We start from the raw sequence: 70,177 nt of genomic DNA, 5'->3' as shown, positions 1-70,177 counted from the left end.
CCAAAAGTTTCCCTGAAAATGTTTGAAGTCCTTTTTCTTGAGATCACACCCAGCAGCTCTCAGTAAAATGAACTACAGAGATAGTGCAGCAGGTGGAGCTCGATGCCATCTGGTTCCCTATCAACTGCTCCTGCGGACCTGGAGGCAGCCCCTTCCAGAGCTATCGCAGGTGGCACACACAAAGGTCTGGCATTCCTCCTTACTGGCTTTGGCTGCTCTTTGCATGTCCTCTTCAGCTTCAAGAAGAAGATTGAAAGTTCCAAGTATTTTTGGATGAATAAATTCTTTTCAATAACTTGTTTCAATCACAAGCCACCACCTCCAGACACTAGATTTCATCCTAACAATTCCCAGACACTTCCACTTTCTATTTTAAATTCTGCAGAATAGAATTTCCTCAGCTGACATTTCCTTCCTTTTAATAAACACGCTTCCCATTTCATACACTTATCTTTGCAGATGTCATTCTGTAAATTTTGAAAACTTCCAATTTTGTTTTCCAAATCCTGTTGTGGAAAAATGAGTTGGTGATCTGCATGTCATCTACAGATGGGAGAGCTGAGGTACACCAAGCTTGCCTTCAGTTTGTGTTCATATATTTATTTATTTTACTTAGGCTTGTGAAAGAACTTCTTTCCTTGACAATTCATGAAGCTTTTTTCCACTCTGGTCAACCCATTTGGTTGGTATGCTATTGTGAAAAATAGATTTGACACACCTATTGCGCTCTTCTTTCTAATATCGCTTGAATAGGAGCATTATGATTACATTTGCAAAAGGTGACTGTGTTTTGATGAAAATAAATCAGCACAGCTTCATCACAAGCCACCCATTTAGTCATCCAGATGCAAGCCCAACCTGGTGAAATGTATTTTTAATTTTACAAAAACATTTAGAAAGCTCTCGTGAAGCACTCCATACAGAGATGATTACTGCTATTCTGCAGGTACCATTCTAAATGTTGATTTTTAAAGCATGCATTCTAGCCAAGTACTCAGGGTATGCATTTTTTTTTCTGCTTCTGCTGCTGCTCAATACTGACCCTTTTTGCCCTTTCACTAGAATGTGGGAACATGGAACAGACATCAGGGCCAAAAGAGAATTTTAAATTAAACACAAGAGACTCCTAGGCAAAGGACTTCAGTAAGAATATTCTGCAGAAAATTAAGTCTGCTCTAGGAGTAATGTTATTTTAGTGCTCCAGCTTAAGCTATGCCACAACTAAATCCGCAGATGCAAATATATCTCAGCCTCAAACACAAGACACCTGATTTGTTAAGGTTGTGCTGTACCATATCAATAATTCAAAGCACTCTGCAGCTGAGAATCTCTGCTGCCAAGGGGAGCACTTGTTAAGTGCTATTACAGCAGCTTCCATTCCTTGGTCTCTGGTCAGAAATGATCCCACTATCGAAGGAGGAGGGTACTCATCCCTCTGTTTCACCATAGTATTAATGAGGGAGGGAGCTCCAGTTCCGTCCACTCTCCTTCTATGCTCCAACGAACATATTACTGTCAATAAAGACATTTCAGCTGCCTCCTTCCTTTTTCCTGTTAAGTGAGAGAAAGGTTGTTTACCAGTAAAGGTGTAAGAATGAAATTTAGAATAAGTAGACTCAATTTCATCTCTATCAAACTTCCTCTGACATCCTAAATAAAACATTTAACACTTTCCATCAGCCACTAAGAGCTTTCCCCTCCCCTATCTCCCCATGTTTTTTTTTGTTTTTTTTTTTTTTTTTAAATGAATTTTGGTACAAGCACCTCAGCTCACTAGGCCTCTGTTCCCCATATCCAAAAATGGGGAAAACAACATTTCTTATTCATTAACTTTTATGAACTATTCAACTATTATAGCGGTGGAAAGCATACGTACAGAAAGACCATTGCTTTCATACCAAAACAGAACCACAGGATCTTTTGGGTTGAAACGGACCCCTAAGGTCCACCTAGTTCTAACCCCCTGCCTTATAGCTTATTATTGTTTATTCCATCACTTTGCCTCAGCTTATCCTCAGGGAGTTTCTCTGGGAAATCCTCTTTGCATTTTATTTTCTCCAAAGAATATTTACTTAATTCTGATAAGGGATAAATTATGTAAAAATAATTGGATCAAATTAATCTCGACTGTAATGCCATTGTTGCCATTGTATTTACCCCCCAGTTGCTTTTAGCCCCTTAGGCAACTACATTATTTGACCTGCCATCTTTACAGTCTATGTAAAACCATTTCATTATAGGATGATCTGAAAACTCCATGATCTAAAGGTTTTGAATTGTGTCCTTACAAGTAAACATAAAAGAAAACTGCTCCTATACAACATGTCTCTTTATGCCTCATATTTCTGCCATTTACCTGGTCTCTGGGCAACATGTCAATAATTTAGGCTTATGCAGCTCTCCCAAAGCCTTTTATTTATATTTTTGGTGGCATACTGTTAATCAAAATAATAGTTAGCCTTCACTACTGTTTTCTAGATATTTACTTCTACTCAATTTAGAATTACAAATGTTGTCCCCAGATCTGCTTACAGAAAACCAAATATCCTAAAAAGCTTTTGGATTGCCAGAAAGTCTGTTGTATTAGAAATTAATGTAAACAGTATTTAACTGAGAAAATAAAACCCTCACGTACCACAATAATGCTCATTTCCTTCTTGCATTTAGTAGTTTAAAATAACTTACAAAGTGCTGAAGAGATCCACTTAGTAACAAAGGAAACTCAAAAAAACAGAAACCCTTATTAACATCTCTAAAAAATTAGCTTCTTAGTTCTGCTAGTCTAACACATGATTTCTTATTGGAATGCTATGCTAAAAACATGAAAGTTCATGAACCGAGGCAGGAGTACATAATAAAATTAACAGATCAATACCTTCTACAGCACAGAGTCACTATTCAATCCAAAAGCAACAAACAAAATAAAGAACATGCCATTCTGTTTTATTTCATAGTGAAAACAAAGTTAATTTGAGAATGAGTTGGGGGAACACACAGCTGGTAAGCAGAGTTACCAGCCCCAGGAAATTCAGGGAAATGTAATTGAGAACGAATTATCTCTTTAATTACTTTTGACCAAATCAATAAGAGCCACAGAATAGAAAGCACAATGACTGCCACCTGGTAGAGGACAAAACAAAAACTGAAAGTTACTACAAAGCTCGGTCATGTTAAGACCAAAGAACTTTTCTCTTACAGGAAGAAAGAAAGAGGGTTAAGGATATTGGTTCAATAAATAAGCAGTGCATACAAAAGTTAATAATTGATCCTGGCCAACACACGCTGTTCTCAGCTGTGAAGACTGTTAACACTTTACTTGAATTTTAAACTGTCCAGTCACCACTTCAGGATTAGCAAAACAAAAAGCACCACCTGTTTCTTTCTGAACTTCTGCAGTTTCTCCCACACTTTCTTTTTATCTACTAAACAGCAACGTAGGAATTATTTGCTGTTGCAGTTTAAGGCATAGCGCTTATTCTTGTACTTGTATTAATAAACAGACCAAGATCCTACATCTCCTTTGGCTTTGTACCACAGACGAGTAGCAACAGTCACACCTGGAGGTCACAGACGTGTAGCCAAACACAGCTGGCTTTCAGCACAATGGACTATCTGCAAGCAAGGCAGAGATGGAGGGACCACAAGGGCTACTCTGGCATCCAAGAGCAGTGAAGACTCCAGAACCTGTTTACCTGTAGTACCTGCAGGGTCCCCATTACTACAGCAATTTACCACCTAAAGTATTAATGGTCGCAATACATGTCAGTCTGTATATATGAAGGATGAAGGTACAACCAGGTAAGTGACTTGTCCCTGGTCACACAGAATACACACACAAAGGGCATGGAATTGAAAGCAGGTCTCTGAAGCTCAAAAGCTCACCTCTTGACTTGAGCTAGAAGTCTAACTCCACAGTCTGACTCAATCTTTCAGCACATCTGACTATCACTGAAGAAAACTAAAGGAGGCAGATTTCTGAATATCTCCTTTTTTCTCAACCAGGTTTTAATTTAATATGCCACAACTGTTGATCATGTGGATGCTGAACATCAAATTAAACTGAATACCAGGTGTACTGTTAGCACCTCGCTCTCTTCCCTTTTCTCTGTGTCCTCCACCACTCCCCATGGACCTTAAGGTCTTCAGTTTCAAGCAGTTCCTTTAAAAGTCTTGGCATTCATATGTGAGCAGGACAGTGTAGTTACTCCATGAGTTTACAGAGTAAAAGAAATTGCGTTTTGATATGACCTTTCCTCTCCCCCTCCCCCTCCCCCCCCCACACACACAAGCCTTCTAGTCAGGAGTTACTTTAACTGGCAACAGCAAAAGACTGCAAAATGCTAAACTGGCACCAGAGACTGAGATAAAGTAAAGCAATGTGCAACAATCTTCACGCTGCCCTGTGCTGACTGAAAGGCTTAAAAGAATGTTTCACAGAAGTGCAGTTAGAATGAATAAAAACAGAAGCTCTACAAACAAACAAAAAGGTAAAGGCAGCTTTGGATGATGGAGATACCTCACCTGTTTTTAAATAGCGAGCTGTCCTTTTGAGCTGTAGCATTTCCCTAGCAGTAACTGAATTCTTCTTCCCCTCCTGCCCAGCTTACACCTTAAAACTATATACAGAGTAAGTCCTTCACTCAGGGGGTAATACATCATTCCACTTTGCCAATGCCAATTTAATGTGTAATCCTTACACATTGGACAGAAGAGGCAGGGCAGTGATGAAGGAACAATCCAGCAAATAAAGTGCATGAAGATTTGAGCCTTTTCTTCTCAAAGGCCACAGTCGTGTTAGCAAGAATTTCAGAATAATTCTTAATTCAATATTACAGCACTTTTTTCCCCCGTGGCAATATATGTCATGTTTTTGAATAGGTCTGATTCAAGGCAGACATACCAAAACAGTTGATTTGCTTTTTCAGTGAAACAGACCTGACTTCTACTAAAAGAACCATCACTGGCCCAGAAAAATCTTCAGCACAATGAGCTACTTCCTATATCATTGCCAGACCTACCATGGAAAAAATTCAAGTGACAATGTCTTACAGACATACACTGAGATACATTATACAGCCCGAGGTAAAAGAAACTCACTTCAGAGTCTTTCAAGTTGCTGTAGCCCATTTAGAGAACAAAGATTTGGGGCCAAAAGCAGTACCATTACTGCATCTATTCCTCCTGAAATACATTCTCTGAGAAACAGTGGGAACAAACATGCAACACTCCTACTGGTTTAGTCAATAAATAGCAAATCTCATTCTGTACAGACTTAATTGAGCATTTTTCATAATATCTACATTCATTTCAAACTCCAACAACAGAGGAAAACACATTATAGTACAATATGACAAACTTTATAGCACAATTTGCTCAAACAACAGCTGGCCCAGTACATCAGAAGGAAAGAAGGAAAGAGTTGGCTGTGATTTCTGAAGCATGTTGTTTCAAACAAGCTAGATATTAGAACTTCCTTGATCTTAAGAAAGAAGGTTTTTTTTTGTAGTAGGTATGAGGACACAAAAACTATTGAGAGAATGAGCAACTAATTATCCTGAAGCTGGCCTGTAGAAGGAATTGGGGATGCATAAGCAAGCCCAGCTTTGCCTCATACAGAGTTCAGAATTATCAGTTTTATGTGGTTGATTTTACTGATGTCTTAGGAAAACCTGATAGCTTACGTTCATAAGGTTTATTAGAATTCAGTTCCTGTAAATGAGTAAAAACGTTAAGGAGGAAATTTTTCCAAGCCCTTTCTTGTACTTTGAGTCAAATTACTAGCTGCTAGGCTCCTGATTATGGCAGCCAGCTGTGTGTCCACTTAGCACTTATTTCTGGAATGGCCCAATCTGGAGGTATATATATGTATATTTAAAAAATAGTATACATTCTCTATGTTACTTAAATTTTCCAATACTAATTGCACTACTACAGAGGTACACTCAAACAAGATAAGAGAATTGTCTAGGATCAGTGCATACGGGGCAAACAGGGCAGCCGTTTGGGGCACACCGGCCTCCTGCAACAGCCACAGGGGGGTTCCTGGACTTCCAACTTAGCACTCTGTCATGCCACCCGAGTTGATTCCTCTTTTGAACAGTTCCTATGTAGATAAAGTCTGAAAGCTTTCTAATGTGAATGATGACTTCGAATCCTCAGAAGGGAGTAAGGTGTAATCTCTGGGCAGCCTGATGCCAACATGGCTCATGCCCCGCCTATTAGACTGAGGTGATTTGTAGAAACTGTTCTTAAAAGAGGATGGGCAGGACCAGTGGGAGGTTGGAACAGCAACAACATGGAAAAACATGTCTGTTGCATAAAGTGTCTTTAGCTTCCAGAGCTCTATGCTACTCATTACTCACAAATAGCATCTACAAAACTTTAAACTCTGCAGTCAAACATTTATTTTGATATCACAACTAGCAACTTTGGGGAAAAGAGGTCACTGATGTCTGTAATCTTGAGCTTTTTGGGGGAAAGAAAGAAAAAAACACATTATATCCAGTTCAGGGAGAGGGAAGGTTGGGGGGATTCTTCTCTCTGCCCCCCCCGCCCCCCCCAAACAGAGAAGACTCACTGACTAGGAAATATAAAACCCTACAAAGGGTAGAGAAGTTTAGCAACAATAATTCTCTTCTGCCATCACAGCGCTTTGTAGTAGTATTAAAAGGGATGCAGATTGCTAGCTATGCCTGGAAAGATAATATTCTAATGCACAAATTCCTATTAGAGATTCTCTCCTCTAAGAATTCAGACACGTTAATCAGAATCTCTGAACTGACTGACAAATACAACGTTGGTTGGTGTTACTCTGCATGCGGTGCTATACCTAATTTCAGGATATGACCTTCCATATGGGGTAGGCAGACAATGAGAATAATATAGTATGATCATTATGGAGTTTATCTATCATTTTAATTTTGAAAGACAAAACAATTTGAAAAAACTTCTGTATTTATTTTGCACACTGTCTAATCTTTTGGATATTCCAAATCATACTTTAAAAAACTCAGATGATTGAGTTGGTATAATGAGAAATTTAATGACCTGTAAAATGAACAGAGCACATCTGCCAGCCCTAAAAAAGTCATCTTTTCTCCACATGCACATCACAATATGGGACTGACAGTTCCAGTCTATTTTTCCAAGCAGCCACTCTTGTTACTTCCTTAAAATAAATATGAATTTTAAAAAGCTGACATATCTCTTCACATTTTTCCAGTGTTTTCAACTTCAAGAAGGAATATTCAAAGAGTATTCACTGGTTACGACATACACGGACATTCTACCCACCTAAACTGAAAACAAATTTTACAAGGAAAAAGATAAGCAACTTCTGAACCATTGGTAATTTCACTCAAGTCTATGTTTTTTAAGGGTCATACTCTGCTGAAATAAAGTTCCTGACCAAGTTTACATTTTGACAGGGATAAATACAGTCCATACCGTGACAGCAGCACGAAGGGTACCCACAGTCCAGCTGGCACCAACTTTGTCCGTGACAAACACGGACCACGTCAAGAAAAGAATTATTGGCTATGATTTTTTCCAAGATCAGAGTACCCTTTAGTTCTGAGACAAAGCCCCAAGTGCTCTTGATAGCTACATTAAGGTCCTAGCAAACAGCTCTGCATGGGTTTTAGGCACAATATACTGAACAAAAAAAGGGATTTTTAGTAACTCATACTAAAACACTAGCAAGCACGCACACCTCACTTATATCTGGCTGACTCATCACATGAAGCTAACTAGCATTCTTTCAAAGATTTGACTACATTATCTGCTAATAAGCCCTATACTATTTTATCTGTGACTTAAAAGAAAAAAAAAAATGATTAATATTTAGGAACTACTCTACAATTCTGATAAAAGAAATTCAATACAAATTGATAACATTTGACACAAATAAGGGAGTAAGCCACAGCTAAGCCACAAAAACTTGACTTTCCAGAGGACAGCTATTTTCAGAAACATTTTGTGATAGCCATGCCAGCTGCACACACAGACTGCATTGCATCTGTGGCCCATTCTCCTTAAGCACTGTCTTTGTTTTGATTTCCTATTTTGTATTCCATTAGTTTTAAGGCTGTATGTCATTCTGCCATTAAATCACTGTTTTCAAGCAATAGTGTCTTCTAGTTGACCTCAGAGCAAGACAGGACAAAGACTTCCATTCATACAATTTGCCAGTACAGCCAATAGGTGATGGAAAGCCTTGCTCTAGAGCCCGTATCTTACGTAGCCAACTCATTCTGACTTCCCAATTACTGCCACGCACCAATTCAGACCTCAGACACCTCATGTAAGTGATACAAGCTAACAGTATTTGATGAGAACAGCCAGAAATGAAATACCCAAAAGGAGAAAAAGTTACAGACAGTATTTTACCAGAAGCAACTTGTTTAAAACAGAAAGATTCAAACGCTTCTGATGAGCTAAATGAAATGGCAAGGTGCCTATTTAGAAAACATTTTTTTTTTCTAATTTTTTTTATTTTTTTTTTTTTTAGAATCTGCATTCACTAAAAGATGAACTAAACTTACTGTCAAGCAAGGGTGATTTCTGAATGTCAGACAGCAAAGTTGAATGAATTCAGTACTTCCAAGCCTTTAGAAAAAAGCCAGGAGGAAAAGAAAAAAAAAAAGCTTTGTTCTGACGAATCTGGAAATGGATCATTAGGATACAGCCGGGGTGTAATTTTTCATTTTTCACGGATTAACATCATTGTTTGCAGTGCAGGCTGTTGCGTAGTGACACAAGCTCTATATAGGGTGACAAGAAACACACCCAAACAATTTCAAGAACACAGCAGTGCCTCGGATAGGAGCTTAAAGTCAGTTTATTTTACAGAAATCCACCTCTGAGCTTCGCCAATGAACAATGGCAGCATTTCTCAGGGCAGAGCTCGCGGGTGAAGTGCCTGAGAACCCTCCAGCGACGATACAGCTGTCTGCATGGAGGATTCAGCTCCCTGAACTGTGATGAGCAATTTGTCTCACAGCTTTGATCTGCTGTCAGTTTAGCAGATACTGACCCCAAGAATTCATTTCTAACATTTCAGGGGAACCTAACCAAAAAAAAATTGAAGCAGCGTGTGGTATACCTGTAGTTAACCTATCACCTGCTGATAGTGGTAAAAGAAAAAATAAACGTGCTTCTGTTATATGACAAAGGCTTTCAGTTTCTTGAATGCTTAAGTATTTGAGCCCAACACATAAAGCATCAACAAGGTAAAGCAGCATAAAGGTCAGCACTGAAGTAAATACATTAAGGATGAAGGATTGCAGTGCAAGGACTGCTCTAACAAGTGAGGAACCACACAATTTCATCCCCCCAGAAGCTCCACAGGCATTAGCTCAAGGCCAAAGACACAGCAAAGCGCACTCATCGGGATGAGAAAGGGCCAGAGACTTCAGTGGGCTCTGTAATTTACTGTAACCTACCTTTAATTGCAGCACAGAAAACATTACAAAAAACAAACAAACAAACACACGCCAGTTTTGCAGTCTCTTTAGTGCAGAGATGTAGACTGTTACCTGGAGCCCAATGCAACATAGCAAGAATTTGCCTTTTATGAGTTAAAAGGTAAAAATAATCCTTAATGTTAAAATTAGTAATGGATGGAGTGTACAAATGAGTGATTAAAATTAACATCACAACTGCTTCATGAAGCACCTTTTGACCCATAAATGAAATTGTGTGGGTGTGAATGAAGTCAGACCATAGTCTGGCAGTGTTTCACCTGAGGAATTGTGCCTTACTCCACGATTAACCCACAGAGGTTGATAGGTAGAGAGATGAAATATCTGAGGATTGTACACCAACAGGAACTTCAGAATCCTTCTTTCATAATGCTCAGATTAGCACAGAGGCCATGAAAACCTTTTAGCTGTAAGTCATTGAGGAATTATGTCAAAACTGGTCTTAATACATTGGAGAGGACAAAAAACAGTGTTCCAAAACAGTACCCCAAACAAATTCAATGCCCAGTTTCCACACAAAGTAACTTTTTTCCAACCAAAAGCATCCACAATAACATTACAGCTCCTACCTCTTTTCCCTGTATCCTGCTTTTGAGCTCTTATGTAAAGTGTGACAGTTACATAGCTACCCAATTAACTTCGCTATTGTCCCCTAAAAACACTCTCCATCTTTGCTCTCCTTTTGTGCAAATGGCATAACGTTAATTTAATGGAAAGGCCACATTATACTACAAGGAGTGTAGTGACATTACATTATGTCCTCCCCCTGCTTACCATCCTCCCCCCATTGCTTCTGTGCATTTAACACTTCCCACGGACATCACATGAATAATGAGAAGTGACTCTAGCCACACACAGGGCTGCTTTCTACTGCTTGTAATTTAAGACATCATCCTACAGTCTCAAGGAAAGCAAAATACCATCGATCTGATTTTGTACACAAAAGGTTGTCCTTTGTAAGTAAAATTCAAGCTTTAAATCCTATAATTTCCCCCTCACTACTGACCACCTTCATTTGCTTTGCCTGCAGGAGAAAGCCCAATTTCAGAACTCACTTCAACATTTCCACATTCTCATCAACTTACCCCGAAGTTGTTTCTCTTTGTTATGAGAAGGATACTTTCTCCTCTGCTCTTCTTCCATGCAGAATCTGGGGAGAATTAGCATGCTGTCCTGGCGAAACTTGTTTAAACTGTTGTCTGCCCATCTGAGTTTGCCTTCCCTTTTTCTACTGGATACATTATTCTTCATGACTCTATCCTAAACACTCAGGTAGTACTGCTCTGCCAGCCATGGCTAGCCACAGCCTGCTGACATGGCCTCTACATTCTGCAAAATGTTTTTGGCATCATTTAGGATGTGCAACTGATCTCTATATACACATCCTTCCTACAAACAAGCACAACCCAACCTATCGACAAACTTAGTCCTACACTACTACATAGTTCTTCTTTCTTTTTTTTTTTTTTTTAATGTGGCTATAAAAATTTCCACATTGTTCATGCTCCCCCTCCCCTAATTAAATAACTACTTCCTACTAGTGATCACATGCACAGAGAGGTTCATAAAAAATGCCACATACAAAAAAGAGCGCAGCTTTTCCTATCTAAAATGTTTTCTTACTTTCCCAGTATGCATTTCTGACATAGCTCCACTGAACATGGCATTAGGGAAATCCTCCACTGCCCAGTAAGATCAGCATTAACACTCCTTTGTGCTCTCAGAGCAATACAGAGGAACATAAACCAGAAACTCATCCATGAATTACAAACAGTGTTAACCTTAGTGTCCACCGCAAGTTCTAAACAGAACAAATTGCACCCACAAACAGTGACAACCATTTATTTCTTACATGGCACTTCTAGTCAAATCTCAAAGTGTTTTATGAAACATCTTTTTCCCCATTCTCACCCCAAAATAACCGTTTGACCAAGTGCTTCCAGATAGCAAAGGACACTTAATTGGCCACACTTGTGGGGAGCACAAGATTCTTCAAATGGGATGAAGAGTCTATTCCTTTCATTCTGTAACTTACAGAGTATTTGTATGCACTATTTAGGAGAAGCAGACATTAAACACACTAAAAAACTTCATGTTTTGAATATTTACAGGGAAACATCACCTTTCAAACTCACTTCTCTCCTGCCCGAGGCACAGTATTGCAGATCGATTCCCAAAGCTAGGTGAGCAATGCAATTTGCTAAAATGACAACTGAAATGTAATCACACAAGTGTAATGCACCATGACTGTACCAGCAGCCTGGCATTTGGCAAGTTTACTAAAACCTTAATAACAATGCATTATTACATTTGCTATGCTTCCCCTAATTCATTATGGAAGCAGCCTTTAGGAATAGAAATTGAACTTTTGAAACTGATTAGACTGTTTTGCATTTAATAGCACAGAAATTGTGTGGACCACGCGGGTTAGCTGCTATTCCAGAGATATGTCAAACTCATTCAGCAATCATAAAGCTTTTATTTCTATCGCACACAGCATTCTCCAGTAGTTCAGCTCAGGTCAGGAGTACCACCTAAAATCTAATATTCATGTCATAAAGTAAAGCCAAATTAAAAAAATATCAGTTTTGGAAACATATTGCCCTGATCTCCAGTCTCACTTGTATCACCATTTTTGTGTTTCACACTCTAAGAGATAAAACAAGGAGTCCTGTGAGAACAAGCAAGAGCTCAGGATCAGAGAATTCTTCACTGTAGTACCACCTTCACAGTTTTCTATATGCAATTAGCTAAGATAAATCACTTCTATGATTTTGTTGAAATTTTACACTGTCTGAATAAGAAGTTCCAAGATATTTCTGAAGCTTCGTCTAAACCTAATCTAAATCTATCATAACTAAGTTTTCTCTTTTTATTTAATTTCATTTGTTTTTAATAAAAAAAGACTAAAGCACAGCATTTCCTAGATGCATATATGAGATCTGGGTTCATCAAATGACCACAGATTGGTTACCCAATTCAGAAAGCATTAGGAATGCCACCGAATCCGTGTGGTCTGGCCAGACCAGCTTCCCTATTCTGGGGATACTGGTAAGACAACCACCACTAATGTTTTCCTGCTCTTCCCAGAGCGATAAGGAATTATGACTGACCTTCACATGGCTGGCAGCAAAAAGGTTCCCTGCATTCTAAATTCTGCCTTGCAATACTTTTTTTCAGTCTTCTGGGAAGTGAGGTATTAGATTGGAAACTGACGGATCTTTAACTGGAGCAGTAACAAATAACATCAGTGTAATTTCTCTCTTGAAAGAAATTGCTCCATTTTCTTCTCCAGTTTCCAGCTTAAAACCTTTCATTGCTGATGCTGTTGTCAGTCTTATCTGGTGATCTATTTACGTAAAGCACACAATTACAGTATAGATTTTTATGACAACTACAGAGCAGGTTTTGACACTAATAACACTGAAGATTTTGTGGACTTGGATTGTTTTTAGGGCTTGGTCAGGAAAGCCAACTTTCTCCCATGTAAAAAGTCAACAAGTCACCACAGAGGTTTTACAAATTAATTTGTCATAGCAATTAAGGGAAAGAAGCTATATAAACATGATAAAAAATGACTAACATCACCATGCATTGTTACATTAAAGAATAAGAAAAAAGACCTTTAACACGTTGCTCTGAACGCTTAAAAAAAAAAAAATCAAAAATACTGTCTGGAAAGCTACACTCTTTGACTGTTAACGAATCAGCGCTGTCTGCAATGTATGCCCGACCTTTGAGAACAGGGGGAAAAAACATCTCAAACAAAACTAACTTGCAATTATTTGTAAGGGAAGCTTGAAAGGTTCCATCACGCTATGTAGGCACAGACACCTACTGACAACGCAGAACCAGGCAGCCACTCCCTCCCAGGCCAGGGAATTTTGATAGGCAAGAACTTAAAAACTGTCGGGAAGCTGCTTGGTGTAGCTGCTCTGGTTAAAATGCATGGCCCATTCAACTTCTCAGGATACTTCTCCACTTGCTGAGCTTCCCCCCTCCCTCTGTGGTACCACTAGAAGTTTGGAAGGGGGTTACTTTGTTCCATCAGGCTGCATGGGAAAGAAATTCTTTCACTGCATGGACCCAGCTTTACTTAGAACCTGTATTGTAAGACAGATGCTGTACTCCCTGTGTGACCACAGGACAGCAGAGTTTCCAATGCAACTGTCAGAACTTTCAAATTCCACGCTTCAGCTGTCAAATTTACTTAATACAGACACAAAAAGCATCAATGAACATATCGCTTTTCTAAACACGTTTGTCGTCATCATGTATATGTACAGAAAGGATTTTAAACATGCAATTACTACATATCCAATGTCCACATCATTTTGTGTTGCTACCCCAGCATACTTATTATGCAAACGTTTTTAGCTCTTAAGATCTTATTTTTGATAATACCAGCTTACAAAGTGTAATCTGCTGGCAGATATTAGCATACCCAAGTCCCATTGAACCCACAGGCCTTTTATCATCTTCTTGCAGTTTACAAAAAAATTTATTCACCACTGCAAATCATCAGCTGTAGTTCTTGCTGAGGAAAACATTAACTCAGAAAGCAGAGATGAGTACAAATGCAATAATTAAGGAGAGCATATTTCTTAACACTAGGAATATTATGCTCTCAGACACCTGTAATTAGACACATCCAGTAGACCTACAATCTTCTCAAGGTGTTCTGAATAGCAGAGACTGCTGGGGTGGGTGGCAATGGGGGTAAAAAACCCATAACCTGTGTTTTTGCTATATATGAAGTATTTTTCAAATAGGCAGTAGGAATACATTGTTTGTTTGGTTTAGTATCTTTGAAAAAACACACTTAAATAGGTATCTGCAGAGTAGCTTCAGTAGTGAGACTTGGTGTATGAACAGCATGAAATTCAGGGCTTTCCCCAGTCTGTCCTGATGGAGGGAAGCCAAAAACTGGTCAGATTCAGTACCAAGAAAGCGTTTAGATTTTCTAACACAGTAACCAATCCCCTTTAGGAGAAAATAAAATAGTTAGCCTGATATTTCAAGACTATCTAGTGCTTTTAGCCACGTTCTCCGCAAAAAGGAAGGATGTGCAATTATATCCCCCAACAGCTTCAGCTTCATGCATCTAAAGCACAAATCACACAACTACACATTTAGTGGCGTAACTGGGACACTAAGCCTAACCCTAATTATGACCCTAAAATACATGTACGGCGCTACTTTCTCCCATCAAAAAGTGCTCCCCACAGAAGCCTTTGGGTACACCTCAACTCCCTTTGGGAGCCTTTACTCACACAACACAACAGCACCTTCTCTCCTGTTCCTGCCTACCCTAAATAACAACCATGCTGCTTCTGTAGCAGCTGCCAGAGAGTGTCCCTTGGGCACGCCATTAGAAGGAGTAGGCTCAAAGTCGCAGGGACCGAATGTGCAGATTGTGGGCTGTAGAGCCAGGAGTTACTCCTCTCTGTGCACAGAGACCACAAGGACAACTGCTCTCTACCCGAAGGAGCACAGAAAACTCAGGTTGCTCCAGATGTCCTTGCATGAAGCAATGGCAGAATGGAAAGAAAATGGCACAATGCTCCAGTCTCATCTCAAGGATCAGCAGCTTGGTCCTTGTCCTTGGGGTTTAACGATTCCAGCTGCATTTAAAAGCAACTTGAGATAGAAAAAGACCCAGGGAGTTCACAGGTATGTAGTACCATGGAGACCAGGAGAAAATAACAATGTTCACAAACACAGGCACTCCAAGCTAATCCTGTCAGACCTTCCAGAAACTCAAATATGGACACAAAATAAAAAAGAAAATACTTAATCCACCACCATCAAAGCCATCCGTACCTATGTGAATTGTCTCACAAACACGTTACTCTTCATACCCTTCTTATGCTCAACTTTGAGCTTTATGCCCTCCCCTTAACCACCACCATTTCTCATTCCTGCCTTACACCCTATTAATCCTCATGCCCTCAGCACGATTCCTCTCCTTCAAGGACCTCTCAAGATGGATCTCGTACCTTGCCCCGAGTATTCTCCTTTAAGTATGCTCATTATCCTACACTTTCCTTTTCATTCATTAATCTGCTATCATCTTTGCTCCATTTTAATTGCTCTCATGAAGAACTTTAGAGAAATTACAAAAATCAGTTCCCAAAATCATAATACATGTGTCAAAGTGGTTACACTTTACCTACGAAGACCCTACTTCCATCAAATATAAAAGCAGATTACAATTACTGACAGAAAGGCATAGAATATTTCAAACGCTTCATTAAGCAGAAATAGTCATTCTTCTCCCAGGAAGTAGGGGTATATAAAGCACTTAGGAGAAAAGCCTCCTTGATTTTTTATTTTAAACACAAACAGGAAAGTTGTGCCTACCTGGGCGAGCTGTCCCAAGGAGTAGAGGGTGAGTTTCTTTGGGTCTGTGTAGAGAATCTCACCAAGCTCCTGGTATGGCTTCCCCATGGGGGTGAAGTGTCCCTGCGTGAATTGCTTTTGCCTTCTGTGGTAGTTTTCCCAGAACACTTGTTTTCTTGAAGGCTCACTGCTTCTGTAAATCGTCCTGCTTCTGGCCAAGACCTTCCCTTCCTTCTGAGCAATGCCAGGCAAAGCCTGAACACGCACAAAATCCTGAGGGTTCAACACCCTAGTGGCTGCCAGCGCCTTAACCCCACCAGTTTTAACAGAGTCTGGCAACAAAGGTGCCTTGGGCCTGCCACTTTTACCTGTGCTGGTGGCCACAGGTGCCTCAACTTTGCTGCTCTGAGGTGCAGCTGGTGCTGGCATTGCTCCTGAAGGGGGACCGCTGTGTTTTAACTCCCTATGCTATCGATAATTCCACTTTTCCAGTCACGAAAACAAACGCCTGCTGCTCAAACCTCCATGCGAGCTTTCTTCCTACCCTTCTGAGGTGTAACCCCGCAGCAGCCATGGACTAACACCACTTTACCCCTCACTCCCCCTCACCCTGCGGAACGAACCCTGACCCTCAGGGGACCCCAAAACCCAACCTGCCTCCTGGGGAGCACCCGGCACACCCCTCTGAAGGGCTCCACCTCACAGAAACTTTATTTTCCACCGTTTTCAACCTCCCCCTGCCCACAGCCCCTCACACAGCGAGCCCCTCGCCCCCGACCCCTGTGGGGGAGCCGCCTGAGGACCGGACCCCCCCTCAGCCCCGCCACCCCCTGAGGGAGCCCTCAGGCGGCGCCGCTGCCGCGAGGAGCCGCGCGCCCGCCGTCACCCGGGAAACGCCGCGCGCACAGCGCCCCCCCCCCCTCCCGCCGTGCACACGCCCGAGCAGCAAACGTTGCACGGGGCCGCGCACGACGGGCTGAGCTGCGAGCATTGCACAGCGCCGTGCACGAGGGGCCATGCAGCGAACCCGTTGCATGGCTGAGGAACAAGCTTTGCACCACGGGTGCCTCTTATGGCAGCTTGCTCAGTGTTCGGGTTGAGGCTGCGCTGCACGGCCATGCAAAGCAAGCGCTGCTGCACCCCCAACAGGGCCAGAGCTGGGGATTGCAAAGGGGTTCCTCTTGTAAAAGCCGTACTGGGGGGCACCAGGAGGCAGCAACTAGCATGGAGTTTCTCCTTGGCCACAGCACGATCGTGGCGAGAAGAAACACCCCCATGCCTGGTAGCTGCGACAGCTGTGAGAAATACCACAAGGTTATGACAACTATGGAAGTGGGATTTGGAAGCAGCATTAATGCCTAAAAATGTGCTTCTGCACCAACACAACGATGCTTCTGCGTCTGAAAAAAAGATGCTTGATTGCTCTTGCAGGCTGCAGTGCTGTTGTGCTTTGGGGTTGTGCCTAATGTGTGCCCCACTTTGTGCTGCTGCCCAGTGCATGCTTGTTTTTTATTAAAACAACAACAAAACAGCCTCAAAACCTTGAAAACTTGTGGTTTGGGGGTCAGCACATGAAGGCATTTCCACAGCAGGTGCTGGGTGCAGACTTTGCCCAGTTCTTGGGCACATTTCTCTCCCACCCTGTTCATTGCCAGCTCCCATTCCACAAGGCATTTGGGGACAGACAGGTATGCATTTATTCCTCTTTTCCTTCCATGTCATTTCTCTGTCCAACTTACAATTTTTGGTGGCAATTTAACAGCTTTTACCAATTACAGCCCTATCTTCTTCTCTGTTGCTGCTGCAGAGGAGGAGGTTACGCTCGTCACTGCTGTCCTCAGTGTTTGCTGTCACCGCCTGTAAGGCTATTTCTTTTCATTTTGTCCTTAGCTTTTATTTTCTTACCCCTCAAGGACAGCCGTGGATACTCCAAGCTGTTCCTGAGCTCAGCAGCCCTTTGCTTTCGGCAGCTTTGTGGGAACGGCCTCTTCAGTCCTCACCCTTTTCTCCACGTGTCCATTTTCTCCACACGATAGCTGCGTCCCAGCTCCCAGCCTTTGGGAGCACCGACCACCCAGCCCTCATGGTGCAGAACATGAAGAGATTTGGGGCCTCGGGGGTTCTTTGGGGGGCAGGCAGCTCTCGGCTCCTTGCAATGAGGCTGCTGAGGCCCGGCTCATCAGCGCTACGCCTCACAGGCTGAGGAACCTGAGGTGCTGTCAGGTCTCAGTCTCACAGCATCTTCGCTGCTCCCAAACCTCAAAGAAATCCTTCCAAAAAGAGATCCTTCCAAAAACAGCAGCCGCCCCCTCGCCGGCACCATCCTCCATTTTGTGCCCTGCGGCAGGCGCGGGGGGGGGGAGTTTACACCAGGCAGAAAATGGAGGTGGGCGTGAAGATGCCCTGAGGATTGGGAGGGGACCTCGAGCTCCTGCAGAGCTGCCCAAACCTCACCCCATCGCAGAAGGAAAAGTGCTGGTAGCGGGCACAGTTTGAGGATGGATTAGGATTATTTGAGGATGGATTTGGATTATTTGAGGATGGATTCGGAGCCAGCTCTGCGGCTCTCAGGGGGTTGGTGGCCAAACACCGCAGCCCCACGCCAGGGAAAATCCTACACGACCTTTAAGGTCCTTTGAGCTTCAGTGTTACCCAAGCAGCACAATTCCCCCCCCCCCCCCCCCCCCCCGCCATCTGGGTGCCACTTTAAAAGACATTTTCTCATATCATTGCAATTTCAGGAAATCGCACTGGATGGCTATGGAAATGCGAGATGCTTCCCCCTAAATTGTGCGGCAGCGTGAAGCATTTTAAGCCCCAGCTGCCGCTTATGAGATATTTTGACAGCTCACAGACGGCTTCCGAGAATTCCCCAGCCCCAGCACCACCACGCAGGCTGGTGGTGAGCCTGGCTTCAAGCATTGCGGTGCCACTGAGCAAAGCCCTGTGCTTGGCTTTGTGGCGATTTCTGCTCATTTTATGCTTGTTTAGCTTTGGGAAGGAGGAAAATACTCCCTAGCAGAGCTCTGAACCCACTGCGAACCTGCCTTGAACCTGCTTTCCTAACTAGGTGAAGCTGCAGGCACGCACGTGTACATGTCAATGACTTGTACTGCCCCGTCGATGCTCAAGCATTGATTTCCACCTAAAGGAAACACCTGAGGGATGAATTGAGAGCTAACTGCAGGTCAGGGGGTTGCCTTCAAGCTCAGCAGCTGCATAAATAATGCAAGCCCGACCCCAAGCCAGTTCACCCAAACAGCTTCTGGACCACACAAGCAGATCTTTGGCCATCAAACCCCGCTGGGGGCTGGCCCTGCTGCCCCATGCTCGTCACTTCGTGTGGGCCCCAGTTCCCCCCAGCAGGACATTTCCCTCCTCCCTCGCTGGGAGCCATTCCTGCTGTTTTCTCCCCCAGAGCTAGCTCCTGATCACCGAGCAGGGATCGAAATGCCGAGCACGCCTCCCCGCAACTTGCGCTGATTTTCGGAAATTGCAGCCAATCAGCGTTGCTGCAAATTGGCCGCTTTTTTTGGCTCAGGCTTGATGCAAAGAGAAAACAAATGGAGTTTTAAAATGCAGCTAATCAAGCTGTTAAAGAGAGGTTAATCCTAACGAATTAATCAGATCGCAAGGGGTCGGGAGAGGAAGGAGTAGGAGAGCCACCGGGCTTGGCTGTTCCTCAGGGCAATGCCACATTTCAGCAAGAGCATGGAGAAGGTGGTGATGCTCCTAGGGGGCAATGGAGAGCTCCAGGCTTTTCCCCATCTCCTGCAGCCAAATCCCATCCTCCTGCTGCCCATTGATCCTGGCCACCAGCTCAGCCAGGGTGTTCCTTGTGGGCAGAGGCCCCACAGGCAGCTCAGTGTGCTCGGCCATAAGGACTCAAAAATAACGAGTGGTAGTGAAAGGAAGGAGGTTTAAAGAGGGATATTAATGATATACACCGCTGTATACAACAGCATAATCAGAAAAAAATGTATTACACCCATTAAGTACCATTATCAATGCCTGGAGCTAATCGTTTCGACTTAATGAAACTAATTCATTTCCCTATGCTGGAGCGATGTCCCTTCCTAGCACAGGTGGCAGTGATGCCACCAGCCCTGGTGCCCCGGCCACAGCCAGCACTGTGGGGCACCCTGATGCTGCTGCCCTGTGCTCCCTGGCACCCTTGGTGTTAACGGTGGTGAGGAGCATGGTGAGATCTCCAAAACTTCTCTTGGGAGGTGCAGGAACCCTAAGGTGCCCCCCAGCACCCATCTCAGGGTACGCATCCCACACCTCTTTCCAGACCAGAGGAGAAGTGACTTCAAGCCAACGCGGTCTCACTACCACCAACTAAAAACCCCCAAAACCCATAGGCCCAGCTCTGTGTCACCTTTCGCTCCATCCCAGCAGCAGAAACACTGCAGCCTTCCCACAAGGTCTTTGCTCCAGAGAGGAGCCTGGGGTCAGCACCAGCCTAGGAAAAGCACTCACTTGCACCTTGCTTTACCTTCACGCTGGAGATGGTTTAGCTTGATTTATTCCAATTAGTTGTAATTTTTTTTTTTGTTCTAATGAGCTCTTCTGCAGGCTTTCTGTGCTTCATGACCACCCTCCTCAGCTGATGTAATGTGTTTCAAGGAGATTGCTTAATAAGGAGAGATCTCCAAGGCTGCCTTGGACAGGGGGCTTTTTGTTGCAAGATGAAAGAAGAAAAGGGAGAGGGAATTGGGCTCCTTCGGGGAAGGGGGGAGGGGGGGGTGCTGCAGAGCATCTGTCTGCTACACCAAATGGCAGGATGGCCCTTAGTTATCTGTGGTGTTTCCAGAAGTCCTCCCGCATGGATACAACACATTATTTGCTGGGGGAGGAAGCGGGGGTCCCTAGAAGGGGCTGGTGACGCTCTGCAGGGTGGTAGCACAGGCTGGGAGCTGCTGCCAAAGTGCTCAGCCTCTGATTTAAGGCATGGAAAGGCACCTGGTTGTGTTATTTCTATGGCATCGGGTTCATTTTTATTATGGGAAAAGTAGGCATTTTTGCTTCTCTGTCCCAGTGACCATCGTGTGACAAAAGCACCTCTTTGGAGACATCAGGGAAAAAAGGGGGATGAGATTTGCTCTGCAAGTAGAGCAGGGATGCAGCAAAGCAAAGCCTCCAAAGGAGGAAGAACTCCAAATAGAAACATAAAAAAAAAAAAAAAAAGTATGTAAAAACGATGTGGACTTCAGCAGAGGAAAACCAGAACCATCATGGGATGGTCTCTGGGGAGAAAAGGAATGGATTCACGCTGAGTGAGCCTGGGTTTGTGTGAGAGCCAGCCGGAAGCACGCTGAGGGATGCTCTGGGAAGGAAAAAACGCCCAAGAAGCTGCATCGAGCCCTGCAGAGACCTGAGCAGGGCAGGGGGGGAGCCAGGGGGGGACGAGGGGCACAGATCCCCCTCGGCCACAGGATGACGGGGGGCCTCCGAGGATGCCTGGTGCCTCCAGCCCTCCCCAGAGCTGCCTGTGTGCTGCTTACCCTGCCCCGCGTGCTGCCAGCCAAAAGCGATCAGTTCAGCTTTTTGCTTCCATTTTTGGGAAACGAATCCTCGGGGACACGCAAGGAGCTCGCCTCATCCCCAGGGGGGGGAAACGTGGGACACCCCTCGGTGCTCCCTGCATGGGAGGCCCCGCGCCAGAGTGGGTATTAAGCCACAAGGGGTAATACGCCGTGACACCATAAAATGCAGCCTAATTGCAACGAGGCCATAAAAATGTAATGTAATTGGAGCGGCTATCGCAGTGTTTTGTTATGGGGCTGATGGTTTCACAGCCTCAGCTCACCCAGGGGCTGAGGACAGACAGACAGCCCTGGGCACGGGGCCGAGCTGCTGGAATCACGCCGCAGCGTTTCCAAACCTGTTCCTCCACCTGCTGAAGCACTCGGAGCAGTATTTATTTTTAAAGCCTCCCTCGCTGCAGCGATCAGGCAGCACTTAAAAAAAAATAAAATAAAATAAAAAAGAAGAAGAAGAAAGAAAAAGTGTTGATCTGCACCCATTTTGTTGGCGTGGGGTTCCCGGAAGATCCAGCAGCTCGAGGGGGTGCTCACCAAAGAGGCCCTGGCAAGTTGCCCCTGTTAGGGGGCTTTGTTGCCGATGCAGCCTCAGCTGGTAAGGAATTACCACTGGTGCACTTCACAGCAGTTTCTAAGATGTTATTAAGGAGTTCCTCGGGAAATAGAACCAAATAGACTAGAAGGTGAATAAAGAAATAAACCACTTTCCCCCAGCTGCAGATGAGCAGGAGGGAACGCCGCAAACGGAACCCAGCTGGGCAATCCCTCACCACCCCCCAGGGCAGTTTGGGGACATTTACTGGGTTTTAGAGGCTGAATCACATGCTCCCATTTCACCAACACCCACCCAGCAGCTCCTACCTCTACTCCAGCTCCCAAAAGGCCAAACCTGGGCTCTCCATGCCCCAGGCCTGGAGCCCTCCCCAAATACCCAGGGGTGGACGGGGCTCAGCTGCAGCTCATCCCCCCCAGCCCCTGTGCGAGCAAGGCTGCCGTGCTCGGGGGAATGCCAGGGCCAGGGTTTACAGCACATGGCGGGGCTGTTGTTGGTAACCAAGCCCCGAACGAGCCCGGGTGCAGCATGTGAGCTGTATTTTTAACTCCAAGGCCCTCCTGGCGCCATGGAAAACCAGGTGCCTGCTCCAGGCGCCCATTGGCACCGCTGCTTTGCCGTGCCCTGGGCATTGGGTTGCAGGGCTGAGCTGCGGCCAGGAGCTTGCTGGGGGACGTGTGAGTGGGGAGGGTGTGGGGACAAACCCCGATTTCCCAGCTGAGAGGCTGGTTTAGCATCTCCAAGTAGGAAGAAAGGCGTGCAGCCCATCCAGAGGGTACGGAAATGCCCACGAGCATCCCCATCCGCCCCTGCCCTCGCCTCCCAGCCCTTCAGCTCAGCCAAGACCAGCAGAGGCTAAGAACATCAACTCATCTTTATTCCTCAAGTCTGAAAAGTAAAAGCACAAGTTCTCTTTGGAAAAAGAAAAAAAAAAATGTTCAAACATGCAGACAGTTTACGTTTCTCAGCAGGTCCGGTGGGGGTTTGGCTGTCGGGGGGACAGGGCTGTGCCATCGGCCCTTGCTGCCGGACGCGTGCCTTCAGGCTGGCGAGGGGCCATTTGTGGAGTTCAAAAAAAAAAAAAAAACACCAAAAACAGAGAAGAAGAAGACGACACAGGACCACAGGATTCCACTTCAATTTAAGAGGAGGAAAGGGCACTTTTTCGCTATCGTTACAAACATCCCGCCCGCTCACCTTACAGGAAAAAAAAAAAACAACAGGACCGTACCGAGGACACCCGTTCTGCCCGGTCTGACAGATACAAAACCCTCTAACGGAGCATCAGACCGCTGCAAAACTGCGGTGACAGTGGCCTGGTGGCCGTGGCAGCTGGTCCCGGGGGTGGCGGGCGCTGCCGTCCCCGCGAGCAGGAGAGGTTGTGCCCCGGGGCCACCCCGCCGGGGACCAGGGAGCGGGGTCAGGGGGGAGCGGGGAGCAGAGAGGAGGCTGCTGGGGTGCGGGGGGCTGTCAGGCACAGGTGGCCTCCGGGCTGTCCACGGGGATGTCGCTGCCGCAGCCGCCCTCGCCGTACTGCTGGTACGGGGGGATCTGGGGCGCCTCGATGATCAGCAGCCCCTCCGGTGACAAGGAGGCGAAGACGGTGATGGGATCCACCTCATAGGGCAGCCTGGAACGGGGACAGACAGACAAATGGGTTTGGGAGTTGGGGAGGCTGTGTGGCTCGCAGCACCCCTGCTGGGAATGCCCATATGGGCAGGGTCAGCAGCCCCCGCGGCGCTCCCCGAATCCGCCCGTTGTTCCCGGAGCTCCCAGGAACGCGCCGGGGATATTTAGAGCGGTCTCTTGGCCGCCTCGCCACCCGCCGGGCGCTCTGTTTAATCTCCACGGCAGATGTGTTTGACAGGACGTCACCGCCGCCTGCGCCGGCTTCTGCCGAGCACGAGTAAATCAGCCCCGTGCCCGGCGCCTTGCCCGTAAAAGGAGCCTCGGCGCCTGCCTCTCGCCCAGCGCGGCCGCCCCGCGCACGCAGCCTTTTCCCAGGAATATTTTGGGGAAGCCGAGCGGCAAAAAGCCCCCGCCGCTGCCTTGCGGTTTGCACCTGGCGCTGGCTCCCCTTCCCCGCTGCTCTTAGCCGAGTGAGTCAAGGCGATAGCGATCTGCCTGACATCACTCGGATGTGTACTCGGGTACGCACGCGGCCGCGCGCTGATGAATGGGTGTATTTTGGGGCTGGTGATGGGATCAGCGCATCGCGGCCCCGCAGGATGTGCTGGCACCGTGCACCCCTCTCCTGCTGGGGTCCAAAATGCAGGGAGGGGACCGAAAAGCACCGCGGGCGCTGCTCCGTGCCTGCCCGCTCTTGTGTCAGGGTGGATTTTGGGGTGGAGACAGCAGTGCTTATGGCCATCCCATGTCACGGGGATGGGGTTGTGCTTGTAGAGGGCGTAGGAGGATGCCCCGGGGCCGGGTGATACCTACTGGATTTTCTTGGTGAAGTTCTTGGAGACGATGCCTCCTTCCACCTGCTGCTCCTCGTGTTTGCCTGGGGGGAAGGACAAAGGCAGTGTCACCACCCCACAGGGCTCCTTTGGTTAACCCAACAAGCAAAACAAAACCAAACCCAGGAAAGTTTCCAAAGGAGAGGTTTTCCCTTCCCCAGCACAGAGGCTTCCACGTGGGGAGGGAGACGCCAGACCCAGCCAGGCCTTGAGCTTAAAATGGGAGCGATCGTCACAATGAAGTGTTTGTTAAAAAAAAAGTGAAGGGAGATGCCAGCAGCTTGAGGCAGCAGCAAGTGCCCGGCCTCTGGGGCTGCACTGCTCTGAGGAGGAGGAAGTAGAGGAGGAGGGGGTGTTTTCCCCTGCCAAACACCTTCGTTTCCCATGAAGGCCTGGGTCCTGCTTGCTGCCAAGAGATGGAGCTGAAGGAGCCCCCAGACGTGATAAAATCTTTGGAGGGGCCCCATCCCCTCGCCCCCATCCTCCACCAGCTGCCAGGTGCTGCATGAGGACCCCCCAACCCACAGTGTCCCCTCCCACCCCAAATCAGCCCCCAGGGCAAATACTACGCTGTGGCAGCCCCAGGAGGTGTGGGACATTGGCCTGGGGGATGCTCGGGGCCGGGGGCGACGTGTTGGGGCGTCATGGCTGGGTTTTTAGGGAGGTGCTTCTGGCTGCCTCGCTCTCGGCCCCTTTAAAGGGAATCTCCCTCTCTCCCTCTGCTCTGGCCTCACACGGCTATAATTAACCCAGACAAGCTGGGGCCTCTCTTGGCAGCTCGTTGCTGGGTGCCAGCTGGGACTAAAATCAGGGAGATTTACCCCAAAGGAGGCCTTTCCTTCCCATTTGGGCAGCAAGCGTGCCACCGCGGCTCCTGAGCAGGGTCCCCCACCACATCCCCAACCCCTTCTGTGCCAAGCCCGTGGGGTGGCCGCAGGCAGGGCAGAACCTTCGTGCCCCATCCTCCTCCTCCTCCTCCTCGTCCCCGCACTTTGGCTCTCACCTGACACCTCCACGTAGCCGTCCTTGGTTTTGACCGTCAGCTCCTCGGGTTTGAAGCTGTGCACGTTGACGCACACCTTCCAGGGCTCGCGGGAGGCGGGCACGGGGCTGCGGCTCTCGGGGTAGCCCCCGAAGCGGGCGCCGTAGCCGGGGGCCATGGCGGAGGCGCGGGCCATGCCGGCGCGCAGTGGGCCCGGCCAGGTGGTGGTGAGCCGGGGCCGAGCCCAGTCGGGCCAGTCCGCCGTCAGGTCCCCGGGGAAGGGCGACATGCCGAAATCATCGTCCAGGAGGCGCGAGGTCAAGCCGGGCTCCCGGAAAGGGTCGCGGACGCTTCGCCTGCCGGGGTAATGGCAGGAGAAGGGCAGCTGGCTGTCGGCCATGGCTCGCCGCTCCGGCGGCTTGGGGCTCACGGAGCCTCAGTGGGGCCGCTCCTGGCTGTAAAATTCCCCGGGGAGCCCGGCCCGGGGCAGGCGCATCCACACGGGAGGGGGCTCGGGTGGGCCCGGTGGGGGCTGCTCCTTCCCCGGCACCAGGCGGAGGGCGACGGAGGAACCCCGATTCAGGGCTGAACCATTCGGCGCTCGAAAAGCAAGTGCAGGAAGGACGGAGGAGATCTCTGGACCAAAAGAAAAAAAAAAAAAAAAGCTTCCTGGTTGGCTTCAGTCCCAGGGATCGGGCGGTGGAAAATAAAACTTCTCGGCCAGGGAAGAAAAAAAACAACCAAACAAACACGAATATCCCAAGATTAAAAGCTTATCTCTCCCCTCTCTCTCCTACAATCACGGTGCGGCTTCCCTGCCGCTCCCGGGTGAGAGCCGCAATAAATGCTTGAGCTCGGAGCCGAGAAACTTCTGTAACCTTCCAGCCGCCGGGCAAGCGCTATTTATACGGCTTTGGGAGGGGGGGAGGCTGTGTTTTGCAATTCCTGCCCTGTCAGCCGAGTATTTTGGAGAGGATGAAACAGCCGTGGAGAATCTGGGCTGCGGCAGCTGACCTCTCCTGCTGGCCCGAGGATCCCTGCAGCCACGGGGCCATGGCGTTTTCAGCAGCTGCCCCGGCCCCTGCCTAAAAATAACCCCGCAGCTCATCGCTTTCGCCCCAATGTCACCCATTAAAAATACCCCCCCGGTGGGTCCGGCCCCCGCACTGTATGGCCACGTGTCCCCATGCCACTGAGCAGCCCCCTGTGCTGGGAAATGCATCACCGCCACCCCCCAGCATGGCACACGAGGGGACGAAGCCAGTTGGGATTTGCAGGCTGATGCCCGGGGCTGGGCCTGGAGCAATGCTCCCAAACTGCCTGGGGAGAGCGGGACCCCACAGAGCCCAGCCAGGCAGGGTCCTCGCCCCCTCGCCCTCCTCCTCCTCGCCGCGTGCCCGGCCCTGCCGCAGCAGGGCGAGGCGCTAATCACAGCCCGCGCGGTGGTGGCAGAGCTAATTACAGGGCAGCGTGCAGGGGGAAGGGGTGCGGTGGCGGCGGCGTGAGCGGGGTGCCCGGTGGTGCAAGTGGGGGTACCTGGTGGTGTCCTTGCAGGGGGTCCTGGCACGGCTGGGGTGGGTGGGTGGGCGATGCGCAAGGGATGCGCAGTGCCGGGTGCTGGACCGCTTCCTCACGCCGCGTCCTTTCCCCGGCTCTGCCTCCCGCTCCTGCAATTTTTCTAATGGACTCGACGGCGCTAATTGCAGCGGGGAGGCCGCAACGCGCTGCAGGCCGCGCGGCGGTTCAGCTGCTGGTCACTCTGACGGCATTAATCACGCTGCGCCGGCGCGGCACCGCTGGGGAGGGAGCTGCCTTGGCTGGCGTAGGGAGCGGCCGCTTCCCCTGCTCATCCCTCGGCTCCGGCACCGCTGCGTGCGTGGGGGCACGGCCAGGCATGGCGGGGGCTCCCTGGGGACCGAAGGGGATGCCCTGGAGAGGCCTGGGAGGAGCAGGGAGGCAGCTGCCAGCAGAGGCCAAAGCGCCTTTCTCTGTCCCTTTGTCCTGCCTGGCTGAGGGCTCCCCCCCATCGGGGTGACACAGGTGTCCTGGGGGTGACACCAGCCCATGGAAAGAGGGGCTGAGCCTTGGGGAGGTTTGGTGCAGCCCCATGGCCACCACCATCCCTGCTGCATTCCCAGGAGCCTCCCCACTTCCTCAGTCCCGCATTTCCCCAGTAGCTCCGGGCCATCCTCCCTCCCCGGCCAGGAATTCGCCTTGTCGCCTTGTTTATCCCGATTAGTCACACGTCCCTCTCCGGGGCCATCCCGATTTAGCTCCTGTTGTCACTCCAAACCTCCCAGTTGCCTCCCACCGCCCAGCCGGCCCCGCGGCTGCCAGCGGCGCCACGTCAGCTCTGGGGAGCGCGGCACGGCCACCCATCTGCCTGGGTCCCCACGTCCCTGTTGTCTCTGTCCCATGGCCGGAGCCTTCCCGGGTGCACAACTGAGCTGCCATCGGGGCTCAGCCCAATGCCACGACCAGCACTCACGGCTGGTCCCGAGGAGCGTCCCCAGGTGAGGGGCATCATCCCTGTAGAGCCCCCAAACCCTGACCCCCCTGGCACAACAGCTGCGTTTCTGGCTTGCGCTAGCGTTGGCTGAACTGGGGGTGACCCAAATCCCACAGCAAAGGGCAGCAAAAGCCCAGCCCAGCGAGGAAAGGAGAGCTGGCAGGAACCTGAACAACTGTTTTTGCTCCAGTCCGTGCCCTGAGGACCCAGTTCTCAGCAGCTGAGAGTGCAGGCACATGTCCTGCCCCACCGAGCAGCTGAAAGAACCCAAAATATCCTGCCGCACCCAGCCGCATCCAAAAGGAACATGAGAAACGGGGCTGTGATGAGAACCAGATACCATCTGAATCTTTATTGGAACCCTTTTTCTAAACAGGCTAACAACTCAAATACCCCAGGAAGACTAAAGAATACAGTATGCATTTCCATGGAAAGCAAAGGTAGTTTTACAATGGAGTCAAATGAACAGCTGCGCCGGTGTAATTTGGTAAGGAATCAACCAACAGGCGAGAAAACAGGGACACCGCTTCCCTGGCAGCTTTTCTCCCGTCTTGGCTTTTGTTCTACATCTCCCCATTCCCTGGATTTTGAATATGGAGAGCTGCCCTGGTGCTCAGGGTGCTGTTCTCTAAGCAAGAGCCCCACATCAGGCTGCTTTCCCATGAAGCTGTTGCTGCAGCAGCGGATATAGCGGTGCTTCAGAAACTCTCCTGATCCTGTGCAAACTTCCAGGTAGCAGCAAAAGTGATAGGAATCATTCATCCTCGAGTACAGAGATAAGAAAGCCCCGCGGGACACTAAAGGGCAAAGACTTCGGTTAGGCACCTAAATCCGTCCCTTTCTCAAGCAAACACCCTACTGCAAACAAATACCTTTGTTTCAAAGACGGGAGCTCCTGCTCATTGCAGCGCTGGGGAGAGGACAGGAGTGAGCTCCGCAGCCCTAATATTTCTCCCTTAATCTCTGGTGGTTGAGCTCCCAAGAAGCCTCGTTGGTCTGGCAGATGCCCCCAAGCTGGCAGAGGCCAGCCCCCACGGGAAGTCACCTCTCTCCAGCATATATGGCACACCGCGCTGCACGCAAAAGGCTCCAACGTTCCTGGACCCAATGGCAAGACCCAAATAGTTTTTCTAAGTAATGCTCAATAAATAGGAGAAATAAATATTAAATAAGAGGCTGAGTCCTCTCAGCCTTTTCAATATATGTACAATGCATAGCAAAATAACGTTGATTGGCTGTTGCAGACGGGTTTGGTACAACGTCAGTCCCCCAGAACAACAAAAACATGGAGAAAAGTTATGGTCAACAGAAAGCAGAGCACGAGCGAGTGCTGCAACCCGTGGTGAAATAACACAACGGTGCTTTGAAGTATCCCTTCTCTGCGCTTTTCAGCAAAACCGCAGGGGGATTTTGGGCTGGATTTGCTGGAATCTGGCCCCGATGCATGGGGTGGGAGAGGAGGAACCCCAAGACAAGGTTGGTCCAGGGAGCAGGGAGAATCCCGGGGGGACACATGCGCTGTGGGTGCTGCGTTGTGTGCTCTGCTGTGGAAAGGCAACCAGGGTGCTTGGGACAGAAACAAAATCATGGGCAGGAAGGAGCCCTTGAATGAGGAAAGAGAACTCTACCCTTTGAGACAGCGCTTCCGTAAGGTGGCAGAGAGATTCCCCCAAAGCCTCGCTGCTCTCGGTGAGGCCCCAGCTGGTCCTGGGTGCAGCGGCTGCTGATGAGCAGTGATTCACCTGCACCAAAAGGAGCGAGCTGCCCGCCAGCTGGAAGCTGCTCCTTGCAGACAGCAGCAGTCTGGGATGCCGGACACAGAGCAAAAAATCCCGTAACAGCAACGAATCAGTGAAAAAGAACAAAAAAAAAAAAAAAAAAAAAAAAAAAAAAGAAGAAGAAGAAGAAGCACTGGCAAAGGCACAGAGACAGAAAAGCTCACGGGCTTCTCGCAAACTGACAGAAAACCCAGTTGTCCACTGACAGGGAGGCTGATGGTCTGGTTTGTACTGAAAAACCTTAAATAAGTTAAAAAATAAAGAGATAAATACCACCGAGGGAAACATACACATGTATATGCACATAGGCACATACACACACACACACACAGGTGTACACGCGGACGGTTCGGTCCTGTCACCGGCGGCTGGGTTTTGCAAGCACCTCCCGCACACAGCTCGCTCTCTCACGGTCTGGCTTCTTCAGTTTTTCCATGGGTGGGTCGCGGCGTGGCAATAAACAACACCGGGGAGTCCTGGCGACGGCGTCCTCCTCCCAGGGAAGCCGGCGGAGCGGTGCCGAGCAGCCCGGTTTCGGCGGCAGGGCCGGGGGAAGCAGGGCTGGCAGCAGCTGGAGCCCAGCCCCTGGCCGAGAGGCAGGCGCTGCGAGAACCTCTACACAGCAACGGCGACACGGAGACACTCAGAACAGGCAAACGGGTCCCAAAATAACTTAATTGTCCCTCCCCCCCCCCCGCAACCTCTCCCTCCCCCCCAAAAAAATAGAATAAATAAATACTGCTCACGGCGGCCACCTGCATACGTTCGGACGTCCGATTAAAAAGAGAATAATAATAATAATAATAATAATAATAAATAAATAAATAAATAAATAAATAAAGAGGTTTGCTCTGACGCGAGTCACCTGGGAAACCCCAGGAGCGTTTAGCTGCCATGGACTGTGCAGGCGGAGGCAGTCCCAGAGGCGCGGGGCAGCCGGACCCCGACGCGGTGTTTGTTCGTCCGTCCCCAGCCACGAGGAACTCCAGTCAGCGCTGGGTTTGGGTATTTACACCACGAAGCTCTTCTTTTTTTTCCTGGTTTTTGCCCGCCTGGCTCGCTGCTGCCTTCCTGCAGACCCAAGTGTGCGTTCAGGGGTACACGGGCAGGGGGCAACTCTCCGTGCACCGGTGGATTTGGGGTTGGGTCTCCGCTCACTGCCATCAGGTCTTCTACAGAGCATTCAAATGCCAAACTGAGAGAGACTCTCTGGGGAAGAAGCTTGAGGTTTTCAGCCCTTTACGAGAAGGGAGCTCACCACAGAAGATGGCCCAGGGGCTGCTGCCAGGCCCAGGGCAGGAGAAGGAATCAGCACCCTGCTGCACGAACGCCCTGTCTTCGATCCTCAGCCACAGTGCCCTGATTTGCTCAGCCCTGCCAAGAATTTGCTTCTCTATGCCCTAGGAAGTGGCCCCCAGGTGCTGGATGTCTCCCCACGGAGCAGCCCCAGGAGCCCAGCTCTGTGCCTCAGCCACCCTCAAATTACCCCACGGAACAAGGCAGGGGCACCGGGAAATAAGCGGGGCTTGGGCTGGAAGGCACAGGGCAAGGGGCACCAGCAGTGGGAAGGAGACTGGGAAAAGGGGACCCCTGGCATCGAGCCTCCCCGTGTACCAGCCAGGTAGCAGAATAACCCTCGCTACTGTTTTTTCCAGCAGATAACACGCTTATTTGCTTGATAAGGCAATCATCCAGGCTGCGTTTGTCTTTCGTCTGCTCACAGCTTGGCCCCTTTACCTGCTGCCAGCAGGAGCAGGGCCCTGGGTAACCCTTTATCTGGTGAGTTTGCTTTTCTTTCTAAGCCCTCTCCTCCTCCAGCAGATGCTGGCTCCCCTTAGCCCTTTTCTGTGACACTTACATGACACACCTCCTTGACTCATTAAGCCCAAACTTGTTAATAATCAGGCAGGATGGAAGGGGAGGGGATGGAAAAAGGGAGGGAGGGAAGTCTTAAGCCTAAATTAGCGTCTCTAAGCAGCCAGGTGTTGTAAGAGAAAGAAAATCCTCAGCACCAGCTCAGCCTGTGCTGGGAGAAGCCTTTGTTACCCTGCAAAACACAGTAATTGCGCAGGCAGCTGGGCTGGCAAGCCTGGCAGGGAGACAAAACCGCAGGGCCGCCCAGGCAGGCAGGGCCCTCCTGGGAAAAACAGGCAATTAGTGGGGGCCCTTCCTGTCCCCCCAGCACCAAACTGGGCTCCCCTGCACCCTGCTGCAGCTCTGGGGAGGGGAAGAGCCTCGGAGCAGCGGTGGAGTGGTGGGGGAGGCCAGACCCCGCGCCGTGCGTCGGGGAGCCGCTCGGTCACCCCGTGGCCAGAGCTGAGAGCGGAGCCTTTTCGGCTGTGTAGTGCCAGGGAGGGAAAATATCCTCTGGTCTTACACTTGGAGTGATGAGGCTGATCCTGCCTTCAAGGGGAGCCTGAGCCTCAAGGAGAAGTTATCTCCCCAAACCCTCCTTCTATTGACCACTGCTGTCTGTTAGGGGAACGTGGAGCTGGGATCCCCTGGCTCACACACTTCTGACCCCCTGTGCTCTCCCTACACCCCGCTGCGGGTACCTCACCAGAGCTAACCCAGCGCCCTTGGATCCTCACAGTCCCACCTTGCTCTCGGAGATCAAGGAACCCTTAGAAAAACCTGAACTGCCCCCAAACCGCAGGAGAGGCCTCCAAGAGGGGAACCCCACAGCCTCACCTCTCACGCTGTGGCACCGACTCCCCACTCCCAAATCTGCTTCAGACCTCAGCACGTTCATGAGTCTCAGTGCTGGGGGGAAACAAAATGACCCTGTGAAAGATGAATGCACACCTGGTAGGAAAAGGCAGGAGCTTTTTTTTTTTTTTTTTTTTTCCCCTGGAATTAACATCAGGAGGGATTCCTAGCCTTCTACTTCTAGCAGAGACTGGCTTCTGGCAATAAATAAATATTCGCATGGAAGAGGCCTGCTGCAGAGTGGGCAGAAATTCCGGGGGAGACATCCACGGGACCTGATATTTGCCTTGGTTATGACAGGTCACCCCCACTCATCACCAAAGCTTCCCAGCAAATTCCTCCCTAAATGTGTCTCTTCCTCCATGGGAAATTAATCTGCTGGCTACCGGTTTGGCAGGAGAAGAGCAGGGAGACAAATTCTTCCTTTGGACCAGCTGGTGGCTCAGAGAACGGCGGCGATGGGGAGATGGGGGCTGTTGGTGAGGACGGAGCAGATCTGGTGTACCAGGCTCTCCGTGGGGCACCGACCCTTCTTCCAGCCCCGGCTGGGGGAGCCGGGACAGACCCATCCTCTCTGCAAGGCGGCGAAGGAGCCGCACCGTGCGCAGGCGGCCTCTTACTCTGTCCGAAGTGGGGAAGGGAGACCCGGTGCTGCCATCGCATCGGTATCGGGGTGATTGCTCTCGATGGCCGGGTAGGTGGGAAGGACGTGGAGAATGCCAGGAATTCGGAGGTGCCGGCAGCGCGCGAGCCCTCGGCGGCACTCCCTAGCGCCGCAGGCTGTCGGAGCTGCCTCCTGACTCAGAGCTCCTGCTCCGGCTGCGGCTGCTTCTGGGGCCCGAGCTGCGGCTGCGGCTCCTGCCCTCCCCGCTGCTGCTGCTCCAGCTGCGGCTCCGGCTCGTCCGGGAGCTGGAGTAGCTCCGGCTGCGGCTGGGGGAGCGGCTGAAGCTGCTGTACCAAGAGGAGTAGCTGCTGGCGCTGCTGGAGGAAGGACTGGGCCGATAGTAGGGGATGGGGCGTTTGCGGGCACTGTGGGGACAGAAAGATGTGGGTTACCAGGAACACCAGGACAGATTTACTGCCTAAATCTCCAGAAAGCGCTGCTTACGCTGTACTGACAGCCTCCCAGCTTGTTTGTTTATTTAAAAGAAATAAAGTAGGTAGCTGACAGGCTTTGGGATTCCTGCCACCCACTTCCAGGGCCCCAGGGAACGCCCCAAACACCAAGTCTGAGGCTGGGCTCTGCCTGATGCTGTCCCCAGAAGCCCTCAGCGTGAGGGTTACAGGCTCTCTGTGCCTGGGACGTCTACCACAGGAGAGGGCAAAGCAAAAAGCCTGCAGGGGGATGCACCTCGGATCTGATGGGCAAGTCCCTGCTCTGACTTCATCTGCCTTTTTTCTTCAGTGGCTGTAAACGAGACCCCTGCATCCTCTCTCTGCCTGTAGCTGGAAATCCTGAAGCTCTAGGAGTGGCAGACGGGCCTGCTGATCAGGCTCAGGGGAACCGGCCTCCTGCTGGAGCAACCTCCACGGGCAAGGGCTGGGACCAGAGAACATCCCACGTCCCCCAGAAGGGACTGCTGAACCTGCCTCCCTCCAAGGGACAGGCCGGTGTCCCAGAACGTCCCCGTACCTCGTGATGCGCCGCGCTTCCAGGTGGCTGGGGGAGTCTCTCCTGCGTTTCCTCAGGGGCGAGTAGGAGCACCGCCGCCGCCGGTCGCGCTCCCTGTGCGACTCCTTCTCACTGGAGCCATACTTGTGCTCTCGCTCACGGTCCCTAGGAAAGGTTGGGAACAGTCAGTGCTGGGCTCGTGCGGGTGCAGTTGGCTGCGTTGGGGTTGAATGCACAGAAAATGACCCAGAAAGGCACACAGCTCCAAAAGGGAGCACCCTAAAGCTCAGAGCTCTGGTGGCATCAGCCCCGCACACGCAATCAGCTGGGCAGTGAGACACTTGTGGGGCCTGACAGACAGACACCGACCAGTTCTGGGCTGCCTGGAGGATTCAGCAGTCTCCCGGCTGTCCCACGCTGCTGAGCTAAGATGGCTCCCCTGTACCCATGCCTGTAGCTGCGCTTGGTATTTCCACAGCTCTGCTAAAGCTGCTCCTGCTGGCTGTGCTGCAAAACCAGGCGAGCACAGCCCTGCCAGCGGGCCCCACGCGCGCTGAGGGCCCCAGGTACCCCTGCAGGGCCGCACGGCTCGCCAGAAGGAGTGTCGGGGTTGCTATGGTTTTATCTTTTGTTAAACTCCTGTACACGTCAGCACAGGCCCTTCTGCGGTACACGGATGATTTCATACACCCCGTTCCCTGCTCGCTGCCATCTGCAAAGCGCGACGTTACAGAGCAGGAGCCCGGGCCCTGCACACAGGAAACGTTCTCCTACGGCAGAGCAGGGACTGTCGCAGCTTGCAGGAATCAAGCCCTGGGAATGTAACATTTAAGGGTGCCAAATGTTCACAGTATGCTCAGCCGCAGAGATGTTACCAGAAAGAAAAAAAAAAAAACTGCCCAAAGGCATCTCTGGGGCTGAGCTGTGAGATGCGTGTCTCCTGCAGGGTGTGGAGTGAGCGGAGTCGCCTGGACCGTGCTTCCCCTTGCGTGGCTGAACGAGCGCCAGCACGAGGGTACCTGGCATCTGCCCACACAGCAGGGACACTTCTCAGGGCCTGACACCTCTTTGGCAGAGCCGCAGCCCTGAAAAGCTTTCCCTGCTGCATGTCTTTCCCTGCTGCACTAAGATTTCTCTCTGACAAGGGCCGCAGCCCCGCCGCAGGGGCTTGCTGCTGGTTTCTGTGGGCTTCTTGGACGATGGAAGCCACGGGCAGACCCGGCTGGAGCCTAACGCTCTGCCCACTGCTCACAGCCCCGGAGCTTCCCGGGTTTTCCTGTGAGGCACCTCCTACTTCCACGAGGCCCTGGCAAACATCCCCAGGCAGCCATCTGTGCACCCTGCCGGGCAGCGCGTCCTTCGCAGCAGCTCAGAGCGGAGGAAGAGCCGCTGAGTATGAGGTGCTGCGGTGCTTCAGTGCTGGGGGTACACCAGCCTCCCTCCCTGCCCTGAGAGCGGGACATTTCAGGGTGAAATTCCCCTGAATCAATGCAGGGTGGGTATTCCTCAGCAATAGGAAATCCCCTCTTGCCACAGAAAGCGAAAGGCTCGCTGCTGGGCTCTGTCCTCTGCTTCCAGCACCAGCTCTGGGGCAATAAACAGGAAGATATTTCCATAGGGCTGCAGGCCAACATAACATACAGAGATAAACCTTGCTCTGTGTCTCCCTGCTCCCCCTTCACTCTGCTGAGAAGTACTGGGGTGCCTGAAGCACCCAGCGAGGAAACTTGGGGAGCAGTTTGGGGCTGGCAGAGGGCACCAGGCTGGAGTACAGGCAAGCGATGGAGGCAGTGGGGAGGCATGAGGCAGCGATTAGCACATGCAGACAGCTGTACCTGCTGGGGCTGTAGCGGGAGTAACTGGGGCTCCGGCGAGGCTTTGAACTCCGACTTCCAGGACTTTTTTTGCAGGATTTGGAGGAATAGCTGGGGGACCGTGAAGAAGACCTGGGGATAGGGAATAAATGTATGAGTTAAAGATGCTGGAAGGTGAGACAGTACCAGACTCCTCCTAATCTTGGCTGATGGGGGGAAGAGATGTCCCATATTGCAGGAGCTATGTGGCTCTCTATACACAGACAAAAACCCTCTCACCCACTTCCCTGAGGAGTCTGACAGCCTGCAAGGGGCTGGACGTTGCCCAGGGTCACAGAGACAGCCGTTTGCACTGGCCTTACCTCTTCCCTGAAGAGCAGGACCTGCTTCGGGAGTACCTGGGGGAGGCCCTGTGGTGTGAGGAGCGGGAGCGGCTGGAGCGGCTGGAGCCAGGGGAGGACCTGCCTGTGCTGCTGTACGACTCGCTGCGGGAGCACGGCCCTGCCGGGGAGCTGGGGGCTGGGGACGGGGACAAATTTCGCTTCTTCTCCTCTGAACAGCTGAGACACAAGGACAGGCACGCTCTGAAAACATATATATTTGGGTGGTCAGTTAAGCCGTGGCTTATGGCTTACATGAGCTAACAACAATCCCATCCTCCCAGTCCCAAAGGGGATAAAAACCTCCTGGTTCCCTAGGCTCCTGCTGTCAGAGCACAAGAGCTCAGCCTCCAGATCTCAGGAAGCTCTTCTGCCCCGTGTCCTGCAGGCCTGGGGAGGCAGCAAGGTGAGGAGAAGCCCTACAGCAAGGATAGCCAGAGCTGCGGGCCTGCACAGCAGTGTGAGCAGGCACGTCCCGCTGCCTTTTGAGAGGCCTGTGTGAATCCCTGTACCTCCAGAAGAAGTGTCCTGGCTGTGCTTTGGGGCTGGCCTACCAACAGCAGTGGCCAGCTGCAATTCCAGCTCCACCCATGCGAAGGCAGAGTTATCCCACTGGAGTCACGGTGTGAGAAGTATATAGGGCCTCAAAATTTTATCCTCTGACTGAAAATTCAGGATTCATTCTTCCTAATACCAATTCCCCTGGCTCCTTCCCGCTCCCGGACCACAGCCTGGCTCTAATTTTTGGTGTTTAAGACCTGAGGGCCTGGAATCGCTCCCTAACACCACTGCCTGAGCACAGCCTTGGGTACCAGTCCTTGTGCTTCAGCGCCTTCATCCTCAACATCACTGGGCAAATCCCCAGGAAAGGGAGGCAGTGATGGAGGCTGGCACCTCTGTCCCTCTCCTGATGATGTCCTGTGGCACCAGACTGTGTCTGACTCCAGCTCCCAGCTCCAGCAGCACTGTGGTACCAACACACAGAGCTGCTGCTGTTATCCCACAGCCAGCACAGCACCTGCCTCTCCCTGTGATCCCCACGTGCACAAAATGCTGTCTGGTCACCCAGGACCAGTCCTGAAGGAGGCAGGAAGGGACAGACTGGATTTGTCTCAATTGGACAGGTGAAAAAACAGCTTGTAATGGTTTTAGTGAAAATGAACCCCATTCCCCTTCCCCACGGTAAAATAATTTGCAAGGGAACCCCTCAGGCACCTTTCCAGAATTTGCCCAGAAGGCCCAATGACACGGTCGTGTCCAGCAGAGCAGGGCTGTGCTCAGGACACTGCTCTGCATGGGGCCAAACCCCAGATAAGCCATATTAACACCAGAAGAGCAGGCATGGGCAATGCCCAGGGATGCGATGGCTGCGTTTTCATCTTCCTCCTCGGGCTAAAGCATTGCTCAATGCTGGGTTCCCGACTCCAGACTGGCAAGACCGCGGGTCTGATTTACATCTAACTCTCTCCAGACCACAAAAACCTCCCTGCCAGCTCACCGCCGCAACTGGCAAGCAGGCAGGAGATACAGAGCAACGCCGTAGCAGGTATTTGGCTGCCAGCAGCAGCTGCTGGTAATCACTGACCTTCGGTCTTGTCCCTGGGCATCTGGAGACAGATTTTCCAAAGCTGTCGTCTTGGTCTGGGAAAAGCAACTGGTGAAGGAATTTCCTGAATCAGAGCTGTTATCACTGTTGGCCAGTTTGGGCTTCCCGGACGAGAAGGCATGGCCAAAGCCATCATGGACTAGACTTCTTTTCTCCTGGCTGTCCTTGGACCTGGATGAGCTCGTTTGAGTGGAGGGAGGGGAGGAAGTATCGTTTCCTGAGTCATATTCATGATACTCTCCGTTCTGGCTGGCTAGGTTGCCCGGCGGGCTGTCTGTTTTGGTAAAGAGGTCAGCAGAAGACCCTGACTGAGAGATCTGAAAGCAAAAAAGCCATGTGGCATTGTTTGAACATTTTTTTTAAGGGGGATTGTTTCTGGTTTTACTTTGATTTTTTTTTTTTTTAATAAACCCAGAAATTTTACCATCATGATGCACTGAAACAAAAGGAAAGGAAAGAAACAAACAAAGTAAGAAAGCAAGAAAGAAATAGAAGAAAGAGAAGAAAACAAAAGCACATATCCCTGAAAGAAATCCACAGTAAGAAGAAACTTCTTTTCCCCCTGCTATGATAACGGAAAGATTTAGAGATCATGCAAAGAGTATCAGCATGCGATTCATGTTAAACAAAAGAGTTCAACAAAGTAAACGGGCAACCAAACAAAGTAACTAACTAAATAAAAAGGGTGTAACAGAGGAAAAAGCCCTTATATAACCTAAAAGGAGGGAAATCTAAAAAAAAAAAAAAAAAAAAAAAAAAAAAAAAGGAATATACATAGAAATAAACTACATAAATCTTGGGGGGGAAAAAAAGGAAACATTCTTAAATGAGTGTTTTTTTTTTAAAAAAAGCTTCCTTAATAAAGAGGGTGAATAAATGTCACTAAGGTAAAAATCAAATCAAATCAAGGGCTTCTGTACATATAAAAATTGGCAAATAAACAAGCTTAGCACTTTGAAAATTAAAAAAAATAATAATAAAATAAAAATGGGGGGAGGGAGAAAAAAAAAAAGAAAAAACCCTCTGGAAATAAAAGGTATACAGACACTTCTTTGTGTGCTTTTTTCCCCCTGAAGAAGATACAGCTAATGCGCTCAAGTGACCTCTAATAAATTCCCTGGTGTCTTGCGGATAGCATCCACTTACCCATCAAGAACTCCTCCTTTAGTAGGTAAGGTGTAAGAAAAAAGGAAGAGCGGGCAACATAAGTCCATCATTAGAGTCTCAAATTACATGAAAAAAACATAAACCCTCTCTTCAATCCACACTGCCAACTGTTCACTTGACTCCGCTATGTAAATGTCAAGCCTGCTTTTTGTCTGCTTGCTTGTCTCACTTATTATTCATTTTTGTTTCCTTCTGGTTTAAATTAGGCTAACCAGCCTGCTCCCGGAGGCTGCTCGCTTGTGCTGAAAAGTCGTGGCTTGCGCTAAATCCCCTCGGGTTTCCTGGTGGCCCACAGAGACATTGAAGTAGCAAAAGCAGCTTGAAGGAAGAAGCAAAAAAAATAAAATAAAGTAGAGGAGGGAAAAATATCCCCCTTGTTTTGCTGGTTTGGAGAGCTACTGGGATGGGGGATAGCCCTGCTCCTGCCAGCTGTGGTGTTCAGCCATACCCGGGATGGTTTTTGGTGGGCTGCTGACCCTGATGTGGCGAGCAAGGACCCCATATCCATGTGGCTGCCTCGGCCAGGGCTGTCATCTGGGACCCTGAGCACCACTGGGGGGTCTACATCATCTGAATATTTTAACCTTTCAGTTTTAACTTTATTCATGTCTTTTAGAGCCAGGCCAGGAACCTACCAGCACTGGGCAGTGGGGCTACGTTAGTGCCAGCGCCTGCTCTTGCTATGGGGAAAATTAGGGCCAAACACGGACCCAGCATGACTGCACCCTTGTGTGGCCTCCTCCTTTTTCACTGCTGTCCTAACTCCCACCCAGTTTTTGGTCCAGGATTTGCAGTGTGGACACGTATGCTTGGTTCCCCCCACTCCACACAGTCAGTGCTGAATCTCAACCCCCCCCTCACGTCCTCTGGGGCACGTAGCACCCTCCCTCTGCTTCCTTCGTGCTCTCCGAGCCATTCTGGGGAGCTGGGATGTGCCCTCCCAAATCTGGGGTATTCTGAGCCAAGAATCAGGGGGGTTGCTCTCGATTTAATTTAAGAGGTGCTAACTGGGACACGGAGCGTGACTCAGATGCACACTGAGACCGACTGAAACCGGAGGGGAGCTGCTCCAGGAGCAGAGCTGCCAGAGCATGCAGCAGCTCTCAGCAAGCAGTCCGTGGAAGGAGGGCTGCTCACAACACCCTCGTGCTCTGAAAACACCTGGGCTTGGAGGATCTCCAAGTACTTGCTGCTTGTTTAGTAACAGGCAGCGTTTCTGGGATAAAGCACAGAGGGACAGGAATTGGTTCATCCGATCCCGTCCAGCTGGAGCTGGGGACTCCCCACCTTCTCCCATCTCTGCTCCACACTAACCTCTAAGCCTTGCTCATGTCAAAAGAGCGTGAGAGAGCCAGCCACGCAGCTCTCCTGTTATCCACCAATTCTTTCTGAAGCCCTGACACTGCATCCAGAGTTCTGAGGGAATTGGCACCCTTGGGCTGAACCACAGCTCTCTCCCCAGGGACATCCCAGAAAAGACAGGACTGCGCTTTCAGATATGGAACCAGATTTTTCTATTATTATTTTTTTAAGATGGCTTATGGCTTGCGTTATACCTGAACCTTAACCAAAAGGCAGACAGCTTTTGACTGCATTTTATTTATGGGTGTAAAAAACCATGCGAGATGCTCCCTGGCTACACAGGGTGGGAATAGGGCTGCTGAGAGGGACACGGCCACCAGCACTGCACGTGCAGACACCCCTCACTTCTACTCCCCCCAGCCTAAACCAAAGGGCCTTTATTTCTTCACAGCCAAGAAATCCACCTGTTTCTTTGCATTTCTAAAAGAGCTTTTAAGGCTGCCTCTGGGACCTGGGGTATACGCTCTTGCTTCACCTTCGCTGAAATCTACCTTCAAAGTGACACCTGTTGTCAGCACATTGCTAAACCTAGCAAAAAACTGAGTGGCCAACAAGCTCCTCTGTAGCTCCACTGCTGCAGTAGCGGCACTCTGGGAAGGGGCAACACGTGGATATCATTAAATCATAGAGCCTACAGACCTTGCGAGGGCTGGAAGGCCTGGCCTGGGATTCCTGCCCTGCACCAGCAGCCAGGACAGGCCTCAAGGTGCTCGACTCCTCCACTCAGAGACGACTTCCCCATCTGACGGCCTTGGCTTTGCTCCTGGTCCCATTTTGCTGCTTGCGAAAGGCACACAGGCCACACAAAATGGAAACCAGGAGCCGCGTCTGAAAACACTGCGCAGAGTTCAACTGAATTCTAATGGCTTTTTTATTTTTCTAGGTTGTCTTGAAAGAGCCTGGTCTTTCATGAATCTAATTTTCTCTGTGTGAACATTTGGCTTCCCCTCCCTCCCCCCCAGTAAGTAATTAAATAATCTCAGTGAACTTTGCTTCTTTCAGCAGGGGACCTGCTGCTGCCCTCAAGAAAACCTAGGATATATACTTATTGTTTGGGGCGTGGGGGTTTTTGTTTGTTTCAAATCGCTATTTAATCAAGATGGAGGTGTGAGCAGAAACGAGGCCCTCACTCGTACTTCAGAAGGTAATTTCGAGAGTGCTCGTAGATCAAGAGGCAGTGCAGACTAATAGGTTACAAAAACACAATCACCACTCGTCTTCCAATTAAATTGAACAAGTCCATTTACTGTGCTTCAAACAGCCCCGAGGAGAGATAGGGCCATAAATTTTCTCAGCCATAAGGGGACCGAGGCCCATCAATGAGCAGCGTGGCACAGCCTCACTCATAGCCAGAGGGTTTCTTTCTTGGGTCTCGTTCTCTTGTTTTGCAACTCATTTCAAAGCGGAGTTAATTTCTTTTTTCAGGGTTGCATAACGCCTCCCCTCCCTCCCTCTTTCTGTGCCTTACGCTGATGAAAGGCACAAAAAGCTTGCGTCAGTGACCCCTGCTCCCCACCAGGGCTGGCAGACAGCTGCCGGCACACGCTGCAGCACCTGCTGCGAGGGGCTGCGAGCCTCCCTGGGGACAGTCCCCTTCGGGATCAACGGGGACATGGGGCTGTCCTTCACCCAGGGGAGATGCCCCAGCTGAAAAGCCAACGAAAAATCTCGTCTGCCCACCGGGGTGCGGCCAGCGTGGTGTGACACAGGCCAAAGGGTCCGCAGCTCAGCTCCTGGCCAGGCTGGAATGGCTTTGGGGTGAGGGTTTGTGTCGGGACAGCTCCTTTAGGGTACTGCTTGGTCCTCCTGTGGCTGCACACACCCCTGCCTCTGACCGAGCACTGAGCTGCACATTTGTCAGGCAATAACCAGCGTAACTTCAGCCCTCTGGCTGGGAGGGGGAAAAATGGAACAGCAAAGAGAGCAGCTTCCATACTGAGGGGAGGGTTTGCCTTCCAGCTCTTTAAGGGCCTTGTTTGTTCTCAGAAACACAGCAAGCAGCAGTTAAAAGAAAAACTTTTCCTATATAAACAAAATCCCAGGCTAGAAAAAAAAAAAAAGAAAAAAAAAAAGAAAGACAGAGCGAGGCAGGCTGCAAGTCTGCTACAAGACTCCCTGAACCCTCCTGCACACAGCATCCCACCCCCTGAGCAACATTTCTCCGCTTGTACCTTCCTGCAGACCCGCTAGCACAAACAGCACTCCTTGGAACAACTGTACCCCACTGAGCCTCGCTGAAAATTTGGGTCAAGCCTCTGTTAATTTGTGACACTGTAAATGAGCTTCAGTGAAAGTAAAGGAGCTGGCAGGGAAAATATATGCAGAGTGCAGCTATCTTCATCAGGTACAACAAAGGCAATTAAAGTTGCACCCTGCAGGTATTTATATTGCGCCGCTCAACCAAAAGCACAGGGGCATGTAATACAGCTGTGTTGGTGTAGGATAAAGTGTCTGCAGCAGGTTAGGGGGTTTGTTATTAACGTTCAGAAGAGATGCTGCATATTACCCACGGTTTCTCAGCATGCTGAGGCACAGAGCCACAGCCCTATTTCTCAACAGGTGTCTACTGTGGCTGCATGTGATTAAAGGGAAAAATTAGAGTGAGAAGCTAGGAACTTCATTGCTCAGAAGCAGCAGGGAACTCTGGGGTGTTTTTGTGTGTGTGCTTGTGCATGCATGCATCAGCTTGCACATAAAGGCAAGAGGGAAAGAAGCAAGGTAGATGCATGGGCAGGGCACTCTTTTGTGTGGTTTATCCCTCAGAAATTAAAGGTAGACTGAGTTAGATGTGGGCATTCCAATAGAAGAGTAAAACAATGTGTGGAGGCAAAATTTACCACACAGCGCTTCAACTTGTCAGCAGAAAAAAGGAAATAGAATAAAAACTGGCTTAAAAAAACTTGGATTTGGAAATGCTATAGCATTACCTCAGCAAGTTTGTGTATTGTCTGTCTGGGTCTGTTCTGTGTGTCAAGATCCTCCCTGCAAAACCTCTTTCCTCTGGAGATACCACGATGCATCTCTCCATGTAAGGATGGTTTGGAAGCTCAGGCCAGAGGAAAGGGCAGGGTGTGATATAGCAACGCCCACTGAGGACTGAAACATGGCATTTTTTTGACCCGAATTCTGTATTTTTCCACAAAAATATTTTCTGCAAGAGCAGAGAGCTGAGACCTCTCTCCAGAACTCTCTCAATGCAGATTCTGACAGAGCTAAGCTCCTTTATAGAGCAATCCTTGAACTCAGAAAAAGGAGAGCCATACAACAGTTGTGTATAGGCATTAATAGAGGCTAAAAGTTTCCGTTCCATTTTTCCCTTGCCAGTTTGAGTATTTAATGACCTTACCCAGAAAAAAAAGCAGAGGCAGCACTCAACCAGGGGTTTTGATTTGAACAAGTGCTTAAGCAATGTCCCAGCGGAATGTACTTCTTTCTGGGAACAGAGCAGACACTAGTGGTATGCGTAGTAAAGCTATTGACACCTTTTTGTCACTGAAATATTTGCCTGTATTATTAACCCCTGCTAGAAAGAATACAGCAACAGCCCGATGACTTTTGCTTTGCATCCTTTATCTGCATCTGTAACTATAAAACTGATTTCCCCTGCCCTGCAGCTTGCGTGCTCATTTACCCCAAATGAGGCAAGTGGAAAGCAGAGCGCAGCATGCTTGAGTTTAGCTAATTTTAAAGGTTCTTATAATTTTAAATTAGAGTTTACTCTTGCTCTGGGAACAAAACAGTTGGCAATTGGCCTCACAGGATTCATGGAGCCTGGCTTCAGAGAGAGGAAACCTAGTACCAATTAAAAAACAGACTCACACCTGAAATATGCATGTAAAATATGCAGCTTGAACACCACCAACAAAACCCTGGTGGCAAGATGCAGTCTTTGGCTGGCTGGTTTTTGAAAGGACCTGCGAACTCATTCTGACCTTCCTGAACTGACCCAGGGCAACACCCCAGGCCTGTAGCAATGAAAGCTTCAGTTTGTTTTCCTTTTCATGTGTGCACACGTAGACATGCACCTAAGTATGGTGCTCACGTTCTGTTCTTGCTCTGCCTTATATGGTTTTATAAGCAGTGACTCACGTGTACTACATACTCGGTAGATGTATATATAACATAATTAATTCTGAAAGACACCTTGTGCCTGTCCGCATCCGTGTATGATCTGCGTATTTTGATTGGAATGCTACCTGTGCAGGTGAGCGGATAAAACATCTCCTCTGGCTGAGACTACCCATCTCACACCTGACGTAACTACTGAGTATTTGCAGTTGAGCACTAGCTTTAAAAGGAGAAAAATCAGTTCCCCATTACATAACGCTTTGGGGCTTGGAGGACTACGTATTCAAGACACTGCTAACATTACACATCCGTACACAAATACAAGATTCTGCAATCCCTTGAGTCTTACATAGCACTTTCTCTCTCCAGAATGCCTATCAGATACCAACACTGATCAAAGGGCATCACACCTCTGCTTTGCAGCTACTAGGAACAAGGGGGAAATGTGCCATGGAAATCAAGATTTCATATCAATCAGTATCTAATATTTCTCTGTCGTTTGCTCCCTCAGTTCTATGGCATGTATTATATCATGTCTTTCCATGTATATGGAAAAACATCCCAAGGCACTGAGCCTGACTTTCCCCTTGGCTGCACATGCAGTTCCCATTAGCATCAATGAGAGCTGCTCATAAGCTCCCAATTTGGTCCTTGGGCTTGTCAGTCCAGAGCAACAGTGATCCTAGGAGGACCCTGATGGTCAGATAACATCCCCTGCCAATAATCCCCAACTCATTAAATGTAAATGTTTCTTTTATATATGTTTGATTCCTTTTCTTCCCCTGAAGGACTAAACTTTCGGACATGAAGACCAGTGAATTAAGTTCACATTCAGCTGAGCAAAGACCGCATAATAAACACAACCCTGTAAAACATCATTGCTGGAGGCCACTTTTTCTTTGTTAAATGTCCTCAATTCATTATTCATAAGCTAGAGTCTTGGCAAGTTTTTCCCCTCTCCAACCCCACCCTTGATGTGAAAGTGCTGAAGGAAGGAGCGACTTTAAATACATTGGAGAACAGCACCATCAATAAATAATACTGTTTTAACCAACTTTGTCTAACATCACTATAATTGAGTTATAAAAATTTTATATCAGATTTCTTGCCCAGATTCCTGTGGCTAGTTCAAGCAAAGTGGTGTGTAATACTTACTACTTCCTTGGGAGACAGGAAGCTGTAGAGTGGGAGGGTTTGGCTGGCTTTTTGGTTGGCCTGAACTTCTGCAGAGGAGCTTCGCTTTGCTGTGACCTTTGAATGGTGCTGGGAGCATCTTCGCCGTGTTTTACGCCCTTCCTCCCGAGACCTGGCTCTGTGCCTCCAGAAGACATGGAGAACCAAACCGTTATTCCTCAGCATTGTAGTGGTGCCCACTACCAGCTCCACACAAACCCTTGACAGCTTTGTGCTGAGCCACTGCGTGTGGGAAGAAACCTTCCACATGACTCCTCTGTAGAGTCACGATGGACAGAAAAGGAACATTTTGCTTTTCTACTTTTTTTTTTTTTTTTTAATATATATATTTAGCATCCAGGAAACTTGGGTTGGATTTCGGACCTTAACGCCAAATTTCAGCTCTAATTCGTAATTTTATGGTGGCTCAAGACAAGCTGTGCTTCCCAGCAGCTTGAATGTTCCTATGTCAATACACCTCCAAGAAAAGACAATCTTCTCTTGCATGAAGATCTCACCTATTACAGGTTGCATTCCTCCCTGCACTGATCATCATCAAATTTTCATGAGAAAATTCTCAGTAATTTGGAATGGAGTGGGAGAGAGGGGGTGGTTTGCTCATCAAGTCAAGTGCTTTCAAAGAACACGTATCAAATTCATGTGCATGAGCTATGCAACTTGCTATCGCAGTGATGTGGCCCTAGCACCAGCATCCACTCAGCTGGCCTCAGGATGCATCTGTCATCCACAGGACAGAGACTGAAATCAGGTCAAAGGCAGTGGATACAGATGCCATTGGCAAATACATTTCCATTGCTAAGAACAAGTTTAACGGCTTGCCTGGGACATCAGCAGCACAGAGCCCTTGGGCTGGGAAGGCAGACTGGGCTGAAATCAGCTGTCACTGCCTGAGCGTCAGCTACGGGGATTAGAAGTGACTGCTGGACTAAGAAGCTGAAGCCACTGCTCCTCGAGCCAAAACCCTCTCTTTTATGGCCAAGAGCGCAAGCAGCTCAACACACGGTGTCCCAGCAGAACGGGACATGGCTCTGTGCAGAGCTCATGGATCACACGAGCTGTTGCAGCCCTGAGCTCAGCGAGCGGTCACGTTACCTGCTGCGGCAGCTCGGGGAGTAGGAGTCGGAGCTCTCCGAGCGAGAGTGGCGGTGGCGATGGCGATGAGCTTTCCGGGTGCGCCGACGAGAGCTTTAAGAAGGCAGAGAGGAAAACCACCGTTAGACAGCAGACTGGGGGCTGCAAGAGGCAGCAGGTGGAGGCTGAAGTCATTTCAATCAGAAACAAGAGCTGCACTTTAAGCCAAAGAGATTGGTGCATGAGACATGGTGCAGCACAGCAAGGCATGAGAAATTCTCCATCCCTTCACAGCTACACCGACATTCAGGCAAGCCATCTTACTGAGATCTATGCTTGCATTTTAACTACAAGCTATTAGGTTGCCCCCATAGCCTGCTGGAGGAAGATCTATGGACTAGCATGCAGGAACACAGCACAGCACCAATCCTTTCTGCTTTCAAGACCTTAAAGAACTGTCAGCTACTCTCCCTTCATCCTGCAGGCTGCCCTGACAGCCAGGGAACTGCCCAGGATGTTCCCACAGCTAAGCTTTGATGTGGGAGCACAGTCCCTCTGGGCAACCCATTGCAAAGCCCAAACCCTCCCCTTTCTTGCTGTGCCCCTCTCTGCAGTGCAGGCTCCTTTCTAAACAGCAGATGCAAGAGGCCATGTTCCAAATAATACAGAACACTTAGTACCTGCCTGCCTTCCCCACCTTCTCAAGGTGGGAGGGTCTGCCCAGTCCTATAGGATGCTCTTATGATTGCTATATGAACATGAAGGACAGCTTCCCTAACTGCAGCCTGCCCTACTGCGGGCACAGGACCCTTTTACCTGGCTGCTCATAGGTGTCCAGTCATGCTGCCCCCTTTCTTTACAGGGCCACAGAACAGGGACCAGCAAAATGTGCACACAGAGCCCAGTTCACTGTCCTGCTGCTCCACGTGGGTTATTACTGACGGCTTACCTGGCCCCATTACTGAAGGGCTGTTGTTGCCCTTGCCAAAAGCTTGAGCCCTGCACACACAGAGTAGGCTGACGTGGGTGGCAGCTGTGTCACCTTCAGTGCCTATTCCTTCTCATCATGCTCAGTGCCCATCACAGCAGGTATTTTTGGTCTGGTAGCGCAGCCATCTGCTCAGCCGGGTATTGCTGTGCCAGCAGGCAAAGCTAATGAGGGGTTAGCTGATGGGAACAGCCTGCTTTCATGGCCATGCTGCACCACTCCTTGACACTGCTAATATACCTGACTGGACAGCATTTAGCAGTCTGGCACCACGAAAACTTAGCAAATCAATTGCTTGAGAACAGCATCTCCCCTAAGACAAAAGGGCAACCACCAGGGCAACTGCTTGAACTCCACTTGGCTGTTTCCTCTGATGCTTTTTACACCCTATGATTCAATTAAAAAAAAAAAAATTGGGATTTTTCTTCCTTCTTTCTGCACAGATGAAGTCAGGGATACTAAACATCTCTCCCTCACACAGTGGATTTGTGTAAAAATCCCCATTTTCTCTTCACCTTCTGCACCACTCCCTCCCAGTTTAAGACTTTTCTCTGTCTGCAGGAAGGATGAACTGGTCCCATGTGGTTTAGATAACCAGTTGCTCAACACAAAGATAAGCCAAAGCAGGGCGATGGTACAAAAAATCCTGATCTGCGTTTGCTCACAGGCTCTCTCCAATCCACCCCTGGGAGCAATGGGGAGTTTTGCAGAAACCAGGAGTGACTCAGTTCTGATTTGTGAGCTGAAAGATGGAGGCTAAAGAGCCCTGGCTGGTTTATCCCCAAAGAGCAATTCTAGCAGCTCTTTGGGGATAAACCAAGAAGGAATCAGCTCTTCTCATTCCCCTTGGTCAGTGCACTCCAGCAAGGCATCCAACCTTTGTGTTAACCACACTGCTAGGCTACTGCACCTTGGCCAGCACCACCCTGCATATGGGAGATGCCTTCTTTCACCAATTATCTAGGAAGCCTCGGTTTTACCAACAATCTATGAGACTTCTGGGTGTGTAGCAGCTTAGTTTGAGGAAAAAATGGTGAGTGCACCACTGAATAGGCAGAAATATCGAGAAAAGGAGATGGGTGTTCTGCATTGTAACACAGCTGGCCTCTGGAAGCAGCACGGCACGTTGTGCTCCTCTTGGATTCCCAATCTCTTCAGTCCCAAGGCGTACCAAGGTAACATCAGTAGGGCTAGGGGTTGTTGTCCTTCTGTCCCCTTTCTGCCTAAGAGTAAACAGCTTCAGCCCCGGAGCTGTTTCCTTGCTCTGAAAGCAGGTGAGATGCCACAAGTTGCAATTCCCAGGAGAAGACCGAGAAGGAAATTAAAAACAGAATGCTTACAGGCCCTCCTCCTGGCCCTAAGGAACCACATTTCATGCCATACTCCTTGATTGTCTGCCCCATAAGAGAACCACAATCCTTCTCTTATGCACTTACCAGAGCAGTTAGGAACCTCAGCTCCACATTTTTGCATTCTCTAACACCTCTAAACAACCCCTTCTCTTCCCTATTCCCCATTGCTTTCTGCTCCCATGAAAAAGTCCTGAATCAGGTGGCACAAATGAGAGAGAAAAGATCTCCAGCCTCTACAAACCCTTCCCTATTTCAGCAAAACCAGAATCACTGGTTTTAGCTACAAAATAATCCAGAGAGCTGCTCAGAGCTCTGCAGCTAGCATTAGCTCCTGGGGACCCACCAAACGAAATGCTTCCTACCCCTGCAGCTCTGCACAGGCAGGGCAGGGAGTACCAGGAACCACTACTTACTGTTTTTTGTGTTTTCTTTCTTCCTTTCTCTTACTTTTGGGGCTTGAAGAACTAAATAAGAAATGGCTAATTAATTCAGAGATTTCTGTTCTGATAAAGAGCCACACAATCACACACAATGTTACAGCTAAATTGCCCAAAAGCGTGCAATAAAAAATTAAAGGGATGAATGATTCTCTCTCAGCACAGGGGGTCTCAGTTCCTGCTAACAAAGCTGGCTCATGGGCTTGGACAAAAAAAATAAAAAAAATCCCAGTGCCATCAGCCCTCCTGCTGGCTTTCCCATAGAGAACTGGAATAGTACATGCATGTACTGGGATCAGGAGCATCCTTAAAGTACACAACTGGAAAGGCAGTGAGTGAGTCTGAGGGTTTCAAAGATGGACACTGCTCAGGGATGCGTACTCTTTGCAGATGAAGCCATAAAAGAAACAAGGCTAAAGATGCAGGAAAGATACAACATGGATGATTGTTGCTGGGGATACTTTTAACCAAGATGCCATTTCCAGTTACTTGCTTAGCTGCATAGGTTGGGCAGGAGATCTGACTCCTATGGGATCTGAGGGACACATAAGGCTGAACAGGACAAGGGTAGCCCCAAATCCACAGGGAATGGGGGAGCCAAGGGAGCCACCAGGAGACAGAAGTGTCTTCTGCCCCCACCCAGCAAATATCAACCTCATGAGATCCTGAGAAGACCATTAAACTATTATTTCTAAGGGATCACCCATGCTTGCTCTTACCTGTGTCTTCTCTTCTTTGAGGATAACCTGCAAGACACAAATATTTACATTGAATACAGGGTCTAACAGAAGTGGAAATCTGAATCAGAGACAATATGGTAAGGCCCATCTATAGCCTGAGCACCTCTCACATCCCTGGGGGTTCCCTTTTCACTAATATTGCCTCTGCAGTCTTGCACTACGATTAGTTTAAAGAGACAGAGGAGAGTCCAGTCCCAGGTTTTCTGTATGAAGGACCATGTAGCAGCCAAAGGAGGAATCCTTTCTGGATAACCCCAGAGCAAGCTCACAGCCAAACCAGGATCATGCAAACTCTTCCCTCCTGGAGCATCCCTGGGATGACACACGAGCCATCATGCTGGTGGTCTTCAAAGAAAACCCTGGGAACATGGAGATCACGTTGCAGCAAGGCCTGACCCCGGTCTACTACACAGCCTGATGGCCCATCTGAGCTTCTAGGACAACATCCCACAGAGGACATGGCCTGAAGTGCTGCCTAGAGGGGCCAGGAGATTACCCATGGCAAATGGGATCTGTAGCTGATGTGTTACCAGGTGTCTGGAAATGACCTCCATCAGTCACTAATGCTCAGTGGTTGCTCATGCTGCTTTTTGGGACCGGATACAGCTTATCATCAGCTTGTAGGGAGCACATATGGGTACTAAAGGTGGAAAGCCAAAGAGCATCTGACCCAGGACAACTATCACAAGGTGGCATCCATACAAGAGCATAAGAATCTCTTATTGAAAAGGAATTATTTTAAAGGGATTTCTATCTCCTTGTATCTCCTTCTCCCTGCCTTCCTCTTTAAGAAACATACTCTGCTTTTCACCCTGTTAGCCACTTTTGGTAGCTTCTCGCTTTGATTCAATAAATTATAAATACATGAACTTTCCGAGGGAGATGGCATCCACTGTTCTCTGCAAATATTGATTTAACAGTTGAGGGAAAATGGTAAAATATTTGCAATTTTAAATTTTCATCATGCTTTTTAAATTAAAAATGGGCTACAGAAGAGGGAAGGCGGAGGCAGTCCCATGACTTCAAGCAATGTGAGGCGAGCTCTCCCCCTTGCCAGCATGGTTGGGAGACGTTGAGAGATGGCTCTGGGCTGGGAAGGGAAAATCTGATGGCTCCTGGTGCCTGGGGAGGGGAAGGAAGGGGCTGAGATGTGGGCACAGGGAGCTGGCTGGAGCCTTTTGATGGTTCAGATGCTGCCACTTTCTGTGGGTTGATGGGAAGGGGAAATGAATGGGAGCCACATGAAATTTGACAGCAAGATTGTGGAGCTGGTGGAGGCTGCCTTGGCCTTGACCTGGCTCACCTGCCTGTCTGTCTGTCCATCTGTCCATCTTCTCTGCCACCCTGACAGCTCACCAAGCCACCCCAACGGCCATCTCACCTTCTCGTGGGGCCCTGCTGCCTCGATGGCCACCACCACGAACAACTACGAGCCGTGGGAGGGCTGTAACGTCTCCCACCTCCTGCCCAGACGCCCCCTGAGAACCCAGCACACCCCTGCACAGCCACCAGCCAGCCGTGACGTTTCCCAAGGAGAAATACCTGTTTCTTTTTCGTTTCTTGGAGCTCTTCTTCTTCTTCTTCTTCACAGGGGAGGGGCTGTAGGAGGGAGACCTGGGGGTGCAAAGGGGTGTCAGGGGCTGCATGGCCCCCTCACCCCTCCAGGGCCATCCCGGCCCGCGCCATCCCCGGGCTCAGGGCCTGGGGGGCTTCAGGCTGAGCCCCCGCAAGCTGTTAGGGGAGGGCGACAACACGGCGGTGCCTCGTGGGGCCTGCCAACGGGCCCTCACACCTCCATTTTGCATCCGTTTCCTCCCCTTGTGCAGCGAGGGCCGCCAGTTCCCTCATCCCCACACGCCCCAGCCCAGGCCCACGCTGTCACAGCCGCCCTCACCTCCGGCGCTTCTTGCGGCCAGACTTCTTCTTCTTCTTCTTCCCCCGGGCCGGCGGTGGTGCACGCTCCCCGTTGCACGAGGGGCTAAATCAAAAAATATTTTAAAAATAATAAATAAATGCACCATCTGTATCATTTCACTTGGGGCTGCTCCCTTCCCCATGCCGCTGTCCCCACCAGAGGGACAGACAGGGCAGAGGGATCACTTCTGACAGCAGATCAGGGGTGCGGGTGAGCCCCTAATTACCCTCTAATGAATAATTTGGTCACACTTCAAATTAAGTGTCTCCTGCATGGATTTAATGGAGATATAATGAGACAGCCACTGTACGTGGATGCAGTGCCAGCTGATTATTTAAAACGTGTTTGCTGAGGTTAATGACTCCAGAACAGATTTATAGGTTTTGTTGCTCTTTGTAAATATGCTTTAAATAATTAATTGACATTTAATTTGCATATAATAATTATTGCAATCAGGTGCATCTAACAGTAGTAAAAGACATGACATATGTTAAATAGCAATTGATTAGAAAAATATATATTTATTGAGATGCTATGGTAATTTAGTAAGCTATGTATATCTTGCACAGCTGTTAAACCTTAAAAAATTGTGAACTAATTTCTTTTTAAACACATGACACTGAATCATGTCATGTTTCAGTGAAAAGTAAAATCCACAGTTAAATTAATTCAGAGCACTGGACTGAAAATATGAAATGTTTGGGGGCTAGTGATCCAAAATAAAGCAGACTGATAGAAACAAGGGCACTGGGTCTCTGCCTCAGCTTCCCCACTGTTTGTCCCACTGGCAGGAGGAGCCACCTTTGGGGACATGAGTGTGGCCTCATGTTTGGAAAACGTGAAGAGCTGCAGACAGGACAAAGGAAAGGACATTATTGTTAATAATAGTCCTAAGGCAGAGCAAGCATCCTGGCATGTTGGCCTCTCAGGTGACAGGGACAGCACGTTGGTGGCCCCAGTGAAACCACCTGAAGGGCTGCAGCTCAGGGCCAAGCCCACCAGGAGCTGGCCCTGCTGCCAGCCACCAGCAGCAGGTCACCAACATTGCCTTGCAGGGTAGGCATGGGGACAAGGAGCTGGAAGACCCCTTCCCATTGTCTGACTGGGCACAACCAAGTGTACCCGGGGCTCTGAGGGAAGAGAGCTGTCCTGGTGAGGTGAGCTCACCCAAAGGTGAGCAGAGGCTTCATCCCAGCCCCCACTGAGACTATCACTATGCAGGAGAGGACCTCAGTTGCCCTAGTGAGACAGCAGAACCCAGGACAACACAAATCTGGGCTCCCCAGCAAGCAGGAGCACATCTCAGCCCCCTTCTCAATCAAGCCCTGCCATGGCCAAGCCAGAGCATGGAGAAACCTCCAGCCTGCACTGCTCAGCCACAGGCAACTCCTGCAGAGCCCTCCTCCTGCTCCCGAGATGAATTCTTTTGTCTTTGAAGTGGAAGACTTCTCCCTGGGCTGATCCAACTTTAATTGTTCTTCTGTGATTGTAATCAGAGTCTAATTAAAAATACACTTTAGATTATTGTTCCGGTTAGCCTGCAATCTGAAGATAGGAAATGTGCTTTCTTTCTCTTTCTTTCCAGCATCTTTAACCAAATGGAGAAGCTTTAATCCCAGAGACGGTTCAGCAGGCAGCTCTGAGACCCCAGCTGCTTCGCTTTGAAGGTTTCATTCGTTTTTTCCCCTCACAAATAGTCAGGGGCAAACGATGAGCTGATAACAAGGCCATGCCCTAACGAAGGCAAAGCAGCCAGTCTGATGTGGGCACATGGAGGTGGGAACTGCTGAGGTGATCCCCAGCTGGGGGAACCCCGCAGGCCCCACTGCACACGGGATGCTGGCAGCTCACCTGGGCTGGCTGCATGACCACAACGTGGAGTGAAAAGGGAACTGAAGAGACTGGGTTTCTCCATGGGTTTCATGGAATTGCAACTCATGTGGCCATTCAACCCATCCACAGCTTTCACAGACCCCACTTGGGATGAGCATACACTCTTCGGTGTTTCCTTTGTTGACAGCCCCGTCCCCTTTGGGGTGGCCCCATCCCCTACCTGCGGGACCTGCGGTGGGCATGGCTGCGCCTCTCCTTCCCTCTCGCCCAGCCGTTAGTGCTGGAGGCCTCCTTGGACACGCGGCCGCTTGGCTTCTCGGGGTGTCTGTCCTCTGCAGGGTATGGCAGGCAGCTGAGTGGCCCACTAGAGGGTATCAGGACAGAAAGAGCAATAAGGAAGGAAAAAAACAGGGGAGTGAAAATCTCAGGAAAACAAAGGGTAAAAAAAAAATCAATCACCATTCCCCAAATCTGCTGTTGCATTGCCAGCCCCTTGCTGCATGTCCTCTTCCCCCAAAGCATCCCCCTCATCAGCACCCAGGTGGAAGCAAAGCTCCCTCCCCACACCTACAAACAAGGTGCTGGGCCAGCAGCACAGCTGGTCCTGCTGAAAGCCCAAACTGGAGGCACTGGGGCAGCCCCTCAGAGCCAAGGGGAAGTGCCTGAGCCTTGCAGGTGCCTACAAAAGCCCTGAGGAACCCACGCAAGCAGAGCCCTGCAGATATTTTTTTCAAACAGAAGGAGTGATTCAAAGCCATAAACCACACCTGGAGGGGGCACTGAGAACATGGTGTCATCCAAAGTATTATTCAATAAATACAGCAAGTGTCAGGGTGTCCAGGGCATGCTGCAGAGACGTGGGATGAAGGGCTGGGGTGTGCACATCTGGAGGGTTCAATGTGCCCAGGAGCATGGCTAAGGAGCAATGCCATGGTGAAGGAGCATGTTAGCCCTGGCTAGCCTTGGCCAGAAGCATGCAGCCCCTGGCAATGTCCTTCTGCCTGCCCTCGTCATGAGCAATGCAATTTTGGGGACTGCAGTTGGCCCAGGAGCAGCTGCAGAAGAGAGGTCACCCCTATTTCCACTTGTGCTCTCAGCCAAAGCCCACCTTCCCTAATAGCTTCCTCTTTCTCAGCAGACATTTTTCAGTGTCCAAACATTTTAGGGATGTGCCTTAGCCAAGCACAAGCACTAGGGTTCGATGGGGTGAAGCTGGGGCAAATGCTTCCAGCCCAGGACATGCAGGAGGTGCTGCTGATGTGACGGTCCCTCCGGCTTTCAAATCTATTACTCCTCCTGTAATAAATCCCCCGGTCTCTGCCCAACATCTATGTGGTTTGTAACCATCCGGGAAGCTACACGGTTAATTGCTTTCTTTGCGTGAGCTAATTGGCTCGTGGCCTTTCCCAAACCCCTTTTAAGAGCAGCCTTCCGAGGCTCAATCATTAGGATCCATTAAAAACGTCCCCAAATTAATGATCTGTGCAAAGCCAGGGCTGGAGCAGCTCCGGGAGCAGAGGCAGGGGCTGTCCCCGGGTACGGTGGGTCATGTTCCCCACCCTGGTCCCCGATCCCACTAATGGCATTTTCAGGTCCCGGGGTTAAAACATTTTGGCCCGGAGGCGAACAAGGGCTGCTGCTGTCCTGCAACACCCCGCGAACCATTTCTTCTGGGCTTGGAAGCAATTATCGATGGAAATAATTATTCTCCAATCCCATCAAAGGCTGGCTTTGATTCAACCAAATGTTCTCCTCCGGTGAAAGCTGAGAGTCACTAACACGCTAAACCGGCTGGTAATCCCTGTGCGTTAAGCTCCACGGACATTGATCGAATATAAATATATATTTAAATACATATATATATATATACTTTGTAGTCTTTCCTGTCTTTCATCCCTGATATAAAAGCGCTTGCAGCTCGGTGTGAAAGACCTCCGCAGCCTTAGAGGGAGGGCTGTCACACCTTCCCCTGCAGGGAGGAGAAAGCCTCTGTGGAGGGTTTTTTTTTTTGGGAAAAAGAGCTTAGTTTGCTGGAGGCAGCCCCAGGAGGGCGGCAAGGACACGCAAGCAATGTGACTGGAAGCACAGGCTTCCTCTGCGCAGGGGACGTCCCTTCCCTTTGCGGCAGTCTCTGGTCCAGGAAGATTTTGGGGGCAATTCTGGCCAGCTGCTGGTGGATGGGAGGGGAGCAGAGGGCGCACAGGGCTCTGCCCAGGTGCTCGCCTCTCCCACCAGCCTGAGCACTTCACTGCTTTTCCCAACCGGGCTGCATTTTGGTATTGCTAACGTGAAGGGGAGAAACCGCCATAAAATGCTGCAGTCGCTTGGAGAACAGGGCTGGGGCTGGCAGCCAGGGTATGACAGCGTGGAGAGGTGGCTGCTGGCCTTTCGCTGAGGACGGGGCAAAGGCAGAGGGTATTTGCAGCCTCGGGGAGCAGAGCTCTCTCACAAACCATCACCACATCTCCATCACAGAGCTCAGTGCCATGGCCATGTGCTGTCTCATCAGGCCATGGACCGCGGCTCTTGGTGACGCAGCCCCCTCCCCTGTCCCCGGGCTCCCACGTCCCCCAGCCATCTCCTGCCACAAAGCTTTCATCAAGCAGCCTTTCTCCTTCTCTCCTTTCTCTCTGGAGAAGAGAAAAGCTGGAACGTTGCCTTCCTCATGACCTTCCAGCTGTGGGACACCATTGCCAGGGCAGCAGTGGCAGCATCTCTCGCCTCTGTGGGACCAGCTCCAGCAGCCCCAGCCCTCTGGGGCCACTCCAAGGCCCCTCCACCCTTCCCAGCAGCTGTGCAAGCAGCAGAACAGGCACAACGGGGCTGGATCATGCCCACCAGGCCTTTTTTTTTTTTAAGATTTATTTTACTTCTACAGGCACAGAGTAATGGGGTGCTGGATGCCCAGCCCGGTGCCGCAGGGATCTGGCTAAATGCATGAGCACTTTGGAGACCTCCAGCACTGGCCACACTTGGGAGATCCACTCCACCAGCACTTCTGAGCTCAAGACAGAATATTTGGGAAAACCAGCACCGGCACTTCACTACCTTGCCCTTTTCAGCCCCAGCTGGCTTCTCATTCCCATCACCTCAGCAGACCCCGGTGCAAAAACAGGCACAGCTCCAGCCGACTGGAGCCCCGAAAACTCAAAAGGTTAAAGCCTCTCTGATGAGCCTGTTAGTTGCAAATATTTCACTGGCAAAGCCAATGATGGATGTCTCGCTGAGGGACATCAGCCCATGAAAGGACACGGGCACCCGTAGCTCCAGGAAGAGCGAGAAGTGCCCGCAGCCACAGCAGTGGGACCCGGCGGTCCCGCAGCCATCCCCGCACATCGCCTCTGCCCAGCACCTTGGCTGCTCTGCACCACTTCAGGCAGAGGAGATTTTTTTTTCTGTGCTGGCAAAATTACCCTTTTATTTTCTCTGTCTCTTCTCAGCTGATTGAAAAAGAAAATTGTGGAACCGTTCCTTTGTCCCAGGAGAGGGAGGGGGGAAAAGGAAGGTTGTAAAGCCCTTTCCAAGCCCAAACTCCAGCAGATGTGTTTACATAAATCCCTTTGAAATACGCACTAAAAATACCTCTTCAAAATTAGGAGATGGGGGAGATTGTAAAGTGCTTTCCACAAACACAGACACACAAGCACCCCACGGCAGGTTCCTTCCCCACCTCATTCAGACTGTTATTATTAGTGCGGCAGGAGCCCTGCAGTTTGTTATTGAAAATTATAATAGCAAATCACCGAGATATTTTCCCTGATTGCACAGATTCCAAGCCAGTTCCATTTTAATCTTCTCTCCACTATTTTCCCGTGCATCAGCAGAGGCGCCAGCTGCAGAAAAGCGCGTGGCTTTTTTTCTTGATGCAGTTTAAGCACAGAAGAGAAACGCCACTCTCTAATAGATGTTTTTCATCCAATTTTCGCCACCACGCCTCGTTTCCCTTCCTGTGATGCCCGCGTCCTGCTGCAAGCCCCAACGCGGCGGCGGCTCCTTTTGCTTCTTGGCCTCCAGAAACGCTTCACGACCTCCTCTCATCACACCCCGGGCCAAAAAAAAATTTAAAAAAAAGCAGCTCAGCTCTTTATTTTCCAGCAGCTGATTTACCACGCATGGCTGCCCAAAAACAGAGGCACGTCCCCGCTGGCAGTGGGGTCGGTGCCAGGTGCTCCGGGGACAGAAGCGATGCTCCGTGAGCCATCCTTCAGAGGGTCCCCATGGCTGCGTGCCCTCCTCCCCAGGGGCTGGACAGCCCCAAGCCTTTCCTATTCTCAAATCCCCCTCCTTAGGCAAACACCCTCCGGGTCCCCATGCCTGGAAAGGTGACGGCGATGGCACCGCAGCCAGGGCCCGGCGCCGGGTAGGGCTGCGGGTGCTCGTCACAACGCGCCAGCTCCCCTGTCTGAAGCCCTGCTCCATTTGGCAGGGCGAACGGCGGCGAGATAAACAGTTTATTTGCCAATAACATAGCTCGTTAACTTTTAATCGAAGAGCGGCGTGTGAGCACACAGCTTCCAGGAGCGATGGGAGATTGCTGTGAGCACAGATCAGGCACAGGGCACGGCGGCAGGGGGAGAGGACGGGGAGAGAGGCTCCCCCTGGAGCAGTGGCGTGCCCTCTCTATTTCTTTGCCCTTTCTTTTGTTTTATTTTATTTTAATTCCCACTGGAAAACGAATGGAAAACACGCCCGATAACTCCCAAACCCAACCTGCCTGCGCAGCATCCGCCTGCCCAGGGAGCAACTCGGGTTGGTGGGGACAGCGGGGGACACCAGGAGATGATGGCCAGCTTCTCCCTCCAGGATGGGGCCAGGACACTCAGACCCCACAAATAAACCACCCCCAAGATGAGGTCCCTTGGGCGTCCCCCATTTGGGACTTTTCTCCCTAATATCCACCCCACGGTGACACCCTGGGCTACACGGGGCTGGGACAGAGCAGATGGGGAGCGTGGGGAGCACAGCTTCATGGCTGGGTGGGTTTGGTGTGGCTCCAGACTTCCTTTCCCCAAACCCCCCAGGTGCTGTGGGAATCACCTCGGCAGTCTCACCAGCTGCGTGGAGATGGGTGGCAGGAGGCATTTTTTTAAAGACAGTTTCTAGGAGAGACAATGGGGCCTCATCTCCGCTCAGGAGGTTGAGGATGGCGTGCCCATGCCACCCAGGGCTGCTTTTGGGGCCAAGCCAGGAAAAATCCCTCCCTCTCCACTCCCAGGTCTCGTCTCCAGCCACCTCCTCCACCCTGCAGCCCTGCACAGGGCTTTAAATCACCGGGGAAGAGCGAGGGGAGGATATTTATGGGTTTGCTGCTCCCTAGGGGGAAGGTCTGGAGGAGGCAGCCAGCTCCCAGCGCTCCTGGCCCCGTGGCTGGAGAGAATCATTTCCCTGCTCCGCACACCCGTCTTTAATTGGGTGTAATAATAATTTTAGTGCTTGCTGGGATTCGTGGGGCTGAACTAATGTTTGTAAAACGCTCTGCTATCCTCGGCCGAAAGGCAGCCTAGAACGGCAAAGCCCCCGTGTTATCCACATGTGGATAATCCAGAATTACTCACAAACAAAATCAAGATTATGCAAATGTATTCATTACTCCCCAGAACACCTCCAGGAAAATAGGGGAATTAGTCCCGTTAACAATTACCCGCTATGTCAGCGCGTGGCTGAGCGCACGGGCGCACGCGCTCCCCGTCGGCGGTCACCTGGAGCTCGTCCCGGGACCTCAAGGTGCTGGAAAAGGAGGGGAAATTTGGGCTGGGGGTGGCCTCGGTGTGCCCCTGTCCCCGCCCCGTCCCTCGCCTTTGTGCCCGCTGGTGCTGAGCCTGGCTTCGTGCGGTGCAGGGCAGCCGCGTGGCCGGGGCGTGCCGGATAAAGGTGCGCTGGAAACCCCGCACGGTTTAATTAATGCCACATGCCTCTCACTCCGCGGGTTGCGTGGGTTGTTAATTATTTTTATAAAGAAAATAATTAGTCCCAATCAAGGCAGAAGCTCTCCAGAATTACAGCTCATTAAGCGCTCGCACATTTTTCTGTTCTATAAAAAGTCGTGCGGCGCTGATGAAAATTACAGGCCCTTGGAAGCAGCATGAAATACAAATCCAGGCGGTGTCACCATCCTGTTACCACCAGCCGCATCGCTTTGGCTTCAGCAATTGCAGCTGGAGCTGAAGTGCAGGGCTCTCTGCTCCCTACCAGCACTCTGCTCTGCCCGTTAGCATGCCGGCACCAACGTGACCCCCAGCAGCGGCCCAGACAAGGACGTCCCCAAGGAGGTGACAGCCACCGAGGGGAAAGGAGCACCTTGGCGAGGGGTTGAGGGATGCTCAGGCTGGGTTCAGCTCCCCCATGGCAAAAAGAGGGGAGAAGGAGCAGCCTTCGAGCAGTGGGGTCACCCCGGTGGGACGCAGAGGGGTGCTCGTGGCGGGGTGCAGGAGCGTCCCCGAGCATCCCTGGCCAAACCATCCCGATGTGCTGGGCCCAGCCCTATTGAACGCCGCAGGGGCTTCGCTCAAAGCCTAATTGAAAGAAATCAGAGCACGGTGAAGGGAGCTGAGGCCAAATCGATAGTGGAGCAGCAGGGAGGGCGAGCGGGACGCCGGCTTTGCTGCCTCTCCACCATGAACGGCGTGGTGAGCTCCGGCCCCTGCTCCTCATGCGACAAACAGGGACGTGGAGGAAGGCGAAGATGACACAGGCAGCTGAAAATAAAGGTGTCTGGTGGGAAACCAAGAGCCTCAGCAGGGCAGCTTGAGCAAAGCCCTACCTCCCCTCCTGCACCCCGCACGCCGGAGGTCTTCAGCTGTGAAATCTCTCATAATGCAAAAATATTTCCCTCGCTGGGCAGTAGCCGGTTCTTCATCCTGACAGCTGAAATCCCAGCCTCCTGCCCCAGTCCTCTCCTGTCGCACCCAAAGTGCCGTGTTCAAGCACACCCAGGCAAAGCCAAAAACCCCCAAAATCCCAAAGCCAAAAACCCCAAACTGCAGCGCCAGCACTGCCCTGCTTTGCCAGGGCGATGCTCTGCTGGCAGTCGGTGTTGGCCAAAAGCCATTTTCTCATTGTGACCCTTGGGTTCCTGAGCACTTCCAGCCACTCACACATGCAGACGAGGCGTGCACCGGCCGAGCCCCCGTTCCTAATCCTTGGGATTTGGGATCAAGCATCACAGCGGTGTTTGCAGCCCCTATCTGCTCGCTGGGCCTTCCTCTGGCCCCGGGAACAAAGAGGGAAGGGGGCAGCGAGCAGAGCAGAGCAATCCCAAAGGAGCAGCACCCTGCTGAGCACCTCGTCCTGCTGCCCACCCAAGCACACTGGGAGCGCACTGGGAGCACACTGGGAGAGCCCCCGGAGCCCGGCCGGCTGCAGCCACCTGGTCTTGTTTCATTAATGGAGAGACATCAATTAAACACGGAGCGTTAAACGAGTCATCAGTGAAGCAATTAGCCCCAGCCACAGGCTGGGTGCTCAGGGACCCGGCTCAGCCTCGAAATGCCTGGCTGAGCGCCTCCTGCCCCAAAAGAGGCATATTTCAGCCCAATTTGCCATCCTGCTGCAGGACGGCATCCTGCCAGCTACAGGGCTGCCTCCCTTCAAAAGGCCAAGAGCGGCACGGGGTTCCCACCACATCCCCCGGCTCCTTTCCCCCTTCCAACCGAGTTCGTTCCCACTTTTAGTTTTTTTTTTTAAGCCCTCCCTGCAGTCCCCGCTGCAATGGCAGGGAAGGCGCTCCCATCGCTTGCACAAAAAAAATAAAAAAATTGCTATTTTTACACTCCCGGCTCCCTCAGCTGCCAGAGGAGCCAGCCCCGAGCCTCCCGCAGCAGGGGGGCTGCGTGGCCCCGCTGAGCGGGCACCAAACCCAGCGCCTGCCCCGACCCTCCTGGGCTGCTCGGGGCCTTGCGGAGATGAGGAGGTTTCGGTGGCCGCAGGAAGAAAAGGTGGAAATAAAGAGAAAAGGGAAGGGCGGTCATGCACGAAATGATTTCATTTCTCTGACGCGGGGAGCGCGTTTGATAAGTTCATATTAGAGAAAAACCTAAAGAAAGCCCAAAGAAAGGCCCGGCTGCAAGACAGGAGGCGAGGGGGATGAAGGCTCCAGTGCCTTGGGGTGGCAGTGCTGGGTCCCACAGCCCCACATCTTTATTTTTTTTACCCAGACCTCGAGGGAGGGAGGCGATCTCCCTGCAGGGTGTGGGCTTTATGAGCCCCCTTTTCCAAGCTGTTCCCAAAGGAGAGCCCAAGTCCTTTTTTTGGGCACCTCTCTCATTGCCAGGAGGGGAGCAGGAACACGAGGGGTGTTTTCCCCAGGGCTTTTGGGGGCCCTGCAGCATCTCTAACCTCGGCTTCATCCTCCAGAGCCCTGCGAGACCCCTGGAGGTGCAGGGGCAGCCTTGGGGGGACGTTTGGCGGCCGCCAGAGCCCAGCAAATGCTCTCTGATGAACTTTTCCCCATTGGAAACAGGCCCAGCGGAGGCAGGTGGATGAGGCTGTGCAAAAGGAGGAGGAGGAGGAGGAGGAGGAGGAGGAAGGCACCATGGGTCCCCCGAGCATCCCCGGCTCTGTCCTCGCCGCCTTCACCCCGGGCTCCCCCCAGCAGCCCCCGAGCTGCCTAATTAGCGCCGCCGCCGCCGTCCAGCTGGAGCTGGAGGGCAGGGGCAGACAAAGCCTCCCTATTGACAGCACCCCCGAGGACTGGGGTTGGAGGCAGGGGGGGGGCTTTTCTTCTCTCCCCCCCCCCTCCCCTCCACTTCTCCACTTTTCTTTTCAAGCCCCGCTCCCCCCGTTGGGCCGGGGCCACGGGCTCATTAGCGCTGCGGCTCGTTGGGAGCAGATGGCAGCCAGGCCCGGCCGCCTCTCCCCGCGGAGCAGATGCCCGGAGGACAAGGGGGGGATTAGCAGAGCCGGGGGGGCCGCAAGCTGGGTCCGTGTCCCCCCCACACACCTCCCCAAGCAGCACGCCCTGGTGCCGATGCTCGGGGACCCAGCGGTGCCAAAACGCTGTGGGTTGGGATGGGAGACAGCAGGTGCCCTGTCCCGTCCCCAAAATCACCGGTGATGGCAAACCAGGTGGCAAAACGGTGTTCACCCCCCCCCCCTAAAACGCAGTGACCCCCCCTCCCTGCCCGCCACGCGCGGCACGTCCCGGGGGACTGGGGGTTAAAGCGCAAATCCCCGCGCTGCCCTGGTGTGACCCAGTTCGGCCATCTGGCAGGCACGGACACAGCCTCGGTCCCCCCCGTGTCCCCCCCCAACGCCGTTACCTGCCCCAGGGTGAAGTCCCCGGGGGTGGCCGGGGGGTGACAGCGGGCAGGTGACAGCCCCGGGCCCCTCGGTGCCCCCCTCTGCAAAGCCGAGCGTTTCCCGGCCGCGCTGCAGCAGCTGCGGGCTGCTCGCCGGGTAATTAGGCTCCGGCACCGAAATAACGAGCAGCCACCCGCAGCCTTCTTGAAAAAATAAATTAAAAAAAGAGTCGGACGAGAAGAAAGTGAAGACGGGAAGCGACCGCCTTGATTTTTCCCCTTCCGTGCCACGAAACGCTCGGGAACCCCTCGACTTGGCAGGAGCCCCCCCCCCGGGGGAGCGGGCAGCCCCCGGCCAGGATTAATGTATTCTTTTGTTCCGGGGATGAAACGTGGTTTTAGCAGGGCTTTAACCCGCTGAACCTCCCCGGGAGCTTGATGGGAATTAAGATGGAAGGGGATTTATCTCCGGGAGCGGCGCTGAGGGATGGGGCAGCGCCGCGCTCCGTTTTGGGGGGCTCGCAGGGAGCCCACAGGGCACAGAGCCTCCCAGGGGGACTGTGGGGCCAGCTGGAAGGAGGAAAATCCCCTTCTGCGAGAGGAAAAACCCTGCTGCCCCACGGCTGTCAAGTGTGGGAGCAAACAGAGAGCCAGCTGGTCACTGCAGCGCCTCGCCGGGCTACCTGGCCTCCCCACCTGCCCCCGGTGCCTCTCGGCTTTAGGGGATTTGCTCCTAAATTAGCCCGGCGTGCTCTCAGGGCCACGAGGCCGATGGGATCGGTGTTGCCGTGAAGCCTTCGGGAAAACCAGAGCGGGCTTTTGGAGGGGTGCAGAGCAGGCGCCCAGCTCCGAGCCTTTCCCAGCTCCCAGTGCCGGTTCCCAGTTTCCCAACCCGAGCAGCCCCAGGAGGCAGAAGCCTGGCTCAGTCCCTTGGGAAAACAACACCGAGAGGACGGCTTTTAACACCATCGAGGGAGCCAACAAGACAAATTCGGGTGCTCCCAAGCCGGGAAGGCGCTGTCGTGAAGAAGCCGCACGGGTCCTGGCGCATCCGATGGCCCCGCTGGGTACCAGCTGGGCACCGCTGCCCCTTTTGCCTTTTTCTGCAGGTTTTTGCCCCAACCGCACACCTGGCAAGGCAGGGGCTGAGCACAGGGGTGGCCACAGCCCCTGGGCTACTAGTCCTGGGGGTGTCATTGTGTCCCCTCACCCCGTCCCTAGTGGCTGCCCCCCCAGGTCACCTTCCCGCGGGGTCCGGGTGCCGCAGGGACCAAGCCAGCGGGACGCACACCCTGGGGGCTGCACGGTGGGGCTGGGGGCGCCCCCGCTTTGTGCCTGCTGACCCCCCCAGCTTCCCCCTTTCACCCCATAGCCCAGCGAGAGCTTTCCAGCCCCCTGCTCAGAGGCAGCCAAAGTTTCCCGAGCGTGCATCAGCCCGGGGAGGGATCCCCCAGCCCTGCGCACGGGGGTCCCTTGGGTCCCCAACCCCTAAGTGAGACCCTCGGGGGTGGCAGAAGGAGGGGAACCAGCAGGGATGTGGGGCAGAGCCCGGTGGTGGTGCTGAGCCTGGGGGCGGGTTCCCCGAGCCCTTACCTGGGCAGCGGCTTGCGGGCGGTGATGCTGGCCACGATGATGCTCTCGGGGCGCGGCGTGGCCACGGCTTTGAAGGTTCCTCGCCAGAACTTCTCGAAGAGCTGCTTCTCGCCCTGCTGCACGCTGGCCATGGCCCCGGCACGGCTCGGCACGGCTCCGCTCCGCCGCTCTCCGCGGTGCTGATCGCTGTTACATCCCTCCCGGCCCCGCACGGCTCAGGTTCGGGTGCCCGGGGCTGCTGCGGCTCGGGGTTAGCCCGGTTCGGCGCGGCTGGTGGGGGGCGTGTGGGGCCGAGCCGCTCCCGGCTCCCGTTTTGTGGCGGCGAGGCGGGGAATGGGGCCGGGCCCCGCCGCCGTCCCCTCCCCGGTGCCGCCTCCCGCAGCTGCTCCGCCGGGAGCAGCCCCGGACCGAGAGCAGCTCCCGGGCTGCAGCATCCTGGATCCGGAGCATCCCTGAACCAGGAGCATCCCTGGACCAGGAGCATCCCTGAACCAGGAGCATCTCTGGACCAGGAGCATCTCTGGATCTGAAGCATCCTGGATCCGGAGCATCCCTGGACCAGGAGCATCCCTGGACCAGGAGCATCTCTGGATCTGAAGCATCCTGGATCCGGAGCATCCCTGGACCAGAAGCACCCCTGGATCAGGAGCATCCCTGGACCGGGAGCCCCTGGCCGGTCACCACCCAAGTACATCGCCCGTTTTATCACCCAAATGGGCCCCGTGGTGACCGGCCCGGGGCTCCCGGTCCAGGGGTGCTCCCCAGGAGCATCTCCTCTCTGGCTGGGTTCAGCCTCTGGTTTTGCCCTCTCCCAGCTGCTCACTGAAAAAAAAAAAAAAAAAGTATAGGCACCAGCTCAGATCGCCAAGAGGAAAAGGAGCAAAAAGCCACGGGGAGCTTTCTGTATCTGGTCCGCACTGGGATCTGCACGGGGAAGGGATTTGGGAAACAAACTCTTCCTTTCCTCCCCCTCCATCCTCTCCCATTTAACGGTGAGGTGGAGGGGCAGGGCTGGGTTTTGCTGCTTCTCAGCCCCAGCTTGGGGCAGCAGCAGGGAGGGAAACCCAAAGCGGCTCCAAAACCAAGAGCTCAGCACCCGGGGCAGGATCCAACCCCTCCTCGCCACTGGGGCACCTGGGCTGGGGCAAGTGCAGCGGCGTGATCCCCCCAGCCTCTTGCACCAAGCCCAATAAAGCTGTTTCTGGGAGAAAATGCTTCTCGGAGCCGGCGCTTGGGAGCACAAGTGAGAGGCGGTGACCTTGGGTGGCGGAGGCGCTCGCTATTGTGCCTCGGCTCGCCGCGTGCTGCTTTATGTAAGCAGCTGGGATGGCAGAGCCGGGAACAATAGGCAGCGGGAGCTGAGGAAGGAGGGAAAACCACAGCAAACTTGATCACCTCCTTGCGATGGATGCAAAATTAGCAGGAGGTAGCAGGGCGTTGCCTGTCTGACATCCTCCAGCCCTGCTGCTTTTTGCTTTCTGTACCCAGAGCCCAGGGCTGCGGCCCTGCACGGAGAGCAGCAAGCCTAAAACCCTAAAACCTCGGCAGCAGCAGAGTCGGGCAGAGGTCCAGCAGGGCTTTGTAAAACACAGCCAGCTCCACCTGGAAAGCCCGAGGGGTTAGGACAGCATCTGCACGGGCACAGAGCTGACCTTGTCCCATGGGGACAGCCTCACCCCCAGCTGGTGCCCCCTGGGGCTTCTCGGGTGCTGCTGGTGGGGACGCAGGAGCACTGGGGGAAGGATCCCAGCCTGGTGCCAGCTCCTCCCCATAAATGCAGCTCGTTACCCCAACACCCAGCCCAGCACCAGCTCCCAGCTCTGCAGGATGAGTGCAGCCACCGCCAGCTGCAGCCGAGGCCCCACGGCACCACGCAAGGCTTCCAGCCCGCCTGGCCCTTCTCTCCTCTAATCCCCAGGCCACCTGGCCCCAAACGAGCCCGGCTGTCCCCTGTTGTCCCCCAAAGCCCAGCCCACACCTGGAGCTGCTCCGAACGCCCCCGACCTGGCTGTTGAATGGGAGGAATAACAAATGTTTGCACTATTAAATCGGCAGCGTGGGTGGCGCGTGAGCAGGGGGGAGGCAGCGATCGCTACGAGGTGAAACCTCTCCTGGCGTACCTCGCGGGGACATCGGCAGCCAATTAAGCAATTGGCTCCCTTAACGGAGGCTCCGAGGAACGCGCCTCCCCGCCGTACAGCAACGGCGCTGCAATAAATCGCCTCGTAAATAAACAGCCGGGGAGAGCGGCGCAAGACGCCCGCAAAAAGCACGGCGGCAACGCCGGGTGGCACCGGCGCGGCTGCCATCCCCGTGCCATCCCCTGGTGATGCTTAGTCCCCCTTTTTCCTCCCCCAAACCCAAAGGGTTAACCTCCCCTCATCCCCAGGTTTAGATCTGGGGGTGAGCAGCAGCAGAAGCTGCCCCCGCTGCAGGTGAAGCCTGCCCGGGGCCCTCGACAGGAGTGAGCGGTGGGGTGGCTCCGTGTGTGCTGAGAGGTGCCCCCGGGGACGGGAAGCAGAAAATGTGTTTACCCAGGATTACATTTTAATCTCTTCCCCCCTTCTAGAGAGAGAAGAGAGCTGGGTTTGGCCTGGAGCCGGACAAATATTTTTCTATAAACGTTGAATTTTCCCTTGGGTTTGGATTATTTGCTTGCTGCGCGATGTGCCGCAGAACCCCAGTGGGTGCTGAGCACCTGCTGCTCTGTGCCCACGGTGCTTGGGGTCCCTGAATCCCCAGGGAAGCAGACCCAGGCCTGTCCCCATGTCCCCATGGCCAGGACAGTGCCGGTGCAGTGACCCCACTGGCACCATCCTGGCACCTGGACCCACATCTCCGTGCCCCCATTGCCCCCACAGCAAAGACGCTTCAGTGACACGAGGCCAGAGGAAGAAACGGAGCCTGGTCTTGCACAAAACCTCCCCATTTCCATCTCCACTTCATCCCCCAGCCAAGCAGGCTTCCTGCAAATGCAGAAAATCAATAATTACCTTTGGAAGTATTCATTAGATCTCGAGAGTCAATAAACAAAAGCTGCGAGCGCCCTCGACTCATTACGCTTCAGAAGCACCTACCAATTATTCCCTCCACTAACCCAGCCCCAGTCGGCAGGGGGGGGATTTTGGCCCCGTGCTGAGGCTGCAGCACTTCATGGGGTCTATCCCTCATACGCCAGCATTCATCTTTCCCTTTGGAAACCTCCGTTTTATGGAAAGTTTTCCCCCCTTGAGAGGCTCCCAGGCAGAGCCGCACACACTGCCAGGTCCCTCTGTTCTCCCCACAGCTGGGGACATCCATGGATGAGGCTCTGGGGGGGGAAAGGGAGAACAGGGAAGGGAGGAAAAGCCCCCTTTCCTTGAAACAGGAGGGCTGCCCAGCAAATGTGGGGAGGTGGAAATTTCAGCAGCAATTTTGGCAGCTGGCAGCACCCAGCCTTCGGCACCGGGACGGCACCAGCAGTACCCAGGGCTTGGAGATGGGGTGGTGGTGCTGGGACCTGCCCATCCCATCCCATCCCATCCCGTCCCGTCCCATCCCATCCCTTCTTCCCCTGGGGACATCAGCCAAGATTTGGGGCAGGCTTTCTCCCAGCGCCTGTCCGAGACAATTCCCATCCAGGCTGGGACGGGAAAGCGCCCGTGACCCACGCAGGACAGGACGCAGCCGCTCCTGGCTCCCGCTGCGGCTCCTTTGACTGCGGCCTTGTGCACTGCAGCGGGGGGACAGGCACCCCCGCCCCGCTAATGTAGCAATTAGACATGTTCAGATTAATCAGATAATTAAGCAGAAATGCGCTAATTGAATAAACAGGAGAGCTGAATGCCAATGACATGGGGAGAAAAGGAGGACAGGTACAGGAGGCATGCTGGGCAGCGTGGGGACGTGTCCCCGGCTCCTGGGAGAGGGGCTGGGGGGTCCCCAGGGCTGGGGGGTGCTGGAGTTGAGCTCGGAGCAGCAGGGATGGAGTCAGGCACCAGTGAGGACGGGCCAGCCCCTGGAAGGCAGAGGTGCCCACTTCAGACCAGGGGCAGCCCGTTTATGCCACTGCTTTTCCTTCCCTTTCTTCCCCAGCAGTGTTTCGGCACCGCTGCGCCCGTGCCGGCATCGTGCAACGCTTGGCAGGAGCGCAGCCTCTGCCATGAGAGCTTCAACTGCTGAGAACAACTGGAGAATTTGGGGCACGGACACTTCCCATTAAGACGCGCTAATGAAATGTGAAAATGTTTTGCTGTGCTGTAATTTTATATATTTTTGAATGCAGCTGCGGTGCTGTTCGACGAGGGCTAATTTGGACGTCAATTAAACCAGGCTAAATTACAGCCGAGTACGCCGTGGGAGCCAACGCGGCAGGGGACGTGTCCAGGAGCCCCAAATCTTGCTGACCTTGCCCTCTCCTTACAAGCTGGACCAAGAGCCCCATCTCACCTCACCCCCGTGGTCGAGCCCTGCCAGCTGCCACCAGCACAGGGGACGTTGGGCAAGAAATGACAAGGACAGGGACGGCCACCCTAGGGAGCAAAGCCACAAGCTCCTGCTGTTTGTCCTCAGCTGCTTGGGGTGCTCGGGTTTTTAAAAGCTCCCAGCACTGCCTCTGTGTCCAACCACGCCGGGTCTGCTGGGGCTCAGCACCGGGTCCTGCTGGCGGTGACACGGCCCCGTCCTCGCTGGGCAGCCCCCGGGTTGCTCCCACAACGCGTTTATCGATGGGAGTGAAAGAACAAAGCCAAGGGGGCTACGTGGGGAGCAGGAGCACGGGGCACAGGCTCTTCGCTCTCGGATTTTTTTTTTAATGGAATAAAAAGGAGATTATTGGCTACAATTAATTGTTCACACTCTAGAGAAGATGAAAGTGCGGGGAGTAAACAGATGCCGGTCACGATTGGGCGCTCATTAAGGCAGGAGCAGGATTCATTTCATACGCGTGATTAACTCCTGGCCACTGATGATTTACACGGCAGATGATCAAAAGAGAATTAATTATGCCACAAACGGGGCTGTGCCAACCCGGCCGGGCCAGCGCTGCCGACGGCAGAGCCCACAGCCCCCGACATCAGGGCTGGAGCCACCGGCAGCCCCTGCAAACAGCAACCGAGCAGAAAATCCAGATGTGTCCTTCCCTCAGGATGGCTTTTGAGCGGCTTGGTGGACATCACCCGCTCGCACTGATGCTCCTCACCAGGGGGTTTAAGTCCGAGGGTGACTCGCTGCTCTTCTGGGGCTGGGTTTGGTGGCTGTGAGTGCAGGGGAGCTGCAGGCAGTGCCACAGAGCACGGAGTGGCACGGTGTGGGTGTCCTCTGCCCAGCTTCCTGCCCCTCGTTAGCAGTAATTAACCCAGGGAAGGCTTCCCTCCGCTCGACACCTTTCCTTTCCTCGGTGATTGATGGAGTCCCTCGCCGTTACACATCCACGCGGTAATTAAAGGAAGGGACTCCGCACCCTGAG

The 70,177-nt window shown here is 51.5% G+C and overlaps 3 protein-coding genes across 3 annotated transcripts in view; all 3 read right to left on the bottom strand.

The window, feature by feature from the left end:
* CCDC60 (coiled-coil domain containing 60) overlaps positions 1-16,260 on the bottom strand; it is a 58,175-nt gene extending 41,915 nt beyond the window's left edge. The window contains exon 1 of the mRNA XM_082774456.1: positions 15,846-16,260. Within this exon, the coding sequence (XP_082630582.1) occupies positions 15,846-16,253 (408 nt within the window). The 5' untranslated portion in view covers positions 16,254-16,260. The remainder of the gene's footprint in view (positions 1-15,845) is intronic.
* Positions 16,261-22,779: 6,519 nt separating this feature from the next.
* On the bottom strand, positions 22,780-26,246 carry HSPB8 (heat shock protein family B (small) member 8). Its single transcript, XM_082773741.1, has 3 exons — positions 25,389-26,246; positions 24,366-24,429; positions 22,780-23,553 (listed from the first exon to the last, which is right to left on the bottom strand). The coding sequence occupies exons 1-3, from the start codon at positions 25,765-25,767 to the stop codon at positions 23,394-23,396; spliced, it is 603 nt and encodes a 200-aa protein (XP_082629867.1). The 5' UTR covers positions 25,768-26,246; the 3' UTR covers positions 22,780-23,393.
* Positions 26,247-33,005: 6,759 nt separating this feature from the next.
* SRRM4 (serine/arginine repetitive matrix 4) lies at positions 33,006-65,007 on the bottom strand. The gene is given in 15 exon segments (XM_082773771.1): positions 33,006-33,392; positions 33,997-34,140; positions 35,811-35,921; positions 36,152-36,373; positions 37,755-38,092; positions 43,232-43,239; positions 43,242-43,350; positions 45,528-45,690; positions 46,659-46,751; positions 49,391-49,441; positions 50,134-50,160; positions 51,697-51,768; positions 52,049-52,132; positions 54,123-54,266; positions 64,732-65,007. Coding segments are annotated over 15 exon segments (1,959 nt in total). The 5' UTR covers positions 64,863-65,007; the 3' UTR covers positions 33,006-33,130.
* Between the last annotated feature and the right edge of the window lie 5,170 nt (positions 65,008-70,177).

Source organism: Aythya marila (assembly GCF_965140915.1).
Source record: "Aythya marila genome assembly, chromosome: 17".
NCBI lineage: Eukaryota > Metazoa > Chordata > Aves > Anseriformes > Anatidae > Aythya > Aythya marila.
The sequence above is the reverse complement of the archived record's forward strand: the minus strand, read 5'-3'. Positions and strand labels throughout refer to the sequence as shown.

What these genes read in the sequence shown, in the direction of transcription:
- HSPB8 (XM_082773741.1), bottom strand. Translation starts at nt 25,767, where the DNA reads ATGGCCGACAGCCAGCTGCCCTTCTCCTGCCATTACCCCGGCAGGCGA. An exon ending in CGGCTACGTGGAGGTGTCAG is followed by an intron (nt 24,430 to 25,388) that starts GTGAGAGCCAAA and finishes CCTTCCCCCCAG; the next exon opens with GCAAACACGAGGAGCAGCAG. An exon ending in AACTTCACCAAGAAAATCCA is followed by an intron (nt 23,554 to 24,365) that starts GTAGGTATCACC and finishes TCCCCGTTCCAG; the next exon opens with GCTGCCCTATGAGGTGGATC.